The sequence below is a fragment of the Falco punctatus genome, assembly GCF_963210335.1.
Source record: "Falco punctatus genome assembly, chromosome: 15".
NCBI classification, from domain to species: Eukaryota; Metazoa; Chordata; class Aves; order Falconiformes; family Falconidae; genus Falco; species Falco punctatus.
The window spans coordinates 13,618,218-13,690,306 of record NC_137595.1 but is presented as its reverse complement, the minus strand read 5'-3'; the positions used below and the strand labels follow the sequence as shown (position 1 = coordinate 13,690,306).

Sequence of the window (72,089 nt, the reverse complement as noted above, 5' to 3'; positions counted from 1 at the left end):
CCACTTAGCAGACTGTGAAAGCATGACCTTCAAAGTTACGATATGTTATAATCATGTGTACAGTGCCCTGTAACCAAATAACGAGCTTTTGCTCATGTATTGTGTGTTTGGGTGTCATTTTTCAAAACACTTTTATTGCTCATATAGGCTTGGGAACTGTGTTAAAACCAAACCAAGCATTCATTCCTGTGAGAGGCAAAAATACAGCCTTATTAGCTGTGACAAGATTGGTATCAGCTCTGGCATGAGCAGGATTACCAAAGGCAAAACAAACAAAGAAAAGAATTCAGGAGCTGCAATATTTGATTGAGTTATTGAAGGTACAAGTATTAATTTTTTGCAGGCAGGTATAACGCATCCTTCTCACATATACCAGTTTAATTACAGTGATGAGGAAAATATTTTCAGGTCAGGTCCTTAATTTAGATAGTTCTGTCTTAATATTCAAGGGTAATAAACCGAAAGATTAACATTCTGAGTGCTGAAAGGATTTTTGTGCCTTCCAAGGTTTCACTCCAGCCAGCTTGTTGTGGACATATTCAATAACTGTCTTGCTTTGTAACATGATCTATGGTCTGCTTATTTCATTAGTTCCTAACTATCACTCTCAAGGTGGCAGCCTTTGTCAGCTCGGAGTTGTTATTTCAGCACCCTGTAGGGATGGGTGCTCACCAAAGGAGAGCAATAATGTGGGCACAGGGTTTCAGATATCCCCTTTCTCTGCTATGTAAGTCCTAGGGAGCTGCACCTACGCACCCATCCATGTGCCACACTCTTATCTGAAGCCATAGTGTTCAAATCGCGAGTCTTTCCCATTGTAGCAGAAAATACGTGTACAAAAATGGTAACCATTGAGACGTTCCCAATCTTAAAACATACTTTTCTCTGTGTGAAATGACTGCTATTGAACAGTAAAAGCATAGTCTTTGCTTTTCCTCTATTCATCAAAATCTCTTCCCCTTTCCCAGAAATTTGCTCTGTCTTGACAGAATATATGGTTTTCTGGGTCACAGCCTATATTAGCAAACACAAAGGTTAATAGAATTTGAGCATCTTGAAATGTGATTTAATTTGGAAGACTGTAGTCTGTGAATATTAACTACTAACAAATTAAATTATTCAATGACAAATCACATCAGGCACCTACATAATATCAATAGGTTTGGTCATTATAATAATTCTTCCAAACAGTACGACACAGGCAATCTCTGCATTAGTATTTTGGCTTAAGGTGTTCATTTGCAAATGAACAATTCATCATGTGAGGGAAAAGGGAAGTAGCTCCAGGTTTGTGTCAGATTGCCCTGGTGTTAACTGCTGCTCTTTGATGTGACGCTCTCTTAGACCTAATCCTAGTGGGAGTAATAGAGGGGGAGGGTGGCCATTACATTATTTTGAAGGAATTAAACTAATGGCTGCTACTACCCAAGTATATTGTTTCTAGTGATCCATATCCATAACTTGCATTAATGAAAAAATCAATATGCTAGGTATTTGCTTCCAAACTTTAAAAATACATCCTCTATATACATACACCACCATAAAATAAGTACCTAGGCAATATCTTATGGTTATTTCTTTTTTTTTTTTTTTTTTTTTCCTATTGAAATTTTTTTAAAAATAGAGCTGGTCTGAGCCATGGCCTGCTGAAATTAACAGGAATCATTCTTTTGTTTTGTATTGACATTATATTAGCTTTTATAGGAATGCATTACTGAACTGCCATCAGGGACATAATTTATTCTGGCAACTATAGAATAAAATTAACAATTGGAGGGTTATTGCATAGTGCAGCATGAGGGAAAGAGGTGCATCCTTACTCACATATAACAATGTACCTTATTGCCAAGACTTATGCAGAGAGAATCTAGATTGTACCAAGGCACAAGTTCGTGTCCCAGCTCACAAAAAATGAGGGGAACAGACTTTAGATTTACTAATTCTGTTGTAAAGAAATAGATTTTAGGGTATATTACTGTTTGTTTGAAATATTTTGTAATGGACTATTCAATAGAAGAAACCTCTTATTATAACATTTAGTTTGTGCGTACACGGTAAAAGACTAGACATACTAGGGTTGTAAAGAACATTCCATTTCAATCATAAAATTCACAGCATATGCAGAATATGATGGATTAACATCTAACAAAGTCAAAGACATATTTTGAATGTCTCTGAATTCAATCAATACTTTGATTTTGTTAAAAAGAGCCCTGAATATTTCTTCTTCTTAAATTCATGTCTATTGCAGGGCTATATGCCAGGAATTAGATATAATTTGTTCGTCTTATTTTTCAAATAACGCTGCTTACTTTTGAAACAACACACAGCTGCTTTCTTTGACCTTTTAATATTTTTAATAGCATTCACTTTCACTTCTCAGACAGCCTCTTTTGAGATACTCTTTATCCTTTTTATAGATATTAAAAGCCTCAGTATAAGAAAACTAAATCCAACCAGAAATCTCTGCAAGGCCCTGAAGGTTTGCCTTTTCCATTGGGCTTCATGAATTTAGAAATAGTTTGTCCTGTCTGAAAAGGAACAACACAATCTCCTCCAGTTACAAAATGCCTTAGAACAGTATCTTCATTACTCTAACAGAATCTTGATATTACACTGAGAAGACATGCTAGGTTACCTTGACCTGCCAATATAGGATTACAGCTGCATTAGTGTATTTGACTTCTTTGCCAACTCTCAAATGATCAAAGAAACTTTTGTTTCTTCTCCCAAGAGCCATCTGCACAGCACAATAGACTTAGTTTAGGCTTTCTTCATTTATTGCTGAGCCTTTTGAGAATAGTAATTATTTGGTACCATCATAAAGAATTCTTCTCCCTCCCTAGTACTCACTGTCTTGTGATATGCCTCTCCTTTCTGTTTTGGATGGTTTAAACATGTTTTAATGTTTTTCACAGTCTCCTCATTCAAACCAGAACAATGAGGAAAGTCAGAGCAAAATTCAGCTCCTGTTTTCTCAGCTTTGTCAGTCCTGCTGGTGCTCCTCTATAGCAGAGTCACGTCAATGAGAAGCACTTCACATCACAACAGGGTGACACAAACCTGGAGCTATTTCCTTTCTGTTTCACATGATGAATTGCTCATTTGTAAATGAGCACCTAGAGCCAAAATATGACTCCTGACATTGACTACATTGTAGTGTTCAGAAAACTCTCCTAGTTTCCAATTCACTGCAAACTTGAGAAATCAGTGTTTGCTGACAGGCTAATAAAGCCTTCCTAGTCAACAAGGACACAGTTTACAGAGTTGCACAGAATCACCAGCAAAACTAAAGCTTGCCATAGTGTTGAGACAAAGGCAAATGAAATACAAATAGTTCAGCTACACTTTGTTTTACGGTCTGGGATTTGGTCTAGCACAAATGCAAGGCCATCTAGATCAAAACTTAACTTAATTTTTAAGTAAAAGTGCCCACTTCTGTGACTGAGAATTCATCAGTACATTCACTCATTTTACTACCCTTTTTAAATTTATATAAAGGGCTTAATAGATTTTCGGTGTCCAGAGCGGTATGTTGTATTGTAGTTATTGAAACCCTGGTGTTGAATACCACCTAATTACTTTGTTAATTACATTGATTTTCTTTTAATTCTCAAGCCTCTGACTGGTGGTATTACATAAAACATCAAACCACTGCAGAATATTACACTTAATATCAAACCATCAAAACCAAGAAGATAATTTGTTTTACCCTAAGCCTTGGAAGCTTAAGGCTTTAGGTATAGTAGAAGCAGATTTGCTGATAGAACAGCCATGTATCTGTGTACTAATAAACTGCTTCTCCTTGTTTTCATGCATAGGCAGTATGTATGTATGTATGTACAAAAGCCTCATTGCTTAGAATTTTGCGAGTAGGATTTGTATGCTTCTAAAGTGACAGCCATTTCAAGATGCTCAACTCAGCTCCCATGGGAAGCCAGAATTGCAAAAATGGTAACAAAACAAATTTACAATGATACCTAGCTTCTTAAAGATTCAAAAAGAGACTTTTGGAAATGCACACCTAATTATTGGTACTAGTCTAACTACCATGGTAACAGTAATTAACTAACATGCCTATGCTTAGCAATCCAACTAAGTCTATACTTGCCAGATTTAGAGCATTAACAGGTTTTTAGGCATCCTTTGTGTTACCATTCATAATCACATCATTACGCTGGCAATGCAGTTAGTTTTAGTACTCTCTATCCAATACCAGAATGGAGAGCTGTTCACAGAATTTGCCAAGATTACTAAAATTATATAGCACTACAGTCAAGGATTTTAAAATCTTTCTGATATAAACCAGACCAACTCACAAATATTGATGGGTAAGTAAGGAAAAAAAAATGGAACATACGAAGAGCATAAACTGTTACCTCTTAATTAGCGCAGTTGAGTAGTGTCCTTCTGAACCATAATGTGGCTGTGATTGTAGGTCAAGATAACTCTAAAAGAAATTACTTTCCTTACTTTTCTGAGATTCATATTTCTCATTAATGAAATGTCAAAGTCATTTAGGAACCGTATAAGTCAATGAACTCCTTGTGCTTTCGAAAATTGAGAAGATCCTACAAAAATGTTTCTTTTTATTTTTTCTTTATACATTAAAAGTTTTGGGGGTTTAGAAGACAAATGGTGTTATGAAATATTTTTGGATGCTCTAAATTATCTTATTTTTACTTACAGCACAAGTAATATCTAGATTTTATTATAATAAGGAAAAAGAACCCAAGGTAACTGGGCATGGCTACCCCATAGAAAATCATTATTTAAGCTAAAGAAGTTATGTGTCAGTAAAAAATACCAAATTCCATCTAAAGGAACAAAGAAACATTCACGACTTCCATGACACCACACTGTGTACAGCTCTGACCATCTGACTTCAAGAAAGATGGACTCAGAACAGAACAGGTTCAGAGGATGATAACTAGGATGCCTAGAGGAAAAAGTGCTTCTCTTAAGGGAATACACTGGACAAGTCTGGCTTTTTGAGCCTTATGAAAAGAAGGCTGGAAGGAGATGGGAGAAAAACTGCAAGTTATGAATATCTACCTATAAAGGTAAAGGGAGGAGACATAAAGGGTCTTCTGAAACACCTGGCAGAGAGATAATTAAACATACATCGAGTCAAGAAAAAGTGGATATAAACTAGCCATTAATAAATCAGAAAAAAGTTCTGAGCTAGAGAAGCAATCAGATTCTGGAATAACCTTCCAGGGAAATTTGTAGGGGAAAGCACATAACCACATTCAAAATAGAGCTTGAGAGACTAATTAAAATGATGATATGAAAAAATGTTTGTGATAGCTGTGACTTTGTCAGTAATTGACATTCTTTTGACTCCTGTCTCCCCTAATAATATTTTCTTCACTGAAGAGACAGGGAGAGAAACTGAGGGGCAATCAGGTCCCCAGGCCCACTGGGAGAAGAACAATTCTGCATCGAGGGTTTGGGTTTGATGGCATATATTAAATGAACTGTACTGGCTGCTTGATGGATGATGGGGATATAATGTAATATTGACTAGTTACTTCATCTGGAACGTGCGAGCCACCCCAAGCCTTAATGAGGCTGGAGGCATTTAGAAAAAGTAATGCAGAGTATAAGAGGGCAGAAAGGTGGTTATAAGGGCATCCTGAATGCTGCCGTTTCATAACTTTTAAGTGTTTCATTTTAAAATACTAATATAAATCTTTTTTTAAAGATCTTTCAGAATTACAGTACCCAATAGTTCAGTGCTCTAGAGTGACTATCAGTCAGCAGTGAATATATACGGGTGAAAGTAACAGTGGACATATGCACAATGATGCTTTCCTTCTTTCAACAGTCATAAATGTAAAGAGTTCAGGAGCAGGAGGCAGACCAGACAATTACAAACTTCTGAGTTTAATATCTTCTTCAGTACTGCTTAGAGGCAGAAATACTTGCGGCCTCCACAATACTGCATGGAGCTCTAAAATTTTAAATTTATTTTAAATCTGCTGCTTGATCATTTCTATGGCTAGGCATTACTTCTTTATCCTGCAAACTAGTAAATCCCTGTCTTGTTGTGGCCTGTCTTAAAGCATCTATTTTCAAACTTAAACTCATACACTATTTATTCTCTCAAAGTGAAGGTTGTTCCATACTTCTGATCATTTCCCTAATTCTTCCCTATCTTTTCTAGTTCTGCTGTGTTCCCTTTTGTTGGTGTAACCAGTATTTAATTGAACTTTCAAAATAGAGAGAATACCAGGGATGCACAAGGTTTTCTTATTTGTTCTCAGTTTTTTTTTCCTCTAATATTTAACATTACTCACCTTTCTGGACCTATAACAGGTATTTTCAGAGCACTGTCTGAAATGACTCAAATGTATTTTCTCCTGGTAAAAAAAATATGAATCCCATATTGCAAATGCTGATGTTATTACTATTGGTTGCAATAATACACATTGCATTTAATTTTATTCTGAGTAATTTGTATCACCTGGAAACGTTTTATCTCAGTGTTTACTCTTTTCCAATTCATTCATAAACGTGCTGAACAGCATGTGTTTACAAAACAGATCCCACTGGACCTCTGTGGCAACCACCCTCCATTGTGAATACTGGCTAGTTCTTTTTATCCTTGTTTCCTGGGTTTTAATGTGTAATTGATGTGTAATAGAACTGTTCTTTTTTATTCTGTGAATGTTCTCCTTCTTGAACTCTGTCAAAAGCTTATTCAAAAAATCCAAGGATAATGTATTGACTGTACTGTACCTATCCCACATGCTTTTTGACTCCTTCATAGAACTGTAAGAGGCTTGAAGGACATACCTTCCACTTACAGAAGCTGCATGACTTCTTCCCTTATGGTTATCCAAGTATCTGCCAGTTCTAGTTTTTATCCTGATTTTTAGCTATTTCCCTGAGAGTCACAATTACTTATCTACAGTTTCTTGTATATCCAGTGGAGTCTCTCCTCAAAGGCTAGGGCTGCATTTGCTGCCTTCCATTCCTCAGGTGCTGATAAGGATTTAAGTGACAGATGGTATGACACAACAGTTAGTATATATTTTGCTTCTTACTTGTGTGTATTTAAGTCCTCTCTAAGGACTGGAGTGCACTGGAGAATACAAAACAGTTGTTTAAAACCTGCATTTTATTCACCTACTTCACTGAGATGAGAGACACTAATTTTTCATTATGGTGTAAATCAACTATATTAGTTAGCCAGCGTGACCTTGCCGGCAGATTCTGAATATCTTCCAGGCCTTGAGATTTTGTTTAGTACAAGGGGATCATATTCGGTATTAGCTGTAAAATGTAAAAGCTGACTTACCAGTTATAAAAGCCTAATGAATAATTTATTAGGTATTGATAAGATATTTAGCATTTACCTATCACTATGTTCTCAACAGGTAACTAAAAGTACACAATAATCAATACAAAGGGGAGGTCATACTTTATTCCTTATTTCCATCTGATGTAATCAAAAAAAGGATAAGAAGGCTTTATATTTTCATTAATATATTTTTGTCAGAGTAAGCAAGTGTCCACAGAGGCCTTCACTTTTCTTTTATAACACACGTCTTGTCAGGTGAAGCAGGTGGCATGATTTTTACTAGAAGCAGAATTGTATTTATAAAACCTTCTTTGTCTGGAAATAATTCTCTGTTCACTTTAGCCTGCTCTCTCATGACCCATGTTAGCTCAGTGATTTGAAACCCAGAGGGTTTTCAGCCTTTTTTGTTTATTTCTTCTAAGTCACAACTGTCTGTATTTTAATTGCTATGTGCACTGGAGATTGTTAGCTGCTTTTATTTATGCTCACACTATCCTTGACAATCTGCTACAAGTAAACTGCAAGAGATTTGCAGAATTCTCTTTTTTCTCCCCACCGCCCCACCCCCCCCCCCCCCCCCCGCCCCCAGCCAGGTACTGTTGAAATAACTCAACCATTTTCCTGAAGTATGGCTCTGCTGAGATGAGCTTGCTTTCTTTATTGAAAAACAAAAAGCAGGTATATAGAACATAATTCTAATTTGCTTGCTATTTTTGTTATCCCTTCCCAGTGGAATGCCTCATGTAGCCGGGAACATAGCATGGGTGACAGAAAATCTCAGCCTCAGTTTTCCTGCCTCTGTAGCTGGAGCCTGACACTTTTCAGTGAGAACAGTTCCCATCACCAGCTTTTTGACATCTTGCATTCTTTCTTTTACCAGGGACTAGCTAAGTGTTGTACATTCATTTCCACCAAAGCTGAGCTAGTTAGGAAACAGAACAAGTCCTATACTGGTGCGAGTAAGATATGCCTTTTGCTGGAAAGAAAATGCTATTTAAATACTATTAAATCACACTTCATTTAAGACAAATCAGAATAACTTCCCCCTAAAACTGCCTGCTGTCAGGAAATATTTTTAACATCAATATGAAATATACACAATAGGCAGTATTTTTAGAAAGTGTCTACCGTATTGTTTAGGGTCACAGCAAAGCTATCAAATCCAGAAAGCTACAAATTGTGCTAGACTATAGTTTCAGCTTTTGGAAAATAGCTCAGACTTTACAATCCACATATTTTACTCCCTTCATATTCCAGAAATAGCTTTCAGTTCATTTCTGCAGTACTAATCTTCCCTTTCTCCCAGTTACAGGACACTCCCTCATCCATAGCTTCAGACTGCATGTCTCCCCTTTGTCCTTGGAGTTAGCACCCCAATAACCCCAGAGTTTTTCTAGTGTGGCAGCAAAATCCATGAGATTCTGCAACAAAAGCTTCTTTTGTTTCATTACCTGGAAGATCTGGGTGTGTATGTAATTTCTACTCTGCTTGGCCATCTCCTCATCTCTGCTTATGCTGAAGGGTCCTTAGCAAGCTGGAACTGTTCCTCTTCCTCTCTTGATGCCCAGATTTGCCCTTTTGGGCATCTCTCCTTCCACATGATCAGTTGCCTCTGGAAAGGGACAATCTGACTCTTTATTAGCCCTCATACCAGATCTTTCAAGGTAGCACTTATATCTAAGAGTGTATTATTTTAGCAGAGTAATTAAAAATTTTCAGACTCTCCTCATTTCTGAATGGTAAGTGGGGTTAGAAGAATGGATCATCATGCTTTAAAAATTCAGATGAATTTTTAAGGAGCTGTTGTTAAAATGTCATGAAGAAAATGCTACTGAATAATGCTTTTTACTGTGAGGGATTAAGAAACACTAAATATGAAAGGAATGTCATCTGTAGAGTATCGGTAGCAAAATCCCTGTATTCCCAAAACATCACTGGTGTAAGCAGGAAGACCTGGTTTTACACTCAGCTGCAAATACATGCTCATATGGAATTCTGTTCCACAGTCAGTAACATCTAAGTGAAACCTTACCAGGTATGGTAGTATGACTGTGCTGCCTGGTCTACATGTCTTCCTTAATACCTTCTGGGAATGCTTACATGGGATCTCTGGTGTAATTAGGAATACCTATGCTCTCTCTTTACCTATTATTTCCATCTGTCAGGTGACATTTTTATTTTCGGGGAAGATTTCTGCTTTAAGCACTGGAAAAGTCTAACTGAGCTGATTACTGAATAGCCAGCAGAAATCCGTGAGGACTAGGGTATAGTGATGCTTTGGAGGAGACCAGCAGAAGACTTTGAGGGAGGCATGTAATATAACAAAACATGTAAAGGCTGTAACCAGAAACAATACAAAAAGAATCCAGGGGCTCCCCTTTGCCCCACAGTCTATCCCAATAGAGTATTTTGAGGTTCCTTTGCTGCTGCTTCCAGAGAAGTCAGTTGTTCTCTGCTGATTTGTATTTGACCTAATTTAAAAAGCTGAGGGAGGACAAAAGCTTAAGAATTGATATTAAACATTTGATTTCTAGATTCCATAAAAAGTCAGTGTGAAGAGTTAGGAGCTTCCAAATGTTGTTCTTATTCCTGAATGCATACACTACAATTATTCAAGAGCAAAAGCTAAATCTGCCTCATTTTTTAGTAAGCACAAATCTCCAGGCTGCAAACCCAGTCTTGAGTTTAGAGTAGATACTCCTAGACTTCAAAGATTATTGCAACAAGTTGGAAATGCTCTACAAATGTGTTGCTGTATTGTACTCTATTGGACAAGGTCCGTCATATTTAAAACTCTACTAGCCGGACACCTACCAAGAGTTAACTGACGTCTGCAACAATAATGCTCATTCTGGGGCTAGAACAACAGCCTGAATTTCCAAGCAAATTAAAAGAATGAAACTGAACAAAAAAATAGAGCTAAGCCACTACAAAAGCTAACACAGGGATTTTATTAAAAAAAGAGGGGAAAAAAGTTTGGTACAAAAAGCATCAAAGAAAGAACTTTTATGATGAAAATACTGAGCTTGGAAGCAAATCTAAGCCAAAAATAATAAAAAAAACCTGTTCCTTTTGGTATGTGCCTCATGGAAACGCTGTTCTGAAATTGTTTTTCTAAGTGCGGAACAAAGACTACACGTTACCATCAAGCTTTTGATATTATATTAATAACCCATTTCCTTTCCATTAAAATTATATAACCCACTGTGGATGATGCTTTCTATGTTAAAAATATTAAAATGAAAATAGCACAAACTAGTTATAACTCAGTTATGGCTCTTTCACACTGTTCACTTTAACCGTTCCCTACGCTCTGTTTATCAAATCTGTTCACAGCAGCAAACACACTTTGTGCATTGCAATGGAAATTCTTTTTTTCAAGCAATATGGGTTTTTTTTTGGCAATTTGTAATGTTAAAATGTTGATAACACATAGGCCTGTAGGAACATGGAGAAGAAAGGAACTTCTCCAAATAAGAAGCAATCTGATATACTTTATGCATAAACCAGGTGGTTCCATGCAGAATATGAGAAGCAATGAAGCTGGTTTCAGCGCAGTAGCACCTGAGAAGTTTCCTGCAGTGCTTGAAATGTTTGTACTTATATGTAAACCAAAGCTCAAACTTGAGTAGAAAGAGTAGTTCTGGTCAGTGGCATGGAGTAGGAAGTTCTTTGGGTTTTTTTCTCCCTTTTTTTTGGCTAAATTACTTCTCTGTATAAAACAAAAATCTGAAATGGTATTATATGTAAATAACAACAATCTGTTTGAGTGGATAATCTAAATGCCCTGCAATATTTTTTTTTTTCAAATTTGCTTTGTAAGTAGAAACATACTAAAGCTTGAATTCTCCACCTGATTAGATATTCTACAACAGTGTAGAGAGGAATTTAAAACGTTCACTTAGAAAGTAAATGTAAACTAAGCCATTCCCTGGAAAAGTATCCTTGTATAAGCACAGGAAAGAAAAGCTGTTACAATTCACTTGTGTGAATGTTCAGACAATACTGAGTCCAGGTAACGGCAACTGAGAGGGGTTGATCCTTGTTTCTGGAGGCAATAATGAAACAGAAATCATGTTCCTTGTAGATGGTGTGAAATTGGAAGCTCTGAAAACTGACATAGGGTCTTCAATGGATTCTTCTCTCTGACATTTATTTGTTTCTCGTGGTCTAATTAATAGAGAAAAACTTAAGGTGTGAAAATGAAAAATTCAGCAAAAAGATCTTTTTCCAGAGACATACACATCAAAATAGTGACAGAGCTGGGTGCATGATTGACAGTTCTTGTTCATATGAGCAAAGGTTATAAAACTAATGGGAAAATGCAGAAGCTTTGGCCCTTTGCAGTGGTGTTTGAATGCATGTTGGTTTATGCACTTCGGACACTGTAATTGGTAGATAAGGTGAGTAGTTGTTAATATTTCTTTAGTATAAACATCATGGCTTTCTGCCACATGTCAGTCCCACCAGCATCCAGCTGGTTTCCAACCTGACTTACGCCATTTTCACAGCACTGACATTGACTTTTCTGTTGTGCTTAAATAACACTGCTTGTTAGTCTGCAGTTCCCTTTGCTCATCCCTGTTGACCTCAATGTTTCAGTTGATACTACTGCCTGTAGCATTCTGGCACAGCCTATTGGAGTCAGTGATTTCTGTTTCTATTTTCTACAACCAAATCAGTAACATACTCCACTGCCATTACATTTACATTAATGACCTTCAGTTAAATTATGGGGAGTTTGGCCCTGCATTTCTTATAGCTCTAATTCTGGAATTCATCACCTTTCTGTGTTTGTGGCTTAGGAAAGCTCTGAGACACGAATTTTTGGAGGCTGAAAAAATATTGAGGATCACAACACTGTTGACTTGTTCATGTAATCCTTTAGACATTTGTTCGTGGCCATTTGAGGGAAAGGATGCAAGGAAATGGTGATCTTTGTTCTTATAGAAAAGGCCATTTTATATGTTCAACCTGTGATGCTTATTACTTGCAAGCAATTATTGTAGAGATCCATAGTCTTCATGCTTACCAATGCCATTCTCCTCTATGAATCCCATCAGTTCATAATAATAAGGGGATTCAGTCTGTAATTGTGCTGTCCAGGAGGGACAGGAATATCCCTTCTGAGTTCCTCAGATTTGAAATTGTAGGATAACTAATGTCAGCTAGTGAGTATGGTTGAACTTTGCTGAACTAGTGTCAGCTTCAGTGCTGCTTTTTTACTCATTTCTTTTTTTAACACACCAGCCAGCATAAAGGGAAAATAACTGAATAATGCAGTTATTAATTGGCTGTAAATAGATAGAAACATGGTGACAGTTAATGGTGGTTTACTTTTTATAAAAGAGTTCTATCACCTGTCTGTCTATAGGATCTCACCACAGAAGCATGGCAAAATTTAGTACGATACATCCTTCTTTCAGTTGGTTGCTTTTTTGTTTTGTTTTGGTTTGGTTTTTTATATGTGATACCTAGAGCTGAATGTTAACCAACTTTATTTTTTGCGGCTTAGAAAAAAATCTTATCTTTGGTTGTGTATCTCATTTGTATCACACTTTATTTCTTCTCGTGATTTAGTGTAGTTTAGTATAAATATGCAAAATAAACAAAGTTTGCTGGATATTAAACCAAAACAAATGTCTTTTTCCCACCTACGAATTTTCACTTTTGCAGTTAGCATTGTGCATAGGAAAACAGAGTCTGTGGAACATGTGTGAGGACTCAGCGTTACTGGCAGACAGAAAGCTTTTCAAATGTGAAGCACACCCACTGGGCAGTTCAGAATCTAGGGCAAAAATTGCTATTTCACTCACTCATTCCCTATATTTACAATTCTTTTATACAAACGTCAGTAATGCTTATTTGAAAGAACTCTGCAGTTGGATGTTTTTGGCAGGTAGGCAGAGCATTTTAAAATTTTAAGGCTTAAAAAGAATTGATGCTTGACAAAGGATAGTGGCAAACAGTTCCGTGCAAATAGGAAAAAGAATACACTGAATGGTCACTTGCCTCTACAGGATGCCTGAATTTACTTACAGGTAGCTTGAGTTTGCACCTTTCCTATCCATCACTGAATTTTGCAGGCTGAAGCAAATCTTACACCTCACCAAACCCAGGTATACACAAGTGGGGTTACTAGCAGTCTTTGTAGGTTTTAATTCACCAACAAAGACATTTCACTTTACAAATGTGCCGTGTCTACTTTGTCAACTTAACTTACATAAAGCTTATTTGAATTACCCTTCTTAGTACAAATTAAGGAAGGTTATAGCGTATATATGGATTCTTTTGTCTACAAACACCCCCACTGTGCCTTTTCTTCAGAGTGCGTGTGAACCAGTTACAGCTACGTGGAGGTCAGGGAAGAATGCGGGCATTTTTAACTGCACACTGTGAACGGTCATTTTTAAAAACTTCTAAAAAATTCATGTTCAGCTGTAAATTACCTGTCATTCTAGCAAGGCCTGGTGGTGCCCCCATCAATAACTCTGCACAGTAGCTTTGTGAGCAGCCTCTTGAGTACCCAGGTGGCCACTTCTCAAGCACGACCCTGAACTGCGGGATGTCAGGAGGTTTCTGGTGGAAGGACTGGGATGCAGCCTAGCCCTTGGCATTTGGTCAATGGGAAGTATGGCTTAATATCAAAAAATGAATGTTTTCTACTGCTCCCAGTACTCTGCTAATTATTCACATCTCATGAACTCAACAAGCTGTAAATAGCAGGCAATCACGCATTGTTTGGGAATCGCCTCCCTGCATTTTTACTTAGTTCTATAATACCAATATACACACGAACATGGAAACCTGTGAATCATTCCCAGGGAAGCATTGTCATGTCCTATAGACACAGGGCATTTCCTTACGTATTTACGGGTGCATTCTTTTTTTTTTTTTTTTTATGGAAACCAGATAATAAGTCTTCCTCAAGTGCTATAAATTATTGATAGATTATTGATATATCTGTAAACTAAATCCATTTGGTTTCTGGGATTGTCAAATATGGGAAATCTTATCTTTCTATTGATAATATTTTACTATAACTTTGTTCTTCCTGTTCCAAATGCCATCTCGTCCGTAGAAGTTGCACATAGAAGATGTAGGAAGTCTCACAGTTTCCGTATTCATGTTCAGTGAGATGCCAGATTTTGAAATATTGTGAAGGTGTTCACACCTCACACTAGATTTTAAACTCAATTTACAAAAATGTTTTATTACTGTTCCCATGTTTGATGCAGCTTGGCTGAGATTCCTTTCCCTCATTGGCATGATGTGTTGTTGTCTTCTTGTAGCAGTGTTGGACAAGGGATATCAGAAACTCTAAGGGTTGGGAGCAACCACTTGATTATCTTCTGTGATGCTGGCAGGCCTAAAAATGTGTATGGTATGGAGTGTGGATGGTTTGACTCTCCCTTTTTTCCTTGGCATATGCCCAAGTGCCAGAATCTCTTATAGATACAAGTCAAAAGAATGGACTTCTAGGAATGAAAGAAATTGTGAAGTACTGAAGAATCACTACTTTTCTGAGGGAGGTTCTCTGTTCTGCTCTTCTAGCTTCAGATCATGGTTGCTAAAAGGGGCCTAAATTATTAAAGCTCATATCTGAAGATCAGATTCTCTCTATATTAGCTGTAACTGCAATTTATTTTTTTCTCTTTGTTTTCCTAAAGATGGAAAAAAGTAAAACCAGTGGAGACTTAAAACAAATTCAGAGCACAATGAAACAATGGGTTCTCACTACCTTGATACTGCACTGTAAGCCACTGTTTTCTATTTCTGAAAGTATTTGTTCCATACTGCATTTCAGTGCATTTTATAATATCTTAGTCAAAATTTATTCTTTACAGGAGCATATTCTCTTACTGGGGACAAAAAAAAAATAAAATATTTTTTTTTCATAAATTTCTTATCATCCTGATACATATTTTATGAGAATTATGAAAAAAAGTATATAAAAATGCTAGAACACATTTTCCTTGACTTTCATAGCATTTATATTTTGATATATTTTGATAGATATTTGGCTTCCAGATTATGTAAACACTGAGCTGGGGTCTCCATATTTGAAAAGACAGGAAATTAAGAGTTTCTTCCTGACAAGTAAAATATAAAAACAATAATTTAACTTTCTGTATTAGGTGCAATCTTGCTTAATATACTTAGTAATTCCTGAAAAAAGAATTATTAATAGGAAGGCAGAAATATTTGCAGAGAGAACAGGTGTATGGGTTAGTCATCACTAAGGAAGACTGATTTATGGTGTGTGGGAATGGAAAGATGATGTTCATACTGTTTTTTCCAGTTTAAACATCAATTATGTGGTGAGGTGCTTCCAGATTTAGTGGCCCTGTGGTCTTATTCAGTACTGTGTGCTGATGGATGAGCTTCACCAAGATCATGACAGCAAATGAGATTCACCATCAACACATGTAAAGATTAAAACATCTATGAAAGTGGAAAGGATTTGGAATTAATTATTCAGTTCAGGAAAGAGATGTGGACATTACGGACAGCTTAATTAAGACTTCAGCTATGGTATGGAGTCCAAAAATACATTAAGAAGCATAAAGAATAAGATGAGGAATAACATGTAAAATATTATAATTAGACATAACTGGGAAATGTTCCCTCTGCAATTTTGATAATTCTGAACAAAACCCACACTTGTATTTACAAAAAAACCCCAACCATTCAGACCAAAAATTTAACAACATTCATAAGGACTCTAGTCAATTAATAACAAGAATAACAATAAGAAGAATGTTCACAATTATTTTTGAAAGAGGTAATAAACTAGGTGTTTCATTTCCATGCTTAATCCCAGTAAGGAAATATTAAATGGGGAGGAGAGATTATACCACAAATTGTAAAAAGTATTGTGTTGGCCACTATAAGAGAAGGATACAGGATTATAAGGCCCAGTGAACCACAGGATCAAGCTAGTGTAGTGTTCCTATATTTTGCCCTTTGCCTATGCTAGGTGAAAATTAAACCATGACAGTATTTAGACATGAGTTCTTTTGATGGAACTAGGGTCTAGGCAATGTGCATTAAAAGGTGTCTCATAGATCAAAGCAAAATGCTACAAAAATAAAAAAGAAACCGAAAAAGAACATTATTAAACTACAGGAAATTTGCTGTGTGCCCTTAAATGAAAGATACAAACACTTTTGAAATTGGTGTTGAAAAAAATATACTGAAGTTAATAATTAGTGCAAAGCAATATAGGACCTGATTAATATAACTGCACTCCATTGGCCGCAGTACAGTACAATATGCTGACTTCAATGAAATGATGTCACTTTTAATTTTAACAGTTTTATTAGGTATCTGCTTTAGGCTGTACTTGAACGGATACAGTCCAAATTCCCTGCTGGTGTAAATTAGTGTAGCTCCATAGGGATCTTGATCATTTTAGCATTAATGATCTGAACCAAGCTAGCTTGAACATAGAATTTCCTTTTGACCTTGTGACAATTTTTTTATTAATTTCATAAAGAAAGTAAATACAACTGAGCAAAGAGTAGATCCTACTACATTTGTAATAGTATTTTCTACAGGATGATGCAAAAGCAGAAAGTTCACAACCTCCATGAATGAGTAAAGGATACTGTAAAACACTTAGATGGAATGGAAGTAATCACTGCTTAACTCTGAGGGCAAAATAAATGCATTGGTGTTTCTTTTATCCCCTCAGTTAGAGACAGTGAAATACTCAGTGCTTTGCTTTCCCTCTGTCAGGCTCAGTAAATTCTCATTTTCTTTGCTTGTTAATGAGAAACATTTGTTTTCCCCTTCTGTCTGTCTTTTGGCATCTCTCTCCCCTGCTTCCCCACCCTCCCCACCCCCCCTTTTTCCTTTTTTTTTTTTCTTTTTTTTTTAATCCTAGCAATTCTGTATTCTTTACAGCTCTTATATCCCATCTCCAGCTTCCTTTTATTTCATTTGCTTTTCTTTTAGGCTTCTCTTCACTTTTTTCTCTCTTATCTTTTTCTTCCCTCTGTCTCTGGAAAGTTCAGTGTGCAAGTTAATCTAACAGCATGAAGCTAACTGATATTATCAGAACTTGTGAAATAGAAACTAAGCTCTCACTGACTTTTACAGCCTTCCAGTGGCAAATCTCACATGAACAAATTGGTTCTTGACATATGATCAGGTCTGCTTGCTTCTTAAAATATGCTTTATAAACAACCTGTAAGCCTGATTCTCCTTTTATTCTGGAAATGTTGTACATCTGTTTCACAACACTTACTACTCTCTAGAGCTGTTCTTGATGTGATAAGTGTAATCAAGGTCAGTTATAGCAAAATTACATTTAGCATACTTTATTATAATCCTATATATTAACGAGAAGTTATTGTCTTCTTCTGTGTGCCTATAAAGATTCAAGCTTTGTAAGAAAAAATATCTTCTTTACATGATTAATATATATGGAAAAAGCAGACATACTTTTGGTCTTAGAAAAACCTGGAGGGTCCTAGGAAAGGAAGGTGGTCTGTTCACCCCTGTCACATTCCCTGGATTGATTCACTTTTTCTAAGCCTTTGGACTAACACTGCTACCATTCTAATGACCCTGAATATCCCTGCCAACCTGTTGTCTGGACAGATTAATTAAATAACTGTTGCCCCTTTAAGGACATAGAATATGCCTTATTGTAATAATTAGGTTCTTAATGAAAATAACTTATTAAGTTTGAAATTATCCTGTTGGGAAACAGACAGAAGAAGTATCAGAACAGTATAAGCTAACCTCTCTAGCCTACTGTAGGACACTGGACTGCAGCTCTTACATCCATTCCTGATCCTGATACACACAGCATCCTGCTTAGTCCTGTGCTAGGCATGAGACGTGACATTAAAGTCTTCCCTCAGCACAGTGATTTGGCTCTGAATTTCCAAGCTCTCTTTTGAGCAAAGAGGTTCAGTGACAGCATCCAGGTCCAAAGCCCATTTAAAGCAGTGTCCAGGTGCTCAGGAAAACTGGATAAGGCCCCTAGAGTATAGGTGAGCTGAAACTTCCACATTGCTTGAAGGAAGCAGGAGACTGCCATTAAGGTTCACTTAACTCATCATGTGAGGAGCTCCCAGAGTACTTTGACGTGTCAGTCCGGCCATGAGCTGTTCTGTATGAAGCACAGGGCCAGCACGCGGCACCGGCGCTGCGGAGGCGAGGTGGTGGGAAGGCCGGCTTTTCACTGCAGCGGGTTGGGATTCTGAATTGTACATCCCGTTTCCAAGGGGTCTCTCACTCCTGATTTTACCCTTAACTAGCAAGTGATTCCTGCTCTTTACTCTTTTATTCAGAGGGTGGTTGGTATTGACCTTATGTATTTCAAGCAACTGCAGCAGTCCTACTAAATTTACCCACAGTTCCAAATATACATAGAGTATCATAACTGTAATGCCCTCATTCTGTCATATTTGCTTGAAATGTGTGTATCTATGTATTAGGTGGTTTTACCCTGACTAGAAAAATTATACAAAGCAGAATTAACTGTTTCTTAGTGTTCATACAGCTTCATTCTGTAAGTACTATTAAAATAATTACATTGACATCAGAGATAATTAACTCAGAGGCATGTTGATATTGTTTTCCTTGTAATTTTGTTTAATACAATTTTTATTGCACTGGCTCAGGAATACTTTTTAAACCTCCTAGTCTAATGGAAATCTTGTAAGGAGAGTAAATGCTTTAAACCAAGTCTAAATAAATTGGAAATAACTGAATGGACTTGCTGAATGGTAAACTTTGATATATCTATTTTGCCACAATAAAGTCAGTCAGGGCCGAAAAAGCTTTGTATATTTTCCCCAAGTACAGACAGACTCAAGATACAAAGTTGGTGCCCTCACCACCGAGATGCAGATGCTTGACTGGCCATGGCATAAACCAGGATGGTTATGGCTTCCATTTCAAGCTTCACTGTGCAGTACAGGCTCTACTAATACAGAAGCAACTATTCCTTTGCAATAAAAGATATGGTTGCTTTTATGTTGATCATCTTACGGGATAATCAATGGATATAAGCATTTGATAGCAACAGGTTATTAAAGAGAGTTGTTTGTTTTATATCGGTAAAGCTTTTGTTTAACCCCAAGCTCCTAACAGAACAGAGAAAGAGTGATTCCTCTGCTTGAAAGAGGATAGAAGGGCAGAGGCAGTGAGGGCTGTCATTCCAGTCTGTGTAATATGTGCATTAAATTTCTGTGGAAATCTCTGGGAGCTATGTATTGTGGGCATGATGCCCACCCTGCTGTGTCCAGTGGCAAAATTTCCACTTATTACATTGCTGTTAAATTAGGCTATTATTAAGTACCCTTTTTTTTTGTCTTTGGAAAAGTAGGAAATGTGCATGTATCTCCTGAAACTTTTGTGTATTCCGTTAATCTGGCTCTAAGATTTAAGGAGCTTTTTAAAAAGCAGTTGTAAACTCAACTGTCTTCAGGTTCCTGAACTTAACAGCAAAATCTTTCAGCAGCAGAGATTTGCCGAGCAGCAGAGGAAGGTCTGCTGCTCTAAGGTGTCATATCTAGGATACTCAGTAAGATTGCTAGTTTTTGCAGGTGTGATGTGGTCTCAGCGTAAAGCTGTTCATAGCAAGGAGAGGTAAGGCAGTTATTCCCAGGCTGAGAAATATGGCAGTGGTGAGCAGTCTCTCCATGGGAAAGATACAGAACCAGAAAGTGGTGGCTTGGCCCATGCTGCATGGTCTAAAATTCTCTTTTCAGCCACAAACTCAGTGTTTCCTCACAAATCACTGTTGCTGTCAGTTATTTCATATTTATGAAATATTTATTATATTTCATATAACTGTTTTTCAGTTATACGAAAGCTTCCTGTACTATACCACTGCTGTTCCAGTAAAGTCTTTAATCCTGCTCCTACTGAATTTACATAGACTTCAGCGATACAGGATGCATTAAAAGGGTGCAACTGGTTTACAGCATCTGTGATGGGTGTATTTCATTCTTTCTTAATAAGAAACAAAAAAAAAAAAGTAGATAATGGACCAATACCTTTAGAAGACTTGTCCCTACAGCCTGAATTTTCTTTTATACTTTGCGTGCCTTAGAGTGGAAAGTGAAGGGTATCAAATAACAATGAGCAACAATAACAATACATATCTCACACTTCAATAGCTCTTTCTGCCTGGGACTCTCAGAACTCTAAACACTAGCTGATGGAATCTAATGAAAAAAATACACACACCCTTCTTGCAAAGAAGGGAGTAATTCTGTAATTAATATGACTCATCTATGCGACTTTCAAAGAACTGCATTAACTTACTTGATTTCTCAGTTTGAGATTCTTGCTATAGAAGGAGACAAATTACATGCATTTTTGTGCATTTACCGAATTTACATTCTATTTGTGTATAAATTTCCCATGGGGAAATCCTTATCATCCTTACAGTTCTTCCAGTTAAGCCCACAATTATGCAATTATTGCATGGATGAATTGCCCTATTTGATCAGTTGGTATCCGAATATGTTCTTCTAGTGGAGCCAATGTAAATGAATGAGAGGTAGTTATTGCTGCTTTGTTTATTTTATGAAGGAGGGAAGTGTGGATATGTATAAACTGGGAGACAAGAAGGGCTCACCTACAGCAAGAGCACAGCCTGCATTGTCTTCCTGTCTCCTTAGTACAAAACAGAAAAATAAAATATGCATCTTTATTATTACAGAGAGCAAGTAATAAAAAAGAATGATTATTTACTTGCTATAGAAAGTAATATCCATGGCTTTCCAAACGAAGATTAATGGTGTTGAATCTGTGAGTAAGATGTTAAAAAGCCCAGTCAGGGTAGTCTTTGTTTTATGCATTGTATTACGCATTTTGTCAGTATGGTTCACAAGAGATGGATGGAGGCAAGGCTATTTGGGGAGGGGGGGTCTAGACACCTCCAGCAACTTGATCATTTATCTTTCTTTGACTTTTGCAAAAGGGATGACTAGAAGGTGTACAGTACAACCTGGATGGCTGCAGGGGCACCTTTTTCCTTATGTGAGCATCTTGGAAAGGCTAAAGCAGCTACTCAGACTTGGGTTTCACCTTGGGAGCTGGGTCAGAGGCCTCAGGGGATGGTGAGGATCCTGTGTCCTTCCTGAAAGGAGTGTCCCTTAATTGCCTGAGGCACTCTTCCTCTGGACAAATGTGACTGGTGACAAAATACCAGCAACTGAAAAAAGAGATCAATCGCCAAATTTTATAAACTCACATGACTTGTCTGGGTAACAATAGTTCTTCATGTTTGCACTGCTAGAGTAAAGCAGGCATGTAGCATCTTCTAGAACTGCTCAGAGCCTGAGAAACAAATGAGCATTCACAGCTTAAAAATACTCCGTATTTCTTTTATGACTGTCTATTCAAGAGGTAATTTATGCTTCAATTCAACACTTAGACACCAGTAAGCCTTTGAAAATGCTACCTTTTCCTCCCAAGCATTTTCATTTACAAAAGGACATGTAAAAAAGACTGGGTGATTTTTCTCAGTGAGTAATAGCAGAATGAGGTCACTCTATAAGCAGCAACTGTTACGATAGACAGCAGATCATAAAGCCATGGTTGGCTAAGCAGAATAATTTTAAATACTTTGCTACTTACAGCAACTATATATGGCTGGCACTGCTTCAGAGTGATCAACATGAAGATTCACAGCATTTGGTGGAATCTTTTGCTTGCTTATTATTCAGTATAAACCCACTCCCAGTACCTTCACGGTAGTAACTCCTAGGCATCTCCCAAATGACTTTCTCTTTCTCTCCTGTACTTCTCTTAAATCTAGTTGAATACATGAGACACACAAGTATCTTTGCTACTCTTAAGACTGCTGGATCTTTCTCTTTGTGTAAATATATCCAAATTTGGCCTTTAATAGCTGGAGAGGATGTAATTTTCCTGCTGTTGTGACACGTGTTGCCACTGAAGGATCTATCTGCTAGAAAACCTCATTTGTGGTTAGAGCACCTGTGTTTTAGAAGGACTACAAATCTCAAGTTACATGTCTGAAAAAGCCCTGTTGCCTGTAAGTAGATAAGGAGGGAGATGGGGACCTATATCTTAGGTATCTATGTAGGATTTCAGGATTAGCTAAGCATTGCTAAAAGGATGGTTTTCACAGAAGTAATCTGGGCATAGGCATAGGAAATTTGGTGCAACATTATCTGTGCTGAGTGTCTTCGAGAACAGAGGTAGATGGAGAAGATTTAAGGCTCAGGGAGCACTGAGAATTTCTGGCTGTGGGCAGGAAGGAAAGAGGTGTAGGGGGCTGCATCCCACTAACTGTATGCCCTTCTCATAAAAAATTTTATATAAGAGAACGTTTCTTTTTTTTTTTTTTTTTTTTTTTTCCTCTCGGTAAAAGTTTTACCTTGCCTTCAAAGTGTGGACAATTCATTTGTTTCTACAAGAAGTTTGAAGGTTCGTATGGATGTGACTTGAAAATAAAAACTGCTTTGGAGGTTTAATCTGATTCCTGTTCAATAAGACTTCCAGCTCTTATTTTAATTTGGGGAGAAGACTAGTCTAACTACCACACAAAGGCATCAATAGTGCACAGACAATGACGATTTGCCTAGGTGGGTGACATGAGTCAACTTGTGGTGGGACTGATTTCTTCTGTTAACTATAAAAAGAACACTGATGATCAAACTAGACCAGGCACCTCATGCTTAGGTAAGTATTGTTAAATGACATAAATCTCACATGAATGACAAAATCGAACAGCAAAAAAAGCAACTTTTATTATAGAGAAGCATCTGTGGAGGCAATAATGCTTACAGTTCATCTGTCAAAGGACCTTCTCCTGTTATCACAGGAGTCTCAATGTCTTGCTGCACTGGACTAGAGAGTGCAGTACTGCCCTGTTTGGTATAAAGATCATAATTTCTCTACATTAAAAGGGTAGATCAGTGCACAATTTTCAAGAACAACTCAAGCACAGATTCCAACGGAGCAGCTTTCCTTAAAAATTGATGTTGCTATGTGACCCACTTTATTCCAAGGGCAGGGAGAGTCCGGTATTCTTTCTGTCATCCGTGCTTTGAGAAGGCACTTGGAGTCAGGGTCAGTTAATAATGAAAACAAGACTCATATGTTCTTTCATTTTTGAGGTTTTCATGGAGTCCCGTTACCCTAAGTCTTCTCTTCAGGATGGTCCTGTTCATGTATTTGGGGCAAATGAGTATTTACCTCAGTCTAGAAATGCAAGGTTGGTTCTGTGGCGTTCCTCATCTTTTCTACATGTCTTCCACCCCTATTTAAAACCAGGCTGGTTTCTGAAGATAATATTGTTCATCATAGAGGAGACAAAACCCATTGGAATACAGCACCATGTGTTGGAGTATTAACAGAGGAGGAGAGCTAAATTATTTAAAGTTGTTGTCCCCAATGTTTGCTGCCCTGTGGGAAACAACACTTAGCTATTAACACGGTATTGGCAATATGTTTTCCTCCACAGGGGCTGGGGACTGCATCCAGAATAGTGTCTGTTCATCCATCTATACCTCCTCCCAGCATTTTCAAATTCAGTGGCAAAGTGGGAGTCTTACTTGTTTGGTCAGTCAGGTCCCTTAACAAGAAGGCAGTGCCAGATTTTGCCTCCTGTGTTTGTATGTACCCTATGCACAGTGTGACTGATTTCAGTGGGTACATTCAGAGGAACTCCAACTCAGCATGACTAATGATGAAAAAATCACAAACCCCCACCTTTGTAAACTGTGGGAGCTCTCTGATCTGTACTTTTCTGGTGGCAGCCATATCTGTTGTCACAGGCAGAGCAGCAACATGCACATTCTGGGATGCAGTTTGTATCTTGGTGGCTCCGCCACTGGATTCCTATGTGACCACCAACACCAAGTCCTTCCTTTTATATAACCATTTTAATATTTACCTTCCTTTGTGCACTTGTTGAGGCATATTACTTATTTTATCTTTTCTTTAATAGCGACAGCTTATTCAGTGCAATGAGATTAGGAGGGTCAGGGCAGACTCCCACGACTCTTGAAGGGAGCTGTGTGTGCTACTCACACTTTGCCAGTCAGCTGAAACACGTATCACTCCAGACAGGATTCCTTAGTCCTGAGATTTCTATCAGCCCATTGGATTTCTTACCAAATTAACCAGGTTTAGGAGAATGTTGACGGCTTTAGGTGGGTAGACATCAACCCGGTGCAACTGGATGAATGTGTATGCCCTGCAAGCAGTTCTTGGGGCAGCAAAAAGGCCAGATGCCCCACTGCCTAGTTTGGTTATGCCAAAGCCCACCAAAGTCTGATTGTGGAATGCGGGATGGCAAGTCATGCTGGAGAAACCTGTCTTTATGTGTGAGTGTGGGGGTCCCTCCTAGAAGGACAGTGGCCTCAGTCTTCTTGGTGGCCTTGATCTTCTCTTCAGGGCTGTGCTTTTGTCCCTGTTGTAGTTCCACTTCTGTCCCTTACTTCCCCTTTGCAGAAGAAGCCTGGCTCTTTCTTAGCCTGACTGCTCAGCCCAGCGGCAGCAAAATTGAATTTATCCATTCAATTAATTAAAATAATAAGCAAAAATCAACAGATCAGAGAACTAGCATTGCAGTCAACATTGCAATCCATGTTGCTAAATGGAGTTACTTCAGCTAAGGGTATATCCCATGTTATTTCCACATTCATATTTTATTAATTTGGAAGAAACTGTTACAGGTATTATTAAATTGGAATCTCATATAATGGCAAGTGTTCTGGAAAGATGCTGGCAAGGCTTGCAAAGTTTTGTTAATTTTGCTTAAAGCTTTCACAGCTTTCACTGTGGCTTTTTCACAAAACTAAACTTGGAGGATTAACACCGCTCTCATGGTACTCTGTTTACCCATGGAATGTTGGTCAAAGGGAGAAAAGTGGACAACTTCAGACTTTTCATGTCAGTGCTACTTACAGAACAAATACCCATTGGCAGAGTAAGAGCCTGCAGAAGAAGAAAAGAAGCTTTCTACCTATTGTGCAATAAATCAAAAGGTTCCAATGAATTTCTTCCAGTGTTAGCAAAACTGCTTAATCTAGGATTTCAAAGGGTGATCAAAACTATTTTCAGTTATTCCTGACTTGCACTTGTATAATTCCAGACTGAGCTGAGACTTTTTCCCTCGTACATTCCTTTATTTAAAGGCAATAGAAAGGAGAGAAAGAAGTGAATTTCAATGATTAGAATCCCAATGTGTGGGAAATATGACTTCAGTTCTTCCTCTGGAACATCTGAATGAGACCAAATAATTACAAGTTCTTCACTAATAAAAAGCAGAAGAAAAAAGAAACAATAACAGAACATTTTCAGAAATTGGATTTTCGTTATCTGTAATAATACAGGAAGCTTATCTATTGTGAAAAGAGCAAGCCTGATTCTAACGTGGCATAAATATTTGCTTGATAATAAGGTTATGTATTTAAGATGAAGACAATATATTGCTCATAAAGAAGAAACAGCTGTGGCCATCCTTGGGAAAACATGACTTTCTAAATGTGACTTTCTGCACGTCCCAAGACTCTACTAGTCTTTGAAAGTACATTTACTGTTGCAGTGCACTTGCCATTGATTACAGACTCACATCCAGACTCTGAGGGTGGCAGAATCGTATGCAAGACTTGTTGAGTAGCTTTGATCTTTCAGAATAAGGAGTCCCAAATGGAGAATACAAAAATATTCCTTTCCTTCTCATGACTTTGTATTACTAACTCTTAAGACTTAAGAATTAAAAGATTTTGTAAAGCACCAAATGTATAAATGTATCAGCTGAAGAGTTCTATTGCATAATCTACTCATCTGCATCCCAAAATGAACTAGGTGGTGAACTTTCAGAGATCTCTTTTTTTTGAATGTGACTAAAAATACCCAAATAATTGTATTGGCTCTAAAGCAGTGAAATTAAGGTGAATAACATAGTGTATTGCTTATAGTGGTGATCCCTTATGGAAAAAAAATGTTGATTGCTTAGGTTAGGAGGTCTACAAAACAAAGTGGCTGCATCCTCAGCAGCTATAAACCATTACAGGGAGGTTTGTGGAGCTAAATGCTATTTACAGCAGCTAAGGATCTGGATACTCTTACTTAAATACTAACCTCTGTTACTCTCAAGAAAGAAAAGTTAACACTTAAAATCTCTAAGATGAACACATTAAAAGGATCATTGAATGTTTACATTCCTTGATCTAGATTTTTTCCCAGAACTTAAAGAGAACAATTCTTTTCAAGGACTCGTTGAACTACTGCTTTTGATGTACTTCTGCTGGTCCAGGACAGATGGTTTACACTGCATTGTTAGAAACATTTTGTGGTGTAACACAGATATTATCTTCTATATAAATAGCCTCTAAACAACTGCCAAATATCTAGAAATATAAAATTGTGCTTGAGATCAGAGCACCTACTATATCCAGCCAAAAAAAACCCATGTCATTAACAGTCTAGAAACCAGAAATAATTAATTTTTCATGTGTCCCATTTTAGGAAGGAGCAAGGAAAGTGAGAGCATCAGCCTTGGCAGTCTCAAAATTTAGATGGGCACAAAACCAAAACCTAAACCAGAATAACATGCCTAGCCAGTGAATGAATTTTTGTTGGCTAACCAAAAGCCAATTTAAAAGTGGAGGTCAAATCGTGGCTCCATTGCACTGAATGGATACACTGCCACAGGTTCCTGCAGCATGTAGTCCTACATTTACAAATCGGCTCTCTGTTGCATCCTCAGATTGCTCGGCCTGACTTGTCCATGTACGTTCTGGAAGACTGTCTGTGGAAAATGCTGGGCTTTCCAACACACCCAGTTGGATTTCACAGTATGTAGCTGGGCTGTAATATAGAAAAACATGCCCACACTCTGCATTCAATGGGCAAAAGAATTATTACAGTAACTATGGAGTAGAAAAAAGGAGAGGTTACAGAGGACAGGGAAGAGAGAGAAAAGGAAAGCTGAATGAATTTCTTTCTCTCCCCAGAGTGCCAGGTTCTTATTTCAGCAGCTGTCTGCCACTCAGAGCCTCTTTTGGCTCACTTACTAGCATAAAAGCTGTCTGCAACAGTCAAACTGACTTCATGCAGAAAAAAGGTGACTAAAAAATAACTGGTACACTAAGAACTATTGCTGAAAGGATTCTATAGGGCAGAAACAGACAAGGTGATTCAACTCATCCAGAGAGGGAAAATGTAGGAGATGGGATACTGTGTGTTTTCAACAGTTTAAAAACAATCTGTAGCTTTTTTTGTTTTGTTTCACCATTTCATTCCATGTATGCCATCTCATTTTACAAGGAGATAGTGTCTGTTTTTAACTGTAAAAACAGAAAACCAAACTAAATCTGAAATGTACACACCAGATCCTTGGATCAGAATAATATACGCCAAGCAAAGAAGCAGTAGACTATTGCGGTATTTGGAGGAAGCTATAAAGCCATAAGCACTGGCTTTGAAAAACAATTATACTGGACATTTCTCATCAGTAGATCTCACTAGACTAAGGCAGAAATTATCATCCTCCTCATTTAATGATGCAGAAATTAAAGCATGGGGACATAGGTATGTCTTGTGCAAGGTCACTGGCAGAACTAAAAAGAGAACACTAATTTCTCAATTCCCAGCAAATGAGCTCTTAACCAGGCCCACTGCCAAATAAATAAAAAAATACAATAGTATAAACAAAGTCCTTCGTTGGTTCAGTTTTAGGCATTCACTGTGAATTATCTATTAGGACTCTACAGCTAGGAATTATTCCCACGCGTTAACTGGAGAACAAGAAGCCATGGAAAACATAATCCACCAGCAAATTTGTAAACACTGCATTATGGAAAAGAAGAACACATTAATAAATAAGAATTATCCACTCAGCTTTGCTAAGTAGCTTATGAGTTAGATGGGATGGTAAATATGGTCTCAGAAAACACAAGCTAAAAACTACACTGCTAATTAAAGTGTGAACTGTAGCATTAAGCATTTTCCCCACTAATGTCTTTTCACATGAGCCATGCTTATGTCTCAATTGCAATAAATCTGGTATAGCTTTAAGGTTGGGATTTCTCAACTGTCCAAGAAAATTGTCTGTCCAATTCCCTTAGCCATTAGGTAAGCAGTTTGTGTAACATTTCCCTTTAGAAGTTCCACAAAATATAGGCATTTGTGTAAGCTCTTTGAATTATGAAAGCTAAAGTCTTTTAGCTTTCTGATAAGTCTCCTTTAAAAACATCCTGACAGATAAAACAATTATAATCTAACTTCCCCTCCCGCCCTTTCCCCTCTCCCCCACTATCTTGCATAAGAAGACAACCCTCCCCCCCCACACACACACACCAGGTTTTTAGATTTCCTTTTGATTCACTAATAATCATCATAAATCCCTCTGAAACCTTCAGAAAAAAAGCCCAGAAAATTTGAAAGGCTTTTTCCAACCTCTAACCCCCTCTTTTTTCTATTGTAAGTAAGCATGTAAGCTGAATATTATAAGGTTTTCCACACATTCTTATTACTGCGTATGTGTTTCAAGTTAGAATACATTTGAATAGAAGCAACAGTTCAGCAGAACACAGCAGATGTGATGGGAGCAGTAAAGCTTTGCTTGCTTGAGTGGATCATTGAGTTTCTGAAACACTTCTGAGCGGTTCAAGTCTCAGCTGCCCTGGTACTCGAGGAACTTGGCTATTTGTGAAAAAAGATAAAGGAAAAACAAAGACTTAGCCGAACATATTCCATTTGCCCACCATGGCAAGAATATGGTCGGGAATAATCAAGGATTAAAATTTAGCAGAGACGTAAGAAACTTGAGATTCCAAGCAAAACCTCACCCTCCCAGGAACAGGAGATGTGATGGCAGTTAAGATCCGGGCCGTGCTTCAAGCCAAAAGGTCACAGCGTGGAATACTCAAACATTACTGAAAAACTGATACTTAGTGGCTCAGGTATAAACTTGGTGTGTGCTGACTTCAGATTTACGTTAGTGAGCATTCAGTCTGGAAAACTCCCAAATGGCTTTTTAGGTGATGGTGAGAGGACATAACCATTTTTCTCTCTCCTCTGCCGCTCACACTTCGGTGCATTCAGTGACTGCCCTTGCTCGGTGAGATTGTTGTCACTGGTGTCAGTCCCAGGGGATGCTGCTGAAGCCTCTCAGGTGTAAAGCTAAAAATGGCACTCTGCATCCACACCCAGATCGCTCAGATTTGACTATACACTGACACCATTAAAAGCCTCTCTGACAGCTTTGCTTCAGTATTATATTGTTTGTTCTTTTGCGATTAGAAGAGAATTTATGTAGATATTACATTTTCACAGTGGTTTCAACATTTTCTGTTCATTTTAGCTGTCCAGCTAAGATACTGGCATGTACCAAGTCAGTAACAAATCCCTGGGGAGAAGGAAAAAAAAGTTTTTATCATGTGAAAAAACTGCCTCAACTACAATTCTTCTGCCTCTCACATGAGAGGCTCTCAGAACAAAAATCAAGATGTCTTAAAATAGACTCTGTCATATTATCAGTGATGTCAAGGGGATTTTTTTCTAAGCTTTTTAATGGAAATAGGTCTTATCTCAAGAGGAGATAACTGCAACAGGTCTATATACATTAGCTGTGCCTTTCCCAATGCAGATAGCATTCTTAAAATGGCTGTACTGCCTCCGACTCAGAAGATAACTGGTGCTGAACACTTCTGGCTCTGGGAAGCAATGCACATGCAGGGCAAGAAAAGAAAATACAAGGAATCTTTGTTGCTAAGATGCAAATCTATACTTGTCCTGTTGCCATAAAGAATCCTGACACCATATTGCAGACACTTTGTAATGTTGGTGTAATTTCTGTTACTGCGAATACGGATTTACATTATCTCCATTTCTAAATGGTAGTGCCACCTTCCTTTTTAAGATCAGCAGCAATGTTTTGCGTTCCTCTCAATTTGTAACCAACTGCATATATATTTTTTGATATTTTTGGTTTTGTGAACAGTTTGCTGAAAAGTTACCTTTTACAAAGGACTTTATAAGTTAAAAGACTATGGCGTTCATTACACATATGGTTAATTCATTGTATTTTAAAAAATGGAGATAAAAAAGTTTAGGAAATATTGCTACTAGCTCTACTCTTGCAAACTTTACCTTGGTTACTTTTTCAAGCATACTGCATTACCACTGCAGTGGTAATATAGATGCATGCACAAATAGGGCAACAATCAGATAAGAACCAAATTCTGAACACTTCAGTTACCTGAACATCCTTAAAGATAACGGAGGTGCACCTGGCCTCTAATTTCATCCCTCCAAGTGTTAACAGCATGCAACAAAAGCCGCTGCTGTACTCAAACGGGGGCCCTCTGTGTTTATGAGCTCAGGAAGAAAACCAGTGTTATGATGTCTTGTTTTTCAAACTTCACTCATACTCTTGAGTCTACTTGGTCTTTAGAATGACTGCATCTCCGAATGCAGCTCCAACCTTTCTTTCATTCAAATGATCCATTCATCTGTATTCATAAACATGTCAATCTACCAGTTAAAAAAATTCAACTAACCCTCCAATAACAAAAAAACCCAAAACCCTTCTCATTAATCCACCTCCTTCATTAACTAGGATTAAAAACCTTAGTCAAAATGATTGGCCTTGTGCCCAGAAAAGCTATAAGATCGATAATCCAAACAGACTTAATGATCCTCCTACAAAAGAATAACTTCTGTACTTCTAGTACAGAACACTTTTTCAAAGTGAAGGGAAAAATACAAGAAATGCCACATCATCTGCGTAAGTTAATTTCTCTGTTGGTTTGAAGTTGTACAGTGGGGGGAGGGACTTTGGGAAATAGTGTGGGGTTTTTTTTTTTCCTTCTCTCTCTGTTAAATGACATTTACCATCTGCAAAAACAGTTATGTGAAAAATCACAAACTGTATCAGTGATTAGCCTGTAAAAGCCTAAGAAGTTTCATTAACATCTTCAGTATCTTATTTCACTCATGAGCAGTTTAAAATTATGGCATTTGTATTCCTATCCAACATCACTATTCTTTAAGACTTTTATTTAGGCAATTTAGCTTGTTGGTATCCTTATTTTGACCCTACTAATTACAGCTTCTAACTTTAAGAAGTTTGATATTTGTTTTAGAAACTCAAGGGCTGATGGGAAGAAAACCAAACCAAACTAAACCCTACTGTATAGCTCTCTGTTAGCACAAGAAGTTGGTGTAAAAAGCCAGTGCCTTTGACTGAAGCAGGCTATAAACTCCATGGGGAGCATTCCTCTCTTGGACAGAATGGAAACGTCTTGGGCTAGAGACTAGCAGATACTCAGTGGAGAATGTGAGTTGCCTGTGGGTGTGCTAGAAAGCGATCAGGCTGGGCTGACTGCAGCTATGTGAGAATTAACCATCTAATCAGTGCTCATCATCTATCCTCTCTACATTTACTGGAGACAAGCAGGCATATCTGTAGCCCATTTCATGCCATATGTATTGGGAGGGAATAAATCACCTTTGGATGGCCTGGTTTTTGCTATGTACTCCGGAGACCAAACACAACCAGTTTGAGTCTTGAATTTTATTAGCTAATTTTGGCAAGATTAACCCATTCTGAAGACAACTTGCTGAAATTACAGGAAAGTGTGAGGTGATGCCAGTAGTTTCAGATAGCTCATCTGTTGGTTCTTACTCAAAACCGCTGCTTGCATAGCCAGGGTTGGCACACAGGGAATCCTACGTGGAAGCTGAAACACTATTTGATCTTACACTTCTCTCCTCTGCTTAAGGAGTGGAAGAGGGAACAGCTATGTAGACCTTCCTCCAGTGTGGCCCCCAGGAATTCCGCTGGCATCAGGTGCCTTGGGGCTACTCAGCAATGCCACGGGAGGGGGTAAGGGCTGAGGTCTCAGTGCAGCAGGGACATCAGTTCCCTTCAAGGCTGAAATAAGTCCTCCAGAGCTAGCTAGGGAAGAAAAGGAGAGCCCAAGGGGACAAATATGAAAGGAAGGGTTGGGGCATTACACGGTGAGGGCTTGGGAAGCAGATAATAGAGGTGAAGTAGGAACTGAGCAAATGCTGGAACCTGAAAGGGTGAAATCTGATGGAAAAAGAGACTGCAGAAAGGACTACCAGTGGGCTTTTGGAGTAGCTCCGCAGCAGACTTGAGAACCCAGACAGAAAGTGCATACCCTTTTGCAAAAAGCTGCATTTGGTTTGTGGGGAGAAAAAGGGAAGGCACTTAACCCATCATCTTCTGGGTGTTTTCTGTTGTTAGCAAAGCTGCATCACCCCAGGAGACAGATGCCTCCCTAGGAACCATAGGGCAGTCTGGCCCCAGTAGTGCAAGGTTAGCATCTCTGTCCATTTTGCCATTGAAGTTTCTTACTGAAAACCTGTTTCTAAGTCATCGATAAACTTTACTTCACGCTTACACAGAAAGATCTCTTCAAAAATGTATTCACGCACTGGAAGCGTACTGCCCCTCATTTTCACTGGAGATAACTGCATAGTTTTAACAGTGCTTCGGTTGCACTGTTACTGTTTCTGTAAAGGTCAGTATGTCCACTTCCACAAAGGAAAGCTTATGAAGAAAGGAAACTATTTCCTCTGGAAAAAAACACTTTGCTAACCTGGTTACATAATTTTCAGAGTTAAAGTTTTCAAACTATGAAGGAAAATTTTTTTCAGACTCATTACCAAGCCACTACTCAGGCAACCAGCTCTCCCCTAACAAGCAGCAGCTTCCAGGGCTGCACAGCTAAAGAAACGTACAGACCTTCTACACAGCAGCTACCGACACACTTTCCCTGTTAAACAAAATCTCTTTAAGCGTAACTGAAAAAAATCTCCTTCTCTCTCACCTAGACACACTATGAAAAGAATTGCTTAACGGATGTCAGCTGAAGGGTATAAAAACAAACGTTAAAGATCTACAGCAATAATGATTTTTCAGTTGGTACTGGTGATGCAAAATAAAATCTAGCCACTAAATAAATTCCACTAGGAAAGCTAAGGAAAAATAAGGCAACAGCAACCTTTGTAAAATACAGCTGTGCTACCAAAGCAAACATGCTGAGAGTCCGAGGATGAGACAGTAAAAATAAACAAGATAAAGTTACTATAAAGTTACTAAAATAATCAATCCCCTATCTCTGTTGTCTGCAAACACTAGAAAATTAAAAATATTTTTGTAGGAAAAATTGGCATTTTTCTGAGCAAAAAACCTGTAAATAGTTCTGGTTCACTGGAGAATAACAATATCCTAGCTGCTACAGTGCCAGATAAAAGATCCCACTCCTTTTGCAGGCAATACGAGTTAATAACTTAACTTTAAAATAATATTTCTACTTTTCTTAGGGCTTCAGTAATAAAGTCTTTTAATTACCCAGGGAAAGAAACCATAATAAGACAATCACTGCTGGAAGCTTTCAAACAAGTACCTCACTCGGAGGATGCTATTCCAGTCAAACGTTCCAAGTTCAACTAACGTAATACTGTTTTGGCTCCTTCTTGAAGTGAGACCATTTTGAAGGCTGATTCTTCAGTAGTTCATTGCAGCACTTCAATTTCAAACCTGATCTAATGAACAGCCATAGATGCTACAGACTCTAAACACAAAGAATTGACATGTTAGCATATTAACGTACTCAGATGTCACATAAATCATCAGAAGACAGTTTACTGAATGGCTCAGATATCTGGCAATATACATGCAAAGCCTCCTTAGCTCTTAAATAAAAAGCAACTTCCTTTTGGCAAAGTCCTGATTAGAACATTGGTTGTAGTTATTTATAGCTCAAATGCTATTGCTGAAAAATTTTCAAAGTTGTAGATACGGTATTAATAACTATAGTAAAGCTCTAAAAATCAGTCAGCAGAGGCCACTTCAATCTCCGCATGATAATAAAGGATTATTATGTGCAGTAACCTATTTATGAAAAGGAAACAGTGTGCTTCTTTCAGACTCCATCAATTGCTTTAATAAGGAATTGAAAAGCCTGGCCTACTTTATATGCAGATCACCATCCCAGTTGCATAAGGATTTACAATAGACAAAACAAAACTGTTTTTGTTGTAAATAAGGGCTGTTTGTTTAAATTGCACAATAATGTTTGCATCTAGAAATTATTTAGACGTTAATAAGACTTAATAAAGTTTGACTGTTTACTTGTTAATAAAAATGGTTTTAATATTCTCCGGGAAGGAAACGTAAACTGAAGGTGATAATGTAAAGCTTGGAGTAAGAGAGGCCTGAGTTAATGGGAAAGGAGAAGACTTACTGCATTTGTTCACTGATGGGCTTAAAAAAAACCAATGTTGAGAATAGAATTCAGTTAACTTAAAGCATTTTATAAAATTTAAGATACTGAACTTAATAGTGGTTTTTTCTAGTAGGTTAGAATTATTGCAACATTACTTTTGCTGAAAACGACATAATTTAGACTACTGGAAGTTAGTGTGATGCATATACTGATTTCTGCTGCCTTGATTTGGAGGACTTAAGACTCCCAGGTTCAAATTTTAACTTTGGCATTGGTTCATTTGCCTGTATGTTAATAAATTTAATGAGGTGTGGGATGACCCCTGCTGGTATCCCTGCTTATTAAAAAAAAAATAATAATAATGTATCTGGCAGGAAAAGGACATGTTAATTTCAGTCCAAAAAAATTACAAATATAAACTGTCATAAATTGTATAAAAATACTTAATTTAATGCATACAATATTATGAATAATGTTCTCTTAAGTATGAAAATGTTAAACCACTGAACATTACTGTGTTAGAGCTGCTATGCAATCTTTTAAGAAGGACGTTAATTGTTCAATTCACTATGACATTGTGTTAAACGTCTTTTATTAATGAGCTATTACTCCTAGCTGAGGCATCTGATAACCTCCAGTCTGTTGGTAAATCCTCTCGGTTGCTGTCAGTAAATCACTCTAAACAAACCTAGAGGGAAAAAATACCCCAATAATTCACATTTGAGTCTGTAAGAACTCAAGAAGAGTCCTAGAACTATCCATTTAAAGAAGGGCAGCTTTCCTATAAATCAAACCTTTCAATTCAATGCAGCTGACATAGATCTATTTTACAATTTTTTTTTAATTTCAAAAATACAACACATTAAAATAGGATCAATTTATCAAAGCTAAGAGCAACAATTAAGTAATAATGTACTTAAAGTGCAAAGGCACTTTAACACAAAAAAGTGACGCCCAGTGGCTATACTTGGTAATTGAAACAGCAGTACTGTATATTATTATTTACAAAAGAAAGTCATAGTCCAGGAAAAAAGATCTTTGGAGATCTTCTACATAATACATTAAGTTTCCACTTTGAAATGAAAAGAAAAAGAAAAACAAACAAACAAACAGGAAACCCAAAGACCTCTTTCCTCATTCCCTTTCAAATCAAAAAGAATTTTGCAAGATCTATTACAGAAACATACATTTGCAGTGACAGTTCCTATAGAAGGGTCAAAAGGAGAGAGATCTAGAAATAACTTAAAGGGAACGTTGCAGAAGCAACACCATATCCCTGCTATGCTGTAAGGGTTCCATTTCTCTCACTCCCTCTCCAATTTAAAAAGTGGAAATGTTGGGAATGCAACAGATGACATCAGCACAGATGTCAGACTCAATCAAACGTGATGCTGAGATCATTTAAAAATTTTCCTTTGTCTCCCACCTCCCCCCTCACAGCTGACTGATTGCAGTTTGTTTTTCCAGAACTTCGAGGTAGTCTGGTTCTGTTTGTAGCTTTCCTTGGAGTAAAGGATGCTCAGGTTTAGACTGTTCTGCAAAATATTTCCTGGGAGTTCCATATAAAACAGTTTTATTTATCCTGTCCTGGTTTTGGCGTCTTGATTCATATGAAGGGGCAAACTGCCTTTTGGGTAAGGTGCAAAAGTTATAATGAACTAATCCTCCGGCAGGGAGTTCCTTGACCCTTTCCGCAATATTTTGATACAGAAGCTCTGGTTCCCTTGGCGAGGACTGCTTTTCCAGTAATTCAGCTGCACTGATTGTAAATGCAAGACTGGTGGGATCTTCCTTTTTGTGGTCAAGATTGCTATAGCTAAACTCATGGAGATTCCTGTAATAGGCAACTGGATCCCCCTCCTTTTGCATGTAGATTGGGTTTTGGCACATCTGTCCAACAGGAGGGGGAATGTAGTTATAAACATGTCCTTCGGTTTTATCATGGGTCTCAGTGTTGTAAGACCCATACTGGAGCTGAAACGAACTTATGTCTAAGTTGTTTGCGCTGCTGGGCATGCTTTGCACCCCCTTCCGGCGCTTAAGGACAAAGACAAACAGCCCTGCCCCGAAACAGACCGACAAAATAAACACAACCAGCAAGCCCAAAATTAAGACAGACAGCGGAACTTCAGTGTGTATTTCTGGGTAGGTGCTGGGCGAGACACCAAGGAGATGGGGTGTATCTGTGTTCTGGTTCATGGAGAGGAGAGAAGAATCTGACAAGCTGGGGTTCTCTGGGCAGATTGCTTCTTTGCTCAGGAATTTCAGATGCTCTCCAGAGTGTTTGGTGGGAGACTCACATATGACTTCGTTGATAACCACGGGGGGATTGGATTGCTGGTTGTTCTGGTCAGTGACTTGCTCTATCCAGTTCCTCAGCCCCAAGATGTCACATGTGCAGTCCCAGGGGTTCTCCTGGAGGTCTATCTGAATTAGAGCTGAGAGCTGGTCCAAGACTCCTCTCACAGGCAGGTGTGAGAAATGGTTGTTTCTAAGGTTGAGTCTGGTGAGGGAAGTGCTGCCAAAGACGTCGTCAGGCAAAGATCTGAGCAGGTTGTTATTGAGAAATAACAGGTGAAGATTACTCAGAGCATCAAAGGTGCGTGGCAGGATCTCCTTAATGACATTGTACTCTAGGTAGAGATATTGCAGGCTGTGCAGCCCGTGGAACATAGATGGGTACAGAATCTCAAGGTAGTTGCCATTAAGATAAAGTCTACGTAAACTTGTGAGGTTTGTAAAGGCACCTTCTTGTATCACGGCAATTCTGTTATTTCCTAGATGTAACAAATCCAGAGAGCTGTACTCTGCAAGATCAGTTCTATAAATGACTTGCAGATAGTTACTGGTAAGGTAAAGTTTCTTTGGACTGGTTGGCCTAGGGTGGAGATCAGAGATGTTACTTATCTTTTTCTCTTGGCAGTTCACATTTAAGCCATTGTCTGAGCCCTGTGAAGTGCAGATGCAGCCAGCTGGGCAGGTGATGGGCACAGGAGACTTTGTCTGGTAAACCATGATAGGTCCGAATATTTGTCTGTCTTTTGACACAGTGACACGGGGTGTGGGGCGGTTCCTTGTTTTGGGTGGCCGGCTGGCTTTTGGGGCTCTGGTGGGACTGATGGCAGAGTTGGCTGTGGGCGATAGCCTTGAGATGTGTGGGTCTGAGAGGACAGGGTGTTTTTCCTTCTGGTTTGAATCACTGGAGCTTTTTCTAGGGCAGAGATCTTGCCTGGTGAGCTGGGTCACATCTTTCCCATGGAGCCTGAAGGGGGTTTCGCAGACTATCTCACCCACGAACACGGTGATGGTGTCTAGCCAGGCCTTGAGTGGCAGCAAGTCACAGGTGCAGTTCCAGGGGTTTTCCTCCAGCTGGATTTCCATGATGCCTCCAATGTGCTCCAGCACACCAGCAAAAGGCATCATCTTCAGCCGGTTCCCCCGCAGGTCCAGGTGAGTGAGGAGCACAAAGCGGAAGACATTGCTGGGCAGGGACAGCAGGAGGTTGTCATTGAGAATCAGCACTTTGAGCTTGTTCAGCTTGCTGAAAGCCCCCGCCTCAATGGCGCTGATGTAATTGTAATCAGCCTGCAGGTACTCCAGACTCTCCAGGCCCAGGAACGTGTCCTCCTTCAGCACTTCCAGCTTGTTGTTATTGAGGTGCAGCCTCTTGAGGGTGCGGAGGCCGCTGAAGGCCCCCGTGCGGATCTCCTGCATGTCGTTGTTGCCCAAGTGGAGGGTCACAGCGTTGGAGTAGTTGACAAACTCATTGGGGAACAGGCGGGTCAGCGCGTTCCCGTTGAGAAACAGCTGGTAGATCTTGGATGGTGGTGGCAGGAGGAGGCTGACGGTTGTAAATCCTTTGTTTTCACAATTAATGTTCAGCACGTTCTCCTTCTCCTCGCAAGGGCAGCGGCTCTTGCTGCAAATGTCTTTGGCAGGTTTGCGACTCTCTGTCTGCGAGATCCCAGCCACTGTTAACAAACTGAGCAACCAAACACCCTTCAGCATCTTTATGCGCCGTCGATCCCCACTTTGGTACCTACAGTCAAACCTTTTGAGACAGTTAAGGAGAGAAAGAAGAAATCTCCAGTGAAAACAGCCAGGCGTGGGGGCTGCGAGGAGAGGGCAAAGCAGGTTGCAGGGCTTCGGGCAGAGGGGGGGCGGCAAGGCAGCGACTTGCAAAACTCCTCTGATCACCCCCCCCCGCACACACACAGAGACCCATCCTTCTCCTCTCGGGAAGCGCCCGCGGAGCTGCTGGGGGGAAGCGCCGTCGGGGAGCTCACCGAAAACCGCCCCCCCCTGCGCTGACACCCCCCTGACCCCTCTGCAGCCGCCGCCTGCGCCTGGGCGGCCGCCAGCAGCGCGGCTCCGGGCCCGGGGCAGCCCCGCTCCCGGTCGCCGGCTCCCGCTCGCCGCCAGCGGTTTGAGCCGAGGGGGGGGAATAAACGCCCCCCCCCCGCCCCCTGCCCCCTCCCGGCAGCCGGGAGCCGCCGCCCCGCGCTGCCCGCGCCCCCCGCGCTGCCCGGCTCGTACCTGCTCTCGGGGCGCCCGAGGGGGCGGCAGGGGCAGGGGCCGCCGCCGAGAGCCGCCACCGCGCCCCGGGAGCCAGGCGCCCGGCGGCGAGAGGCATCGCCCGCCTCACGCCTCAGGAGGAGCCCAGCGAGGCGGCGGCGCCGCCGTCCCGTCCCGTCCGGTCCCGTCCCGGCGGGAAGTTGGGCCGGGCGGGGGGCAAGGAGCGGCGGCGGCGCCGCTGCGGGATGGCGGGCGGCTCTGCGCGGGGCGCGGCGCGGCGCGGCGCTTTTGCCGGCTGCTCCGCACGGAGCCGCGCTGACGTCACGCCGGGGGCGGGGGGGACACGTTTTTCCCAGCCCCCCACCCCCGTTCCCCCCCGCCCCGGTGGCTCCCGCAGCCGGCTCCGCTCCCGGCGCGGGGGCTCGTCGCGGGAGCGCCCTGCCAGCGCCTGCCGCCGCGCCCAGGACAGCGCGGGGACTCGGAGCCGGGCGGTGCAGTGAGGTAACAAGCGGATTCACCTGGGTCCGGAGAGGATTTTTGGCCCCGAGTCCCCAAATCCGTGCCCTCGGGATCGAGAGCAAGTCGAGCAGCTGCTTCGGCACAAGCCAGCTGGCGAGTGCGCACGCACCGCGCGCACACCCCGCACCGCGCGCACACCCCCCACCCCCGCACCGCGCACACATGCACAGCCCCCGCACACACCCCCCGCACCTTGCACCCGCACCGCCCGCACGGTCTGGCTGTCGGGGCAGGGGTGCTGCAACCCCCGGGGCTGGCGGCAGCATCGCCCCTTCCCGCACCGGCAGCGCGCCCCTTCCCGCACCGCCCTGCCCGGCCCTGCCCGCTGGGGCAGCTCCGCGGCTCCCCCCGCCCGGGCCGGCAGGTAGCGGAGCCGGGTGCCTGCATCCCTGCGCGCCCTGGGAAGCTCGCCCGAGGGCTGAGCAGCTCAGGCCACAGCTAACGTGATCATTCACACTGGCTAGACGACTCCTGCTGCCAAATTGCGATGCTATGGTATAGCGTTTGGCTGCCTATTTAAAAGAACAAGATGTTGGATGTGGGTTACTGTGACTTTGCTTAAGCACCAAGCACTGGACACAGATCTGTTTGATGGGGAAGGATGGCTGTTCTTGATCTCTATCTGGAAGGTAAAAACTTCGGGTTCACTTTTTCTCCAAAAAAAAACCCCAAAACACTCCACAATTAAGTTTTAAAGTGCTAATATGGCAGGGTGCGCTATAACCAGATTTTTATAGTGAACTTTACTCACTTCACTTAGTCTTTAGAACGTAGAGGTTTGCTGCCAAAAGAGTGCTGGACTTGGCAAAAGTGGTGCCATCATCTTGTGTTATTCTTTAGCCATTAAGTACCAGAGCCCACATTTTAGGAGCAGCAGAGATGTATTGTCTGTTCTTGCGGAGGTCTTGGGATTAGAAAGGGGAGCACCCTGCAGCAGCCAGCACAGATGCCTTTGCAGCATGGCTGGGCAGGAAGGGTGCTGGAGTTTGAATTGGGGATTGCAGCAGCTGCAACTTCCCTATCAAAAATTGGAGAGGTTGTGGAAAAAGCAGGAGCATCCCACACTGGAGCATGCTCTGGGTGTAGTGCTGCATGAATTTCAACAAGATTGGGATTCTGAAATGCACTTATTGCTGCTCTGTTTTTAACTCTCTTTATCCAGCTGTATTCAGGAGCAAAAAATTGCTAGATCGGGAAAGATGTCTGTAGCAGATCAGGGGTTTTACAACACTAATACACCAGCAGCCAGATTATGATTCTGTGAGATTGTTTTGCTTGTTTTCCGCTTTAAACTTTAAGGTAGGGTATTCAGGTAGCAAAATCAGACCAGTTACAGAACACAGGAAATCTTATTTTCAGATCTTTCTAACAGAGTCTAGGGGCACGAGCCTGAAAAGAGAAGGTAAAAGTAGACCCAGGTTGATTTTTTTGTTCTGTTTGTCTGAAGAGACAATATTCCTACACAGCCCTGGCCACACTGACACACGCACAGGGGCACACACACGCTCCTGTAACCTACCTTCAGCATGTCTCACCTGAGCAGCTCTGCACAGCGTTGTCAGCACTCACAGGGCTCGCTCCAACACACAGCAAAAGCTGAAAGCAGAAGTAAGTCCAGTGCATTTTTCTCTCATCTCACAGTGTACATTTGTTTCATGTCCGTGAGTTTCAGTGACGTGCCGCTTTCTGGTGAGTAAGGATGATGTTCTGGAACTGGCTCACGGGGCAACATATACTGTTCCACTTGCCTGTGTTTACTAGTACGTAGGAAATGTATTTGTGGTAACAGCTGATGCTGCCTTGGAAAGGAAAGTGTACGCATGGCATGCCTCAGCAGTAATTACCAGATTCATGTGGGATGGAAGGAACAGCATGTTAGGGGATTGCAACAGTAATAAGACACAGAGATGATACCAATTCTATTACACTGCAAATGCATGCATATAATAACCACTGTTGTAGGAGGAGGAACAAGGATTTTAAAAAAAATAGCTACAGATTTTTATTTAGGAACAAAGTCATGATTTCTCAGCATGCCTGAAGTGTTTTATAATCCCTTCAATTAAAAACACAGAGTATAAAAGAACAGTTGGTTTTTTTTTTCCCCCCACCTGTTTTACTGCCTTTTTATTTTTGCATGTTGAATGCAGGAACATTTACAGGCTGTGACTATCTGGGAGCCTCCAGGAATGGAAGGCCAGGAGGCAGGTTGATACAGCAGCCTGTGAGGGTCTGGGAAAATTCAGTGTTACACCTGATCTGTAAGCATTGAGAGGGTTTTGGGTTTTTTTCCCTATCACTAAATTTGCTGTGTTCCCTCATCTTCCTTTTTTGGAGCAAAGTTATGAAGACTGAGAACAGATTCATAAACTTAGATTATAAGACTTAATGGAACCATTGTGGCTGTTAGATCTTGCATAACCCAGGCCATAAGCTAAATTGGAATTAATTCCTGTTTAAACTAGATCATACTTCCTAGGAAAAAGAAAAACCCCGAAAAACCGTAACATATCCAGGCATATTTTAGCAATTGCCTATGATGAAAATCTACCATAATGCCTGGTAAATTGTTCCAATAGCTTTCATCTCCCACAGGTAAGAAAATGCGCTTTCTTCACAGTTCTGCATCTGGCTACCTTCAGTGTGAAATTTTTATCCTTGTAACATCCTTGTCTGCTGGCTTAAGAGCCCTTAATTTCCCCGTACCAGTTTCCCATGGGGGCACTCCCAGACAGCTGCAGAGCAAGTATGAACTAAATACTTGCCTGATACCGTCCTTAACCAACTTCAAATAGTCTGTGTTAGTTGCATGCTGGTACATACACCAGAGCAGCTCTTGGCCTCTGCATGGTCCTCAAGCCATCACTTCAGCGATCTGCTGGCAGGGAAAAAAAACCAGCCAGACCACAGCAGGAAGCATAAAATTTGGTGCAGATAATTACCCTTCCTGCCTAGTGGACATCATGGTGTTGTCCTTCTGTAAGAGTAAATATCAAGGAGAAGAGTAAGTCTGGAAACGTGGAGATCATTTTCTATCTCCACATTGTATCTGCAGATGGATGCTAAAAGCTACTTATGCATCTTTACCTATCAGTTTATCTGTTTGTCTGTATATAAATGAAGAAGGAACAAACATATCTACTAAGTCTCATGGAATAAATAGAAGAATGCAGTGAGAAACTAAGCAAAAATCTCTGCAAATTGGATGGAGGGCATGATTTAAGTTTTACTGATCATTAGAAACTATCAAAGTATCCTGGGTGCTGGTGGTGGGTAAGCAGGGATGTATTCAGGTAGCATAAATATATACCAGTGTTGTTTTTTGTGAACAAAACATAGTGACTGATGTGGTGAAACAATGGGATTTTGTAAATTTAGGTATTTAGTGATCTCATGAGTTCCTCATCCTGTGATCCTGAACTGCATAATATGAGATGCCTCCTCCGTGTCAGCTTTTAGGGTTCTGAGATAATTATCATTACTATTCAACAAGTACCCTGTATTCTTGCTTTGCAAGGGGATATTTCTCTGTATGCCTCTGTGTGTTTGTGTGTCCGTGCCTCTTTGTAGCCGGAGACATTCTGCCTCTGTGAATATATACATTTTTGGAATCTTTCCTGTACTATAAGTGGGTTATTTTTGTGCGTCACTTAATAGTAATTATTAAGGAAATAAAGAGTTTCCAGATTTAGCAGTGAGCAGTATGCAAAATAATTGTTACTTGTAATCCAAGTTTTATCTCATCCAGCAGCACTGGAAAGTATGCTGTAAAGGGGAGGGTGAAAGAGGAGGCTCTGGCTTTCACTTGCTTTCGTTGGGCAAGGGATGAGCAAGGGATGAGTGAAGGAGAGTGAGCATGAAAGACAGGGAGGAAGGAGCTGGCAGGCTTTGCCCTCCATGGCCCTGGCATCCATCCCTGCTCACCCGTGCTGCCCAGCAACAGCGAGCTGGTGTAATGCATGCCCGAGAGAGGCAGAGGACAGAGATGGTTGTGTTGAAGTGTCCACGAAAGAAGAGGGGGTGGATGTGCTGGTCTGGGGACAGAGGGGCACTCCTGAATGACAGTGCCTTCTGATGTGTGGTGCCTGCTGAGCTGCTTTTTTCTGACAGTCAGTAATTACCTGTATTGAATTTCCTTGGCTTCCAGATGTACTTTTTTAGCTCCATTTTCCCCAACCATTGAAACATATGGAGAGCCATGGTCTCCTTCAGAATATTGTTTACTGGCACTTCATGACTACGTACTGTATAAATAAAAGAATGCAATGAACTACGACTTAAAATCAACATGCATTCTTCCCTCAGTTGCTGCCTCCTGCAAGGTCACAGACCCTGGGCAAGGATACATATTTTTGGGACCCACTGTCTATTTACAATGTCGTTTTTTTACGAAAAAAAACCTTCACCATGATTTGTTTTAATGTATCTGAGGTAATTGTTTTGTAACAGCACAGAATGATTTTACACTGGCCGTGCAAAACGCAGCAGTGAAACTATCAGTTTCTGCTGTTTTGTATCATTAATGTGGGATTCTAACTTTCTTACAAATCAGTTAATTTTGTGAGCTGAAATACCAGTAAGATTGGTTTCAGCAGGAAATGCAGTAGAGAAGCTGTCTGTCAGAAAGCATCCCAGGTAGCTGTGCACTGGGGGTACTGCCAGACTCACCAATATGTAAATAAGACTGCACTTTATTTTAGCTTTAGCCCAATCTTTTTTTTCTTTCTTGCATAGAAAAACAAATCTCCCCTCCTCTTCTACATACACTCCTATTAGCATAGAACCCAGCAAAGTACTGTAAGACGGTTGACATTTATGAATGTGTTCATCCTCCTCAGCAAGGCAGTATGTCTGATCCAAAGCCCTTTGGTGTCAGTGGAAGGACTCCTGATTTCAGTGGGATTTGGATAACTTTGAACAAATGTTTAACTTAAAAGCGTGCACTCAGATGTTATTGAGTGGGTTAAATATTTTTGGAAGTGCTTTGTTTCATCATGTCAATGGGTCTTTTTCTCTGATAGAAGAGCTAGATGAATCTTCGTGATAATAGATATTCTGTGATGACATTGCTGAGCATCAAGAACAACAACAACAAAAAAACAGTATGGTTTTTTCCATCCTTAAAACAGCAAAGGCTTTCTCGTTCCTTTCGTTTTGAATGGGTGAATGTCTACAGTAATATTTACGACTACCATTTATAAATGCAATTTTTCAGATTTCCTCAGAGTCATAATCTGCTTGTTACATACTGTTAATGTTTTTAGCTCAAAATGTCCAATCATGCAAGCACAAGTGCACACAAGTGCTTTTAGTAATTCAGTCTTGTTGAAATTATCAGGTCGTCTTGCTTTGCTGAATCGACATGCCTTAGTAATGGGGCTCAGATTTGCCTAATGCAGTTGATGTATGGGTATGATGAATGTTCACTGTTGAAAGTCTGGTGGGTTGATGTGAGAGTTTTCTTCCCTTTATTTATTAGTAATAAAAGAAACATAATGAAATCTCTCCATATCATTATTTTTATGGCAGTAAAGTTGAAAGGATCCAAATCCCCACTGTGCTAATGACATATCTAGCAATATGTAAGGAGCAGGAGCAGTGGGTGAAATTCAGTCCTGGGCAGAGGGCCAGCCCAGAGTGATTCATCACGAAAGCCCCCAATTAAGACCTGAAAACAGGGCTTAAGTGGGACTTCAGTGCCCTATGTCTTGAGCAGTCTTTTTGCAATGCTGGGGGGGGGGAGTTTCTCCAGATGAATTATTCATCATAAATTATGTATTCTATTAGTTTAGCCTTTTTTCTTGATTCCTTGAATTTATTTAATTGAAATTATTCACCAAATAATTTCTATGAATAATCATGGACTGAGGATTATTTTTGAGCAGTTCACAGTGAGCATTTCATATTCCACATTCAGACTGAGAGCCGTGTCATTGAGTTGTCATTATGCACAGAGGTCACACTTCTGGTTCTGCTCCAGAAAAAAATGAGATGAGTAGAAAAAAAAAGCCAGCATTTTTTCAGACTCCATGTGTTCCCAAAAATTCCTCCCATTAAGTTCATTCTATGAGATGTTTGTAAACAGTTGCCGAATGAAGAAAAGTTGGACATTGGCTTTTGTGGTTTTACTTGGTTTCTAGGAGAAATGTAACTGTGCTTTATGTATGTGCACAGTATGTGTATATGCATGGCTGTCAGTCAACATCTCCTCCCTTTACAAATAGTTTGGACCAGATTTGATGAAAGGTGGTGGCCATTAGAGATTTCAGTTTCCCACTGCTTCAGCAGAAGTGACTCAGAAATGCCCCAGCCAGACAAAAGGTTGCAGCCTGGCATCATTGGGTTGGGTCTGGCTGAGATGGAGCTAATTTTCCCCATAGCGACCCTCACAGTGCTGAGCTTGTGCTGGTGGCTGGAGCGGTGCTGATAGCACAGGGTGCTTTGGCTGGTGCTGAGCAGCGCTCCCACAGCATCACGGCTGTCTCTCCAGCATCGCCCCCATCACTGCTAGGCTGGGGGTGGGCAAGGTCTTGGGAGGGGACACAGCCAGGACAGCTGACCCGAAGTGACCACAGGGATAGTCCATACCATATGACCTCTGCTTAGCAACAAAAGCTAAGAGAAAGGAAGAGGAGGCATTTGTTAATTACAGCATTTGTCTTATAGAGCGACTGCTACAGATACTGAAGCCTTGTGCCCCAGCAAGTGGCTGGACATTGCCTGCTGATGGGAAGTAGAGAATAAATCTTTTGTTTTCTGTGCGCAGCCTTTGCTTTTGATTTATTAAACTGCCTTCCTCTAGACCCAGTAGGAAATTTTATCCATCTTATTTTCTGCCCTCCCCCTGCCCTGATCCTGCTGAGGAGGGCAGTTATAAGGCAGCTTGATTGGCACTAGTTGTCCAGCCAAGGTCAACCCACCACACACATCCACTGTTACCTATCAGAAAAATCCACATCAGAGTTTGGCTCAAAACTTAAAATCTGTGTTTTGGCTGCTCACACAACTGCCTGTCAGGAGCATGGACGGGGAACATGCTCTTAAACATTTGCCTTGTTGTTTGCAGGCTCCTGCGATATCGAGTGGTAATGGGCTGGAATAGCCTATGGTTTGAAAATGTTTTCACTTCAGATCAGACTTGCCGTTATTTGCAGGGCTGTTTCAAGGTCCTGTTTCTGCATAGGTTCAATATGAGTACTTCACTGTTTCATGTTACACAGGTGCAAAGGATCTTGTGGGACTGAGATGGTGGTTTCTGGTGTCAGAGGTGAAGCTAGTTTATGGCTAGTCACTCAGACCAGTGCAGGCCAAGAAGCCACCATGAATTGATAGGAAAGAAGAAATTACACTGAAAAAGCAAGCGGTTTATCTCTGAAAACAGGGTGTAATAAGTTGGAACAAACAAAAAAACCCCAAACAGTGATGTAGCTTTTAGGAAAAATAGTATCTGTTTTGGTTTTCCAAGGATAGAAAAGTTAAGACCCTGAGAATTAAGGACTTCTTTTTCTGACTAAGGAAAAATATTCTCTGCTTTTCTGCAGTCTTTTCCACATCACTTTAACCACAAACTTTGCTGTCTCTGAGCAGTAATCATTTACCTGAAAAATGCCCTATAATATTTCTCTTTGTGGAAGGCAGCTGGTTACAAATAATGACTTTGAAGCATGATGTATAACTCAAAGTGGCATGAAAAGAAATTGATGAGACAATTAGAACATATGAGAATGGTGGTTGCATTAATATGTTGGGGAGAATCACTTAGAATAAAGAATTCCAAACTCCAGGGAAACCTGAAAATTTATTTGGCATCTGAAGTAGCTCCCTGAGTTGTTATTGCTCAAAGCACAATACAAACATACATAAAATCCTGACCTAGACTTCAGCTGCTGACAAATCTCCCTTTGACTTCACGGGGCCAGGCTTTCAGCTGACTTCTGCTCTGGGGAGTTAAACACAAAAACATGCAGATCTCGAATAGCCAATATGACATTTTATAGGGAGATTTAAGTGCTCAGGTAGCAAATAGGCATACTTAGATTCTCCTCCCCTATCAAGGGTGATCAGATTCTGATGGTGCTTAAAATTACTTGATATCTTGACTCTTAATGTTACAGTTTGCCTGGTCTTGAAGTTGTTTTCCCGGGCATTCTCAGAGCCATCTCTGTCTTGACAGACTCATTTCAAAGCAAAGCAGGAATGCACCAAACGTGGTGCGTTAACTGAAGGACAACAGGAAAGGAAGAAGCTAAGGCAATACTTCTGCTTTATATTATAGTTCTTGTGGTCCAGGATGCTGAAGATGCTCAGTCATCTCCCTTCTAGCCTGAATGCTAGGGGATACCAGGGGACACCTGAATTTGTTGAATAGTCAGCATCCTAACTGCCACATGCAGATCTTGTTCCTTGTGTGGTGTCTTTCTAGTCCATTAGATTCCATGTGAAGTGGAACAGCTTTGGCAAGAGGGAGTGAACATTTGGCCTCAGTCTAAAGTGTATGTATGTATTCCATAACACTTATGTAATTTCTTTCCATTACAAAGCATATAATTTATGAATAACTGCCCATCCTTTATATGATTTTTTTTTTAATATGTATCAATCTTTTTCCTGTAAAGCAATAAAATCCTTTACACAGCAGGAGATTTTAATGTCCATATCATGACTGAGCAGCAGGTGAAGCTGGAAGGAGAAGAGGACAGTTCAGTCAGCTTTGGTAATCAACTGTGGCTTGGACCCTTGAAAACAGTGGGCAAAACCAGTTATTTGTGCACATATTTGCTCCAGTATATTTTTGCTTTGCAACCACTAAACTCATTAGCATTTGAGCTTTCTGACTAGAAATCTTGTTGCTTTTGCAGATAAAAGTGTTTGGCTTTATTATTTTTAGCTGGTGATACTGATGTGCTTGGAATTAGATAGGGATGAGATCATTCCTTTATAGCTATTTGGCTAAGAACTGGTTGGTGGTCCTGATTATCTCAAGTATAAGCACTGCAATACTTTCTTTTTTAGAGCTGTTGTGGTTTTCTGAAGCCTGGCTTTCCTTATGACATCTGCCTAATTTTGAATAATATTTGGGTTTACTAATATAAATATCTTTTGACATAATACTTTAACGTCAGCCTCTAATGGGTGTAATTTTGTAAATCATAACTTACTCTCTACCTGTAGTAGAACTGGGCTGAAAGGCAGGTGCACTACATCTACAAATTTCTCCCCCAAAAAAACATATTTAGTTGTTATTTTTTACCGCTTTTGTCATTAACTTTTGTACTCAGTATTATTAGTATTTTGATGTTGCAAGAACATCTGATAACATGAGTTATGGACCAAGCTCTCATTGTTGTATTGTTAGCTATTTTTTTTTTGCATATCTCTTTCTTTCTTCTGTAGAGTACAAATAAACCTTTGAGAAAATAGTCATATCATTTTTGTTCCATACCTTAAAAGCTCTTGTAATATGAAGGTTTAGATCTAGAATTGTAATTGTGTGGGTTGCTGTATGCACAAGCAGAATGGTAGCACTTGCCAGGTAGTTTACAATGATGTACTGAGAATTTCACTGTTTTAAACTGAATATGGAGATGAAGGATGCACCTGTCTCTGAAAGGTAGGTATAATTAGATTGACAACTTGTATGTCAGACTTCTTGCAGGTGTCATTTAAAATAGCTGAAATAGTGTTGCCATTCCCTCCCTCCATCCCCTGAAATGAGGTTTGTACTGGAAATGCTGACAAGACCCTTATCTTTTGAGATGGCACCAAGCACAGCTCGAAATACTGGTTATAAATGTTAATGTGTTATCTGAAAGATATTTTTTTCCACATGTAGGCAGCTCAGGATAGAGTCTCAGTAATAAATTTAATGAGTTCAGGGGGGAGACACAGTATGCTTATGTGAGTATTATAATGATTGGCATTTTTGCAAACAGCGTATGATAAGTGGTGCAATTTTATTTTCAAAGTTTAATCAATAGAGAGCTCTTTGATATTGCCATGTACTTTGCAAATAGGTGATTCCTTGAGATGACAGCAAAACAACTTCTCGGTCGTGGTGTTTATGCTTAGGTTTTATCAATGTACTTTTATGATTGTCATAAATTTTGCTATTCCAAAAAAATAGAGAAGCTAGAAATTAATTACACTTTGCGGTGGCATCCTGCTGCTGCTAGCCTGGGTCATCTGGCTTTACAAAGGGATAAAAGGGTGCGAAGTCCATCACTGTGCCCAGTATATGTACCAGTTTATTTCCACGTGATGTAAACCCATGCTGGCTGTTGTATAGCAAAATTGAGGTGGATCTTCAAGGGCTTAAGAAGGACTTTATCAATATCTTGTGTTAGCTTTTGGGAGTAAATTTCATCTCAAATAAGAGGAGTCAGAAGTTACCTTCACCCCGACTACTGTGAAGCCACAGCATTACACTGCAGCCCCTCCGCACCCACCCCCACCCCAGTAATTTTGATCCACATGGGTAGGCCAAAGTGGTTGAAGCTCCTTCTGTGTGAGCATGAACATCCACCTAGTCAAAAACCCCGGGATGTTTCTTTCTGGGCCCCAGCACCCAGTATTAGTGCTCTGCAGGAGGCTGAGAGGAGCAGAGCATCCCTTACCCTTCTGTGGGGCATTCCAAGCCACCGCAGAGGACTTTGAGGAGGTGCCTGCTGCTCCGGGTAAGCTTTGTCCTTGCTGAGCAGACTCCGATTGCCTGTGTCTCTTTGTTCTTGAAAACAGCAGTAGCAGTTGAAAGTTGAACTTTGCAAGATCATTTCACAAGCAGTTGAAGGCTGGCCATGTCCACAAAGCGCTGTGGTGCCAGCCCTGCTTGTCCCCAGCTTGTCGTCCGTATTGCAGCAGCCTGCACAAATTCATGCTGGCCCCACAAAACCAGTCCCAGGGAACCTGCTTGGAACAGGCGGCATTAACGATTTATTGGATGTGGCAGCATAAGGACACACACTATGAACTTGGAGATAACCTTTGGCAGGGAACTCTCTGCGTTCTCTCTCGTTCTTTCTGATAAAAATATAGTGACTGGTGGGCATTTTGGAAAGAAGGATGCTGGAGCATTTCAGGTGACTTGACCTGGATTTAACAGACTGCCACTAGCACTGATCCAGAACCTCCAGAGATGTCAGTAGGAGATCTGTGCCTGGCACCACTGCAGGGTATGACCCGGTCGGCATCGGGCTGGATCCTGATCTCAGCACAGAAATTCCTCTAGAGGCATGAGGGGTTACGGCAGTCTGACATCAGCGTAAGATCAGGGTTTATGTGTGCTGTGCATACTAGATGAGTTGATGTAGACTCCCGTGGAAAGAAATGGTCTGTGAAAATTTATTTATTTTTAACACTTTTTATGTGCAGCAAGAATGTACTATTTCAACAGCCAGATACTGCAGCTTCAGCTGTAGTTCTGCATATTTTCACACAGACAAAAGATCTGAGAGAATGACCTAAAGGCAGCAAAAGGTTTTTTCTCCTTTTTAATGTAATTTTATTGTGTGTTATATGTGTGTGTGGGAGATCTGTATCTCTAAATATATACATATATGCATGTACATCTGTTTGTTTAAATAGCATGTGTTTTCCTTTGCTGTCCCTAGCCAACATCAATTTCTGTGCTGCCTTTGTAAATATGCCGTGATGGCTGATTCTTTTGAATTCTTTGTGCTATCTTTGGTTATGCTGAATAGCAGCCGACACTTTAATTGGGATGACTGAGCTGAGTGCATTTGCCTTTGGAAATGGACACTTTTCAGTGTAAAGAGAGGGTACCACAGGGTGACTCTTCTGTCTTTATCCTCAATCAAAACTCCATTAAATCAGACCTGTAGTTTGTAGCAAGGGGCATTCTCCATTGCATTGAAATGCATGGGAAAGGCTGGGGACTCACAATTTTTAAGGTTAATTAGATCCTGAAAAAGAGAATTAACTGAAGTTGTTTTCCCTATCTTTTTTCCTGTTTTTAAGAACCTTTTTAATTACCTTCATCTTCATCATATACACTTTTCCCTTTACAGGAAAAATACCATGGTTTTTTGAGTTTATTAAAAATCTTTTTGATAGACAGATTCTACTAATTTTTATTTTAAACAAAAATGAACACAGTGCTGGCTCATTGTGTTAAAATTTATGCATCAGATCTTCCTGTATGAGCCATGCAGTTATCTTTATGTTTAACTGAGTGCTAACTTTATTCACCGCTTAGGCACTAAATGAGAATTTGGTTTTCAGATGGCTACACTGTGTTTGGAAAATACAGACAGGACAATTTAGGGCATGACCATTCAAAAATTCTTTGGTGAGGGTGGCAGTTTCATCAACCAAGTCTTTTTTTCAGGCTCCCATTACATACCTGATGTGGACCCTACTGTTGATTCAGAAAGGTAAATAATCTTCTTTTCAACTCTTTTGGAAGGTTGCTTTTGACTGCGTGAAAACATGCTTCTTATATAGTCTTAGGAACAATAGTTAAGCGACCTGCCCATGTGTCAGTAGAAAAATCACTTCTGTGCCCCGTAAGAGGGCTCTCAGGGCCTGTCTAACACTGCCAGCAGAGCCAGTCCCCTTGTAGGGGACCATGCAAGATTTGAGACAGTAGAAAACTGTTGGCTAGAGTCAGTCTTATAACTTCTTTTGCATATATCCCCAAACTTCTTTCATCTCCGCATGGCTGAAAATAGAGCTATCTTTTGATGCTTACCCTTCTTATGTCAGTATACATGAAGAATGGAATGGAATGTAGGAGGGAGACGACATCTTGTTCTCTTACTCAATTTTAATTGAACTGATTTTGCAGAGGAGGCAAGTTACATTCGTAGTCCTCCTCCCCATTCCAGGTTTCCTTGTGTTGCATTCACTTCCAGCCCTTTCCCCCACATCCCGTTAAAGGGTACTGTGTATTCAGTTCTCTAAACCCTTAGCAATAATCCAGGTGTAAGGTGGCTTGAGCAGCTTCTAGAAAGGCACTGTAATTTTAGCAGTCATATGGCTCTTCTCATTCTGCTGAAGTTCTTTGCTCCATGTTAGATTAAAGAAGTTTTCTGTGGCTTCTTTACTATTTCTATACAACACACTTCAGTCATGAAAGAGCAATGTTCTCGGTGGATTGCAGGATTTTCTTCTTGATCTTTTTTCTTTTCCTATGATCTCTTTCTTCTCATCTTAGCTCTAGGTTTTAGATCTGTTGTACTGAATGTAAAATGCCTGACAAGAGCAGTACTGAACAGAGACTGACAAGATAGGCTTCTGATCAATCATGTTACAAAAAAAAAAAGATAAATGTGGTCACACTGGAAGAGGCACAGAGGAGGGACTGCTGTGGGAGTGCAAAAGAAAAATTGGGTGAACTCCATTTTAAAAGCCCAGTTTGGAGATCCTGGGGTTGTCAGAAATAATCAAATGCTGGAACTGTAAAACTGTGTAAAACTGTGGTGAAACTAATTGTCCTGGTGTGATGCTGTCTCCGTGGTGTTTATGAGCTAGTGCATGCTGCACTGTGCTTTGTTTCATGGAGTAGGTTGAGGACCTCTGCAGCATTTGGCAGAAGGGCAGTCACAGAGCTGTTACCTCTTTTGTATATATTGGGCTGTTGAAAATCAGGAGATACCAATGCTTCTCTTGTTCTGCTCCTGTGGCCCTAGTGGCATTGTGACCCAGTCTTCTGCCATGACTAAGCCCCGTGTATTCTCCTGCTAAGGCCCCTCGAAGCCACAGTGTAGTGATTCCCAACTAGGCAAAGGCAAGCGAGTAGAAGCTAATGTAAGAACACAGGTGCATTTTTCTTGATGTTTTAGTATTCTGTTTACCTGATCACCCATAGGATTCAGAGCTAATGAGCTACTTAAGATGCTGAATGAATACAGTCATACAGTCAGTCAGGCTCAGCTTCAGAAATTACCTTGAACACGGCTAGAGCTGGGAGTTTCACTTTTTCATTCTAACCTATGTTTTTGCAAGCACAGATTTTCTGAAAGGCTTTTCTGAGCATGTAAGACTTCAGTCCCCTATACTGTGTTGTGATCAGCTTTGCTTTGGATCCTTAGAGTCAAATGCCAAGTAGCTACAAAGAGCTTGCAAACAGGGTCAATGCGTGGTTCGGCTGCAGTGTTTCCTTCACGCTTAGGCATTTCAGACCAGATGCCATTTAAGAGTTCTTCAACACAGCATCATTTGACACATCCTCAGGCATCCAGGAACATCTGGAAAGTTATTGATTTCAGCCTACTTGCAGTGCACTCTCAAATCTTGGTATTTTTGTTTACAAATCTTTGGGGTTCTGCCATGTCAAAGCAAACAGACATCAGTTGACACAAACAGATGCAAACAGATTAACTGGAGATGAAAAGCAGTGAGGTAGGGGTGTTCACAATTAACTGGTGGCTTTTAATGGAGCTGAATTGTGGATTTCCCCTGTGGCTTTGAAACTGCCAACAAAAAAAAGTGCCAGGCTTATTTGAGATTTAATGCAGTACTACAGCTGGTATCAGTGCAGTGCCCAGGAACCTTGACTATGGTGCAGACGACCCTTGCTCTAAACATGGGAAAACACATAATAAGATTGTCATTGCCCCAAGCATAACTATCAAATGAAACAGAGATTCCTTGATGTCATCAATCAGAACAGCCTCCAAAGAGCACAAAAACAATTTCCTTTCAAATATATACTTGGTTTTGCTGATGAAGAAAACCAAGGTGTTTGGGTTCCATGCAAGGGATTATGGACTCCTCTGAGTCACTTTTATCCACAGAAAGTCAGGATGCTTTATGCGTTTTCTCAGTATCAGAAGAAAGCTATTTTAACAGAGCTTAGCAAGTTACGGACATAAACCCATCCTTTTCTGGCATCTCCTGAAAGTACTATATTACCTTGCTAACAGGTAAGATGCCATCTAAGCGGATGAGCTGAGGTAGGCAGCCAAAATACCGTGGTCAGGTTCATCAAATGTGTTTGTGGAAGTCAAAGCTCCTGGAGGGCAGAGTAACAGAGGTGGTGTGTCCTGAGCTTCCGAGGCTGCCATTAGCTAATTGGATAGACTGTCTCTGCCTTAGCAGTGATCAGAGCTAATGCCCGAGATCAAAAGTTAGCTCAATGAAGATATATTTGCAGCATGAGAGAATTCATCGTGTAATTAAGTTACTGAAATACAGAATAAGCAAAGCATTAATATCATGTAGGTGTGCGTGAGAATGTAATGAGGTAAGATCCTGAGGCACTCACTGAATCTGAACAGTTTGCCATACAGTTTAAAGAAAATTAAGGGTCCTAAATTCTGTTTGAAGTTATGGGCTATTCCAAGTATATTAAAATTCCTCCCTCAGATTCTCTAGAAATGGTCTCACGTCCCAGAACATGCCACAGGACTTTCTGATTGTTGTGTGATCTTTTCAGAAATCCTGAGAGAATTAGCACACCGCCGTAAAGGCATGTAAAGGCTGTTCCTGCACTGATGCAAAACTGGCTCTGCCTGCCATCTTTGGTGATATAGAGGACTCTTGACTGTAATGAAATCAAAGAAATTCCTGCCACAGAGGTAGGGTTAGGGAAGCATAGTGTTGGGAATACTACTCTTCCCCATTAAGCTTCAGCCTTGTCTTTCATAGCCAGTGAAAATTTATTGTCTTACAGCTGAGTACCGCTTATCTTTATCCTGAAGGCCTCCTTCACTCAGTAAAGGTGAGAACTTATAAATCATGTAAGCTACTGAAACACTTATATTACAGTAATTTTTCCTTTTGCCGTAGTCAACAAAGTTTTTCCAATCCCCTTTCTATTCAGATACTTTGGGATATATAGCAGGTGAAGACTTTGGAAATAGAGTGCAGTCTAGCCTGGAAACATGGGGGAGCTTCAGTTAAAGCAAGGGTATGCACACAGACCTCCTATGCATACAGCTGCCTTTTTGCCCATATGAAAAAAAATGTTTTCCAAGAGTTTGCAGCCAGTGAGTCCTGTTTGCATGCGTTAGACATTCAGGACATCAAACTGTGATCAGCAGGATAAGGCCAGAGGGGCCATAAACTTATGTTCTGCTGGAGAACATCCTGGCAGGATGTAAGACAACAAAGAAACCCTCTTGGAGACTGCTGAGGAGGTCTATGCTATACAGGCAGCACAGCATCCATCCTCTGAAAGGCAGCAGAATGCTTACACAGAGCAAGAGAGCCACCTTTTAAGTTACATAGAGCCAGGCTAACATCTACCAGGAGCATTTCAAGGTGCCTGTGTGTTTTGCTGCTTCATTAGCATTACTCTGTGTAGCTTCAGTGCTCTGACCCTTGATGGCCTGTGAGCATGAGGCTTCTTCTAGTTTTTTGCCTCATCTACTTCTTCCTGATCAGGTGGCCTTTAGCAGACACCCAACACAATGTCACCGACCATGGGCTGCCCTCTAATCCTGACCCATAAACTTTTGGCTGGGTTGTCACCTCTCCCAAAGCACAACTCCATGTGTCCCAGTTGTTCTCTCACATCAAGGTAGTTCTCCCTCCTTGCTGTCCTGGCCTGTCCTTCCTGAAGACCTGGACCCAGCCATAGCAGCCCTCCATGGCCACTGACCACCCCTCGCCAGAGCTAGTGTACCACATTGCTGTGAACTCAGCGAGATCCCAGCCCAGCACCTCTGATGCCTCGTGTTTGTCCCCGTGCTGCATTCCATAGTGTACAGACACTTACCGGGAACCATTATGGACCACTATGAGCCAGTACTGAGGTGCTGCACCCTGCCCAGCAGCAGAGCAGGTGCAACAGAGGCCTGCCAGCCCCATAAAGAGTTCTTTACTTGCACAGCACTTTGCAGTCCTAACACACCACTTGATACTGAGGGGCAGATAACTCACTGGTGGCTCAGGGACACCTGCCCCAGCACCTCAGTTAAAAGGTCCGGCACTCAGATGGCTATGGGAGCTCAGCTGTGTTTTGGTGATGTGTTTCACAGGTGTACTAAGTGCACAGAATCCAGCAAAACCATGACCTGAGCCCTCTGCGTAGCATTCATTAGCAGTGGGCTCAGCCTTTGGTGCTGCATGGTGCATACTAACAACTTGTTTTCATCGTTTCAGGGCATGGGAACTGCCTCTGTGCACGCCAGCATCCTCAGCCGTCCCTCGCGTGGCATTTGGAGCCTGCACCGCAGCGGCTTTGCCTGGTGTGCCCGGCTGCCAGCACTGCGGGCTCTGGGGCAGCCCCTAAGAGACCTGCAGAGGTTTTGTTAGGTTACAGGTGATCACATTTACAAGGAAAAAAAAAAGGGAACTATCACTTGTTCAGAAGACTGCGTACAGGTTTGGTGATAAGTAAGATTTTGCATATTTTATATTTTTTTTCTTAGTGGTTGGGCACCTTTTTCATAACTTCTCTTTTGCCTTGAGCTGAGACAGGCTGCTCACTACGCTGGCAACATGATGCTATAGAGCTTTCTTTTTCACAGCCCCATGCTAAATGCAGGGCAAACAGGCAGAGGGAAAAAAAAAAATCTGAAAAGGGAGAAAGTTGTGCCATTCTGTTTTCCCTTCCCCCATTTTCTGCCTGCTCTTTTCCCCAGGTCTTTTGCTCTAGTACAAATGCAGGTAAAACCCTCCGAGCCTCAACTAGGAAAATCAAGAAAGCCGCAGGCTCAGTCAGTACATGTGAGCTCTGATTTCTCTTTCCTCTCTCCTCGTCATCCAGACTAGTCTTGCATGTTTCCTGTTCCATTCTTTGGGTCAAGAACACACTGGTTAATAGCCAATTATTTCATACCCTAAGGAAGTTTTGGGAAAGAAGTTCCTGGGAAGAGTTAACATGTTTCAGGAAATTAGACTAATATTTAGTAGGTGGGATGTTTCCCTTTGCTCTCCTTAATACTGTCCCATCCTAGCACAGGGCTAGATTTATTGCTACAATAGATATGGTTCAGGCAGAGCATAATAGTTTCCCTGAGTTTGGGGGTTTGGTTGTTGTGGTTTTTTTGTTTGGTTTGGTTTTTTGGTTTTTTTTTTTTCCCCCTCCACAAAAAGTGAAGGTTTAGCCAGGGCATCATGGCAAAATTCCAGTTAGGTAATTAAATTCTGCTTACTGAAAATTCCCTTTTTAAAATCTGTCCCAGAATACAGTCTGCTTTTCCTGTGAGCACTTTAAAAGGGCTGATTTATTTTAACTTCACAGCTATCTAAATTCAGAAGCCTGCTGAAATTATCCTTGACTCCCTAAACCAGAATGTGCAGTTCCACCTGAGGTATCTAAAAGTACATTTTTGCATGATCAGTTGTTGTTGTCTGAATTCTTGTTTAGATGCAATTCACATAGACTCAACCTGTGTACAAAATAGGTCAGATTCTGCTGACTAGCAGAAGTAAACAAAAGTATTTGCATGGGAAAAGCAAGCGCTATTTAAAACTATATATTTATTATCATCTAGATTAGATCATGATTAAATTCTATTTGTGCCTAGAGGGGCATTTTGCATGTGCAAAAGTACAATTGTGAAAAAATAAAGGCTGAAAGATAATCTGAGGTGTGCAGTCTGGAAAAACAGCCCAGAACCAGCTGATCCACAGTATAAATTACTGTGATTTATTTTTTGAATTTACTTGTGCTACTTTAATTTATTATTGTTTATTCATTTGATAGATGGCATTTAATTTCAGTGTGAGAGCTTCAGTATGAGTGTTTGATGCTAATGGGTGGAATTTATTCCTGGGCAGAAAGCCAATGTGCCACAGCCATGTTCCACTTGTGCCCTCCAAGCTGTATTTAAGTGGCCTTCTTTTGCCCTTGGGGTATGTTTTACACGGGAAGCTTAAAGCCTGATGCAGGCCTGCAGCTCACTTGCTGGAGCGAGGGAAAGATGGCTTTCCCTCTCTTCTGTTCTCTTCAGCAAGAAAATCAAATAATTGGATTACTGGCCCTTCGATTGTGCTCAGCACAAATGGTTCAAAATCCCATTGTATTGGACCTCTGAGATGAAATGAAAATTGATAAAGAAAACAAATGTCTTGAATTGGCCTAGTATGTCGATAGTATGCTATTGCCTGATTAAGTGGGGTGGCTATGACTGGTTTTCTAAACAGCTAAATACACGTAACATCTGCTGCTAGCGTGGCCACAGGAAAAGAAACAATTAAACCAAAAAGGCCCACACACAGGAGCCTACCAGGAACATAAATTAATGCAGGTTTTCCTTTCTTGCTTATTTTTATCTCTGGAATAGAAAATCAAAGCAAACAGATCAATTCATTACAGGATTAAAATTAAAATCACCCAAGGATCTATGCAGCACATGAAAGATGGAGCTGATAGAGTAGAACCTGACTGCTTTGTTCTACATATACCTTAATATGCATTGACTTGAACTTTGAATTTCCTACTCTCTGTTGTTTGTTATTACTCGCACATGTGGTTTATGTATTTATTTAAAGCTAAATTCTATTTGTTACATTGTGGTTTAGGACATAGTATTAGCTAAGACTGGGAGAAACAGCCTAACAGATTTTAGACTACATTATTATTGCCATTATTCTGCATATTCACACATGCATATCACTATCAAAAATATTTTGAGGCAAATCATTGAATTGTGCAAAATAAATAGGCCCATGTGAAAGTGTATATGAGTTAAATCTCTATACTTTACACAGTGGAGAAAACTTTAACAGCCACGGTTTTGATTCTTATATTTTATGTTAGACTGCTTTCTCTACATGTTTCTTGTTAAAATCGTTATCTTACTGTCCTTTTGTATTGATGTGTCTACAGAGCAATAAATAGCTATTGAAATGAGGCTGTCATCATGTCTGTGGGTGCATTTATTTCACTCCACAATTTTGATGAATACAATCTGTAAAGGGAGCAGAAGGCTGTAGCCTTAGATGATGTGAGTTGGTAGCTCCTGTGTTCAAGTGAATTTTTGGCTGGCAAATTATCTGAGTAGAAATTCTAATGACTGGGTTTAGAACAGAGACTCCAAACTGACTAATAAAATACACATTAAATTAGAAGCTGAGATATATTTTTGTAGCTTGTTGAGATTCTAGCACGTATTTGTATTAAGATAATAGATGCATAATGGATGTGACACTTACCCACCTGAACATTTTTGAGTTAAAAAAAGATTGACAGACAATGCATTCCATAGTTCTCTCTTTTACAACTGATAAACTTCCAGTTCATTAAGTTATTACATGCCATCCCTCATCTCGTAAATAGAGCCCATAATTCAGTTTTTCCCAGAGCTGCACATTCTTCAAGTCTACAGGCTAAATTACCAGAGCACATTTTGTCAATAAAGCTTCTGTTTGGTGAGGGAAGGAGGGGGCAGTTAAGTAAAGTAATATGAAATGCAAGCCATTTTTTGTGTCATAGGTCATTTATTTGCTTCAATATTGCTTTTATTCTATTTATGCATTTGCTAAACAATGATTATTATGGAAAGCCCTTGGTTAATCACTGTATTGCATTTAAAATGTTTTACATTTCATTGCAGCCTCTTACACTTGAGACTCTTTAGTATTATCTTGATCAGTAAGCTGTCCTTTTGCAACGAATTCCTGACAATCCATTAGTTTAGCTATGCATTTACTGAAAGATAAAGCCTTTCTTCTGTGAGCAGTGGGAAAGCCACAGAGGCAAACAAAAGTCATCCATATCATGCACTCCTAAACCAAAAGACTTGTCTCTTCCTGAGCCAGAATTGCCCAGCACAGGTGCAGGCAGCCAGTGAAACCTTCTGCATGGGAAGTTATATGGGACTAATTTGTGTCCTATACCAAGTTTCTAACACTGCTCTTTTCACCAGGGCTTGGAGTGGCATTACTCTGCTCTGTGTTGACTATAAAATACAGTGTCTATTTGTAAAAAATACAACCTAGTGATAAAATGCTTGCCTAGGGAGTGGGATAGAGCGATCTGGGCTCTTCACAGCTTGCAGTGATTTAAAACCATTTCTGCTATCCAGAAAAACAGGCAATCATGATGGGGAAAAATGGCTGTCTACCCTTTGCTCTCCCAGCATTGGCGTTTAGGGGGATGCTTAGATAAGGATCCCAATAGGTTGTAACTAACCTCCCCCATGAGCCAGCACTCTGTGACTGGGACTGAGGGTGAGAGGGGGGGAGGGGAGCAGGGCAAAGGGTCATGCTGCAGGATGGTTAGCTGTATTTTGGGGTTGGGGGGACAGACCCTCTAAAGCATTGCAGTGACTTCCTTGTGGAAGAGTTGCTATAACCCTGGGGAGGCTCAGAGCCTGCCTTCTCCACTCGTCTCCTCCTCTTCTGATTAAAAACTGCTAGCTTTTTTCCTTTCTTTTAGTGAAAATTAGCAGCTGTGAGCAGTCGTACTTTTCACCAGAGGGAGAAGTAGTCATTCCCCACTCCAAACTGTCTCAGGGGAGTATGTGGTTCAATTTGCTGCAAGCGTGCTAGCAATTAGCATCACCTATATAAGAAAATAGGTGCTAAGTCAGTGTCAGTCTGAATAAGGAGAGGAATGAAAAAGATTAGCACTGAACAGCAATAATCAAGCCTGGACACTACTGGGTGGGGTATGAATAAAATTTTACCTGGTCCAGATCTGTCGAAAACATATCACACTGTATTACAGTACTTCTAGTAATTCTCATTAAATTTATAGTTAACAAATACACAGATGATTGTTGTCAGCTGAAGAAATAATGGTGTTACTGGAAAGCACTTTTTAAAAATGAAGAGTTCTAAAATGGTGCTATGACAACAGTATAATGGGGTTAACGTTCATGACAATTACAGACTGTGAATTATAAATGAGAGAATGATAGAAAATACAATGTTGGTGGGTGTTTTTTTTTTTAAATTGAAAATGTGATAAATTGAAGGGGAGCAAAAAGTTTCTAACTGATCCTTTTCCCAAAGATCACTGAGAACAGCTGTCGTGCAGAACAACCTATCTTTGACGAAGATGCAATTAGTCTATGTTCAGTCTCTGCAATAGTACCTCACAGCTAAAGCAGAGTAAATATCTATAGATCCAGTGTTGCTTGCTCGGGGTTTATCTCCATCCAGACTTGAAACCCCGCTTAGAATATATCCTGACTTCACAGTATGGGAATCATGCTGCCTAGGCTATATTACTGCCTTAAGCTAACCTCTGAAATGAATGCTCTCTAGACCATCATGGAAGTGAGTTGATAATGCTCTTGCTTTATCAAAGCATTTATAAAATCAGATTGATCTAAGTAGCTAGATAGGGAAATATTCAGTATTCTAATGGAGTTTCTTAATGTACTGTCACTCTTCACAGTGATTGTAGCCTATGTAATTTGATTAGCCATTTATAACTTTGGTGCATAATATAATAAATTACCAATGAGCTGAAAACACTGGAAATGTTCACAAGAACCAGAAAAGCAGACAGGGAGCTATGGGTCTTCTGTCCACAGAAATTAGTAATGGCTGGCAGCTGGAATCTAGCCTCCAAGCCTCTGGCAAAGAGTAATTTCATTTACATGAGCTGACACCTCCTGAGAGGGCCTTACAGTTAAGTTATCCAGTACTTTTGAGCTCTTGATTTATGTTAAAAAAAAAAAAAAAATCCCAAAACACAAAATCCCAAACCCAACACTATTCTCTTTAAGCTTGTTGCTTTTTTATCAGTGAAAGTTTTAATGAGAAACTTTAACTCGTTCAATGTTACGTTTTCTACTAATAAGGTGAAAGTTTTTTCCTCTGCAAGCAGCTTCTGTTATCTGGCAGTCCTGAACTAGTGGGTAACATCCATGAGTAGTGCTATCCTGTTATATTATTTTTTTTGTTAAGAAAAAAAGCAAAGAGGTTATTAACTACTATAGCACTATAGCATTTATATTCTGTGGGAACAGTTGAAATAGGCACTTAAGAGCTGCATGTTGTTTCTGTAATTCCAGAATTGGAATAGGTAAGCTCAGCCTTTCTGCTACAAAATATGCTGTTGCAGTAGCAAGACAATTTATGATTCAAAATAATACATTTGACAACATAAGGGAGTGGTCTAGGTCACATCTAGTTACTTAAGCATGTATTCTTGCTTGTTGCTAATAAAAAACCCCAAAGCTACTGAAGAGATCAGTGTTCATTCCTGGCATGCTGGCTATTTTTACATCCTGGGTGTTTTTATTTTACAGGCCTATCATGAGCTGTTGTGGTAGTCACTTTTTTTTCCTACTCAGTGAATAAATTACAAGTCCTGGAGCAGTGCTCAGTACACTGTATTTCTTGGCCATAAGACCTATGAGATAAGTTTAGGCTGAATGATCCACTACTCGGAGGAGTGATGGCTTCTTTTACAGCCTTCTTATTTTTGTCGGCAGTAAACCATTGATACAGACTATGAAGGCAAGGGCATGTTCACCATATCCTGGTCTTTTCCCGAGTCTTGCAGGTACTTTGATCTGTTCTGTGGGACTCCTCACATCTCACACATTCAGGACCAACTAGTAGTGGTATTTTTTCCCTCCAGTTTATATTCTGAATATTAAAACTCTGATAATTTCTAATAATGTTTATGCCTGTCTTTAAAGCAAATATCAATATATATTTCACACTTGAACCCATTTTTAAAGACGTTACTCTTCTTCTAATAGTTCTTTATCTGCCCAGAAAACGTGGGGTTTTTTCCAGACAGACTCTACTTTTCCTGCCTCTTATTTACTCATTCACCTTGTAAACGTAGAACATTACTGCACAGAGAAAGCACAGCTTTTTCACTGACGTTGTGACAATTGCACTTACTGTAATTTTTCTTCTCTCCTGTCCATCTTGAAAGATCCAGCAATGTTATTTTATGCAGTATGTGACCTTCTTACCTGACATTCCTTCGTCTTTGCTCTAAAGCCAGGCATGAAGAGCAGAACAAGGCTGGGTTGTATGGGAAGGGAGAGGCCAGGGTTGTTCCACGTGGATCACAAAGCAGGTGTGTCTCGGAAACACTGTTCTATAACACTGCATTAAAGACAATTGCATTGCATGTCAGTCTAAATGCTAAAGAATAGCACACATGCTCACGACTTCTTCAGATGTTAAACTATCTTTCATTCATAAAAGCAAGGTGACACATAACATCTTTTTATATTCATGCTGGATGTTATGATTGAAAAAACCCACCCTCAATACCACCAGCCCCTACCCCAGACCTTACTGGGTTTCTACTAGTGAGTAACATACTTCATAATTTTGTGTGACAAACTGTTTTCATGTATTTAAATATAATGTCTGACAAGGTACTGATTTTATTTTCCTGTTTAATTTATTCTCCAGATTCTCTGGTCTTCAGTCAATGCACTGGCTGATTAAATTATTATCCCAATAATGAGATTTGACACAATCTATGCTAGTTACCTATGTGACCTGCTAAGTAGGTTAATTGGCAACCCTGAATAATTATCAGCCACCTCATCTTGCTGATGGAGAGTCTGGCAATAAATGAAACATAAAGATGCTGAAAAAGACACACAGTTTTTCATTTCAACTTCTGAATTGTATCAAAGAAACCTTTTAACTAGCAGCTTATAAGTAAAATGCAGCAATTAAAAAAAAAAATCTTGTGAGCATTTTGATTGTAAAAAAATACAAATGTTTGCTCTTGTGCACCATCATGGCTCCCTAGGAGAAAAGGAAGTCTGTGGCATATTAAGTAAACAGGTCCCTCTATTCTGCAAATTGCTTATATAAGGGAATTGTTGCATCCTGAAAGCAAGTTCAGCAGTGAGGAAAATTCAAGAAGTCCAAGTGGTTTTTTGTGGTGACATTGCAAGAATCAGGTTTTAATGCTTTCGTGTGAAAAAATTTGTTTTGAACACTGAACAAAATATTGTTCAATGAAAGCTGTGATTCTTCTGTTCCCATTTGTCAGGAAACAGAGTTAAGAAAAGTGAATATGGCACCTGGTGACACTGACATGCACTGTGTATCTACCTTGTTCATTTCTGAAAAGCTAAAACATTTCTTTCTGCTCTACAAAATAGAAGATCAGAACTTAGAGAGGAAGCAGAATGGCCTCCTAGAGATAAGACGGGGAAAAAAATGTAAGTTTTAAACTTGTGGTCTTTTCACAAGCTAATCAGAACAAATCGGAGGTTCAGAACCATCAGCTTAGTCCGCCTACTCCCAAAGTCATTCCTCTGCACTGGCCAGAAATCCCACCAAAACCTGGGGTAGAAAGAACAATCAAATAATCCATTTCTTGTTATCAGCGGTTAATGACTGCAACGTGAGTGTCAAGTCTTTACAGAGAATCTTTGGAAAGCCCAACTTCTGCTCCCAGGGTAAGGGGAGGAGCTGCTCTGCCTTGTCCTCAGGCATGCTTGTGGCACCACTGTCTGCCCTGAGCCCGTCCTTCTCCACTGGGGCCCTGCAACCTGCAAGCACAGGTACTGCAAACCAAACCACACAAATAAATATTAAATGCATAGTAAATTTGGTCAAGTTGAATCCAATTATAATGTGCCACTTCTCACACAAAATGTTAACAAAGTTTTCCAGAATTTAAAAACTTGCAGAGTTCTGATGTTGCATCCCCTCTGGCTGTCGCCATCATTCCCCTTCCTTTAGCCTGTGCATGCAAAAATACATTTCCATTTCTAAGTACATGCCATAATGGAAAGCAGAGTGTGCGCTTTTCTGTGCCCAGAAAAAGGTCTCTTCAGACAGATGCCCAGTCCAAAGACATTTGATCTTTCAGTTAGTTGGCTTATGGGCTTTTCAGTGGAGCAATATGATTCAAGAGACTATACCGGCTACTAAACCTGGGCAAGTAAGCAGAGCTCAGATTTTGCAAAAGTGACTCATGTTAAAACCAAGCATATGCTTGAGTGTTTTTCTGGATCGCGGCCATATTAAACTATAATGACCTAAATGTATTTACTCCCCAGACAAATTTACCCTTCCCTTTCCTCCTACCCACTCATACATTTGCACCTCAACCAATCACTTACATATTTTTATTTCCTACATGCTACTTTTATTGAAAACTTTATGGCTTGTTTAATCTTTCCTAAGCATGCCTTTATTTCCTGTCTTGATTTCCTCTATGATTCATCAACAGGGCTATTTTACTTACCCCTGCCCAAAGGATTTCAATTTTACTGTACAAATTTAATCAAAGCAAAATTGTTAAGGCTTATTAAAGAAGCTCTGCTGTATTTTTGTGCTCCTCATGTTGCTCCCCTCCCCAAGAAAAAGATGTACAAGGTGCTGAAGATGAACATCAGGTGAAACTACTGTCTACAAATGACAAAAATGATATCTTTTAGCTCTCTACTTGTGGATTTTTTTCCCCGGTATGTGGTCCTGATGTCTAAAATTACAGGCATTTAGATGTCAGGTAGCAGGAGAGGGGGAAGGGGGGAAAAAAAAAAAAAAAGAGGTATTATAGTAAAATAGTAAAGAACTGATGTCTTGCTGATAGTTTTAAGGTATTTTATTCCTTAAAAGTAGCACAGCTTTATAAAGTTTTTATCATACCTGAAAGAAAACTAAGGGCTGCTGATATTTTGCAATTCATTACTCATTGCTTGTTGATTACATAAGTGTTTTTGAATGAAAGACTACTGTAAGGTCCTGTCAGAAGCTAAGCTGACATGACTTCTGTCTTTGCTTTTTATTACGATAGTCAATAGCTCAGTTGTAAGGAATAGAATTGCTCTTTGTGACTGTTTAGACATTCTTTTGGGAGAGCTAGCTAAAATTTGAGAGCAGAAAAGCACTTCTGGAAAAAAAAAAAACCCACAAAAAACCCCCAACAAAACCCACCCAACTAACCCAGCATGCCAGACAAATCAATAATAAGTGGACAGAGCTGAATCTGAGACTTTTGGGTTGGCATTAGAACCTAAATCAAGGCAGTATTGTGGCTATAAAGCCTGTATTTTTAGGGGTGGCTATATCAAAATCAATATTGCCTTCTTGCTTTATTCGAAATCTCCCATGCATTTGTGCAAGCAAATCCATTCTACAATTGTGGGTTTTTTCTTGAGTGAAAGTCTTCTGTTTGGTATGTGTGACCTGTGTACCATAGCTCTATGTAAAATAACAAAAGGTGGTCTGTATATATATCTCACCAGTGTTCTCTACTAATGTCATTTATGAAGAAAATGAAATAGCTGTGCAAATTCTTCAATGTATGAATTACCTACAACTCATATATTTAAGTTCTCTACAAGATGTTCACCATTACCTCAGAAATTGGTACACTGATCATCAGAATGTGAAAGCATAAACTGTGGGCATTAATCATAGAATCAGAATCATAGAATCATTTAGACTGGAGAAAACCTTAAAGATTTTCAGATCCAACCATTAACCCAGAATTGCAAAGTCCATCACTAAACCACATCCCTAAGCACCACATCTATGAATTTTTTAAACACCTCCCAGGATGGTGATTCTACCACCTCCCTGGGCAGCCTGTTCCAACGCTTGACAACCCTTCAAGTGAAGAAATTTTTCCTCATATCCAATCTAAGCCTCCCCTGGTGCAGCTTGAGGCTGTTTCCTCTTGTCCTATTGTTTGTTACTTAGGAGAACAGACTGATCCCCACCTGTCTTCAAGCTCCTGTCAGGGATTTGTAGAGAGCAGTAAGGTCCCCCCTGAGCCTCCTTTTCTCCAGGCTAAAGCCCCCCCCATTCCCCTCAGCCGCCCCCCATCAGCCTCTTGCCCCAGCCCCTTCCCCAGCCCCTGCCCGGCTCTGGACACGCTCCAGCCCCTCCACGTCCCCCTGGCAGTGAGGGCCCCAAAGCTGAACACAGCTTGGAATGTTTTAGCATGGAGGTGATGCAGCATCAGCTTGCTATAAAGTCACTCAAAATTATTAACCGAGTATCCAAAGTTAAACCATCGGGCACACCATCCTCATGTCCTTGTCTTCTGCAGATTTTAGAATGAAAAAGCATTGATAACAGACATTTTGCTTAACTGTTTTGTAAAGCAAAACCACTGCATTCCCGGTAAGCTCATTATGCTAGAAAAATACATCTATCACAGGTATCATTTCCCAACTCCTAATGCCTCTGATTTTTGCTTGTGCTACTAGTCTTCCCTTACCTACCTCATAAGTACTCTGTGTGTGGTATTCATAAGAGAATATCCAGGTATGACGATTAATCTCTTAGCAGGAAAGAAAAAACACAACGCACTTACTCAGCAATTCCTTCTGAATAACGCTTTGACGATCTGATTTTCCATTCCTTGATATGACCAAATTATTACTTCAGCAAAACTGGTAGCCTGCAGTGTCAACAAGCACACAGCTGAAGTGATAATAATAGTTTTTTTTACACCTGCATATGCACATCCTCCAAAATGCATTCTTAAGGATAGAGGTTATAAAACCTATTTGATAACATGAGTGTGGAAGGGGTTTTTGTACAATCAATATACCTATACTCTTTGATACCTGGTACTGATTGCATCTGCTTCTACAGGAGATAATGCATATTTAAATGTATAAGATAAGTGTATTAAATACTAGCCCTATGTTTCAAATACAATAAACAATTCAATTTATAGATGCATTTTCCATTATTTTGTTGGTACATTTTAGTGTCTCAGAGTTAACATCAAAATTATTCCTTGGAAGAAGTAAATTCACCCTCCTAGGTAAAACATTCCCTATAGAACTGGTGAAATTCAAGCTTTAAATTTGTGTGCATTATGAAATATGGTTCACTGCAGCATGACAAAACGTTTAACAAAAGATAGGCAGAATACAGAAATGCTTGACAACTGGAGACTACATCAATAATGTGTGCTTGTAATTATGGTTTAGGTAACTAGTAGAAAAAAAAGCTATTTATAGATAAATAATAACAATATTCAATAATGAAGCGTTCATGACGGGTAGAGGAGGTCAGAAATATAATGACCACATCTTTTCCTGATGGATTGCTTTATAAACGTTTCTGGGAGTATGTTGTATCATGGGATGTTTCCACCAGGGTACTGAAAGTGTAGGAACTCTTCACAAAGAAAACTGCATGGGCAATCACCCTGGTTTCCCTACAGCCTGCCCTCAAGGACTAAAATTTGCTTAAGCAGAAGTTCAACAAGAATGCAGAAAGCTCTCCAGCTTCCCACAGAACCCCCAGTCTCTCCAGCTTCCTCATTCTCTGTCCCTCACTGTTTACCAGTTATTGCCCCTGTGCTGTCTCTGCGGTTTTTAGGTTACTTTTATGAGGTAGATCAATGTACTGATCCCTGGTAAGAGTAACCAGTCAGAAAGATCAATTAACACACTGAAAGTAAGTAATTTCATAAAATAAAATAACGCAATCTGTGCCAGGAAAGGAACTATAAAAATCTGATGGGCAATCTCACAGTTTGGGCTTGGAAAAAAGTAAACCTTGAGAAGTCTGATACTAAACAGCAATGATTTAATTAAATAACAATAAGCAACTGCTCTCTCTTGTTTGCAGTTTAGGAATCCCTTTGGCTCCTGACAATACAAAACAAGCCCAGTAGCTACTAGGTACCTTTACTGTGCTTTGCATGTACATAAACAATCTGAATTGAAATGGACACTGTCTAGCTTTATATAACAGCCAATAAGAATAGAAAATAGCTGTAATCCTAATGAATACGTTTTGACTACAATCAATCTCTTCGTGTGAAGTCGGCATGACAGATGAAAATCAAATTAGTGGTACACGTAACAACCTGAGAAGCAAATAGTCCCATTAAAATGTTTTGCCAATGTTCATAAACCAGTGCTTCCCAGAACTCCATCTCTGTCAAGTCAATAACTTTTTGTTTCGTATTAAATACAGAGAGTACAGGTTACTATGGTGATCAACAGAACACAGAATAAACTCTGATTCATCATAACTGCCACATGCTAGAGGAAAAAAAAAAATATCTGAACATCATCTTGCAGTTTCAAGCTGGATCTTTGAAAAATATTTTGAGAATATAAAATGATTTGATGACGCCCAAATAACATTGGGTGAAGTATCACAAAAATGAAAGTGTTGCAGCAATGTACCCCTTCAAATAAAAGTGTTTTGGGTCTGAAACATTTTAAAACTCATGATCGCAAACCTTAGGGGGTTTTGTCCTTTTTTTCTAATCAATGAAACATATAGAACTGTGACAACTGAAAGACCTGTACAGAAATACTATAAGCCATATTGTCATGAACGTACATTTTCATCTGGGCCATGGACACCCTCGCCTTTGCCTGTCACGTACTTCCAGTGCCCAGTTGTTTTCAAGCCCATTTACTGTGCTCAAAGGGCTGAATCTTTGAAATTGGGCAGCCACTGAGCAGGGACTGCTTGATGCCAGAGTTTTGGAGGCTTCATTCTGATTAGGACACCCATGCTTTTCCTTGCATTTATTTGCACCCACTGTTAACTTTGCATTACCAAGGCTTAACAAAGTAATGAAGTAGCATTTACATCTGCTTTGTCAGTAATCTACGCTTTGATATAGTAAACAACACACTAGCTTTTCAAATACATGCAATGAATTTCACACAACACAAAATTAAATGCAATGTTATAGTTATTTCTATCATCCCCAGAGTTAGTTTCTAGCAATGAAACACAACTTTGAGTAACGTATCTCAGTACAAGCCAGACCTTCTTGTTGGTCTTCACAGTATCATTGGAATGGTTTAGAAGCAATGAAGGCAGTGCTAGAGCTAACACAACTGGGTAAAAGACACACTTGTTGTTGCATGGCTTTAAATTGTATGCCATTAAAAAAAATAAAAATAAATATTTCAGCTTCTTTTAGCTTCAGTACTACCACAGATCTACAAAATACCCAAATCAGTTAAGACAGAAAGATCACCTTGTAGTTTGCATACTGACCTTCAGAACTCAACTCTGTCAAGTCACCAAAATCTCTATTCACATTAAGACCTGAAGAGCAGCTTTGAGGTGTGTGTCTGTTTTTTTCCTGCTATATCCATTCAGTCTACTAAATAATAATATCTCTTTCTGCTACCCCGATAATTTTTTGAAAGGGATAATAAACTACTTTTTAATTTTAAGGCTGCACAGAGGACTTAGTGAAACTGATAAAAACCCCTTATGGCTCCTTGTAAGATACTCCTACCTACTGACCACTCTGGAGGTTCGGAGCCGTAAACGATTATTATCTGGCTTGTTCCTTTCTATCAGTTTTATCCCTAGTCCTGAGCATGCTCTCCCCAGACATTCATGGTAGTTTTACAGGGTCTGGCTGAGACAGACTTAATTTCCCCCCTACCATCCCTCACAGTGCTGAGCTTGTGCTGGTGGCTGGAGCGGTGCTGATAACACAGGGTGCTTTGGCTGGTGCTGAGCAGCGCTCCCACAGCATCACGGCTGTCTCTCCAGCATCGCCCCCATCACTGCTAGGCTGGGGGTGGGCAAGGTCTTGGGAGGGGACACAGCCAGGACAGCTGACCCGAAGTGACCAAAGAGATATTCCATACCATATGACCTCTGCTCAGTAATAATAATAGTAACAATAATAATAATGATGATGATGATGATATAAAAATAATAAAAGCTAAGAGGAGGGAGGGCAGGCATTTGGTACTTAGGACATTTGGCTTCTGGAGAAACTACTGCACAAACTGTAGCCTTGCTTCCCAGTATGTGGCTGGGCATCACCTGCTGATGGGAAGCAGAGAATAAATCTTTTAATTTCTTTTGCTTCTGTGTGCACACCATTTGCTATTGCTTTATTAAGCTGCCTTTATCTTGACCCAAAAAAGTGTGGGCTTTTTCATTTTATTTTCTCCCCTCCCCCTGCTGAGGAGGGGAGTTATAAAGCAGCTTAGCGGGCACCTGGTGTCCAGTCAAGGTCAAAAAAACACATTAGTGAATTTAAGTCACACAAAGGTCGTGGAGTATGAAAGTTTTCTGTGATCTTTACAATTCAAAAGGACATGCCTGTGGGTTCACAAATAGATGAAGCCTTTCCCTCAAAAGGATTGAAAGTAGGTGATTCAAAGTCTACTAATACCCAGAGCCCACAGATTTTATCATTTGGTGATGTTAGGATGTTTACTTCCCAGCTGAATCTTGCTTACTGCTAGTATGCAATTTCTCAGCTGGGGTAGCTCCACTTTGATACCTGTGAGAGAACTGCAAACTCTCTTTGACATGGTGTCTCTTCCATATATCTCAGACGGGGGGCAGAGGGGGAAGACAAAGGGAAAGAGATAATACCTTTCACATTTCATATTATTGTCAACCTTTCCTGAATTTCTTAAGAGCTTCAGGACAATGTAAGAACAAAGTTGGGCTTTTTTTCTTAGAAGACATGCTGTAATTCAAACAAAAAAACAATTCAGGAAACCCCTCTGATTTATGGCTTGGATCTGACTTTATAATCTAGCTGTATAATCAATCTATGAACCTGGTAATTTAGAAGGTAACAAGTATCCTTGTTATTCTGCACATGTCCATTATAAAGCAGCTTTTATTTCATAATCTTTAGCTAATTGGTGTCACTGGTGTTATTCTCTTAAGCCACCACTTCTCCCTACCATGGGTGCCTTTTATCTTTAAAATACCATATTAAATATCATCAGCATTTGCAGTCTTCCAGA

The 72,089-nt window shown here is 40.1% G+C and overlaps 1 protein-coding gene across 2 annotated transcripts; it reads right to left on the bottom strand.

Annotated features, from left to right (window-relative positions):
- Window positions 1–19,277: 19,277 nt before the first annotated feature.
- On the bottom strand, window positions 19,278–48,134 carry SLITRK2 (SLIT and NTRK like family member 2). Of its 2 annotated transcripts, none has more exons than XM_080365664.1 (2): window positions 39,061–48,134; window positions 19,278–38,575 (listed from the first exon to the last, which is right to left on the bottom strand). In XM_080365664.1, the coding sequence occupies exons 1-2, from the start codon at window positions 39,822–39,824 to the stop codon at window positions 35,959–35,961; spliced, it is 3,381 nt and encodes a 1,126-aa protein (XP_080221790.1). In that variant the 5' UTR covers window positions 39,825–48,134; the 3' UTR covers window positions 19,278–35,958. The 2 variants fall into 2 exon arrangements, with proteins under 2 accessions (XP_080221790.1, XP_080221791.1); XM_080365665.1 differs by having other exon boundaries at window positions 39,558–39,576.
- Window positions 48,135–72,089: the final 23,955 nt, after the last annotated feature.

Coding starts and splice junctions, on each gene's coding strand:
- SLITRK2 (XM_080365664.1), bottom strand. CDS start 39,824: ATGCTGCCGCCAGCCCCGGGGGTTGCAGCACCCCTGCCCCGACAGCCA. Junction 38,576..39,060: donor CTCGGGCGCCCCGAGAGCAG/GTACGAGCCGGG, acceptor CTGTCTCAAAAG/GTTTGACTGTAGGTACCAAA.